At 39.0% G+C, this 60,948-nt stretch overlaps 1 protein-coding gene and 1 long non-coding RNA gene across 6 annotated transcripts; one reads left to right on the forward strand and one right to left on the reverse strand.

Moving 5' to 3' along the window:
• Positions 1-4,018: 4,018 nt before the first annotated feature.
• LOC135460084 (uncharacterized) lies at positions 4,019-5,702 on the reverse strand. 2 transcript variants are annotated; one of them, XR_010443163.1, is made up of 3 exons: positions 5,660-5,702; positions 4,947-5,008; positions 4,019-4,678 (listed from the first exon to the last, which is right to left on the reverse strand). It is a non-coding gene; the product is annotated as an uncharacterized LOC135460084 (long non-coding RNA). The 2 variants fall into 2 exon arrangements; XR_010443162.1 differs by having other exon boundaries at positions 4,019-4,772; positions 5,660-5,687.
• A 15,512-nt stretch (positions 5,703-21,214) lies between these two features.
• On the forward strand, positions 21,215-48,515 carry SLCO4C1 (solute carrier organic anion transporter family member 4C1). 4 transcript variants are annotated; one of them, XM_064735906.1, is made up of 13 exons: positions 21,215-21,604; positions 26,449-26,712; positions 30,453-30,647; positions 33,200-33,296; positions 34,191-34,312; positions 35,176-35,291; positions 35,571-35,715; positions 37,563-37,758; positions 40,941-41,094; positions 42,648-42,835; positions 44,398-44,462; positions 46,229-46,366; positions 47,909-48,515. In XM_064735906.1, exons 1-13 carry the CDS (start codon positions 21,370-21,372, stop codon positions 48,031-48,033), a joined length of 2,040 nt encoding a protein of 679 aa, XP_064591976.1. In that variant the 5' UTR covers positions 21,215-21,369; the 3' UTR covers positions 48,034-48,515. The 4 variants fall into 4 exon arrangements, with proteins under 4 accessions (XP_064591976.1, XP_064591977.1, XP_064591979.1 ...); XM_064735907.1 differs by lacking the exon at positions 47,909-48,515 and adding an exon at positions 46,474-46,541; XM_064735909.1 differs by lacking the exon at positions 26,449-26,712.
• The last annotated feature ends 12,433 nt before the right edge of the window (positions 48,516-60,948 follow it).

Genomic DNA, 60,948 nt, shown 5'->3' on the forward strand with positions numbered 1-60,948 from the left:
AGTGCTATTCTTATATTCTTGTAGCCAGTGGAAACATCATTCGGATCTATCACAACAAAACTTCAAACCCCAATCCCAAATAATTAATGAATAACTCTGAACTTTTAGCATTAAGGTATTGGAGCAGAAAAATATATTATTTCATTGTAGACACCAATTATGAAACATAGTTATAAAAAAATTGCCATAAAACAGATTATCACTATGTACAGCGACCCTGATGTTCCAAAGATGAGTAGCAATGCTTGCTGAAGCAGGCTGTTATTGGAACTTCTAGCCACTGGATAGATTGCTTTAAAAACTGAGATAGAAAAATTTCATTTATGTCCTGATAAAAGTATTGGCTACATCTAAAGCCCTGTGGGCAGCAGGGCAGGGAGGGGATTCTGCCCCTCTGCCCCACTCTGGTGAGACCCCGCCTGCAGAGCTGCCTCCAGCTCTGGGGTCCCAGCACATGAAGGACATGGAGCTGTTGGAGAGAGTCCAGAAGAAACCACCAGGATGATCAGAGGGATGAGTCCCTCTCCCGTGAGGGAACACTATGACAAGTGGGATTGTTCAGCCTGGAGGAGAGAGGGCTTCTGGGTGACCTAACTGAAGCCTTCAGTGTCTGAAGGGAGGCCACAAGAAAGATGGAAATGGACTTTTTACTGGTGTTTGTAGTGATAGGACAAGGGGGAATGGCTTACTGAAACAGCTTTAAAATAGAATCAGTTTAGATCAGGTACTAGGGAAAATTCTTTTATTGTGAGGGTGATGAGGCCTTGGCAGAGGTTGCCCAGAGAAGCTGCGCATGCCCAGACCCTGGAAGTGTTCAAGGCCAGATTGGATGGAGCTCTGAGCAACCTGGTGTATAGTGAAATATGTCCCTGCCCAGAGCAAGGGGGTTGGAACTAGATGATCTTTAAAGTCCCTTCTACTTTTAACCAGTCTTTGATTCTGTGATTTCATGAGAATGCAATATGTAGTTCCCTCTTCAGTTATACAGACACAGATAAATTTTCTAATTTTCTCACATTGTTTGTTACATTACTTTTTCTTTTTTAGTCTATGATGAAAGGTATGTTCTAATACCATTAACAGCAATTTAAAATTTTTTAAACAGATTTTGGATTTAATATGCACATTAATATGCAAACAACCAAACTGTCTTCCCATAGTGACATGATACAGCAACATGGCCAAACCTTTCCTCAGTGTGTGCATTAGAACAGAATCTCCCAGACTGCTGTCACTGGCATGTACTAGACAACTTACCCATTGTTGCTATCTCTTCTTACTGTGGCAAACTTTTTGAAGCTGTAGTGAAATTGTCTTTAGAGATGTGCACTAAAAAAAAGCTGGTTTCTCCTGTTGACCATATCACTCAGATTTCTGGGTCACAGGTAAGTTCTTAACAAACCACTGCTGATATAACAGGGCAGTTGTTTCCGGTTGGCTGAAACACAGATATTGACCTAAGCCCTATTGACTCATAGCACAGATGAGACCCACACCTCTGCTTTCAAATTATCATGAAATCGTGGGCTCATAACCACTGCTCTAATGGAATGCACCATTCACCTTTAGCCATTAGGTGTTCTTAGGCCTTTAAAAGCTGGAAATCACACTCTAATTAATTACTGAAAGGCATCTTATTCACTGAACACCTTTCTTTCTTTTGTAAGGCAAACACATGTTTTCAGTTTTGTTTTGTTTGAAAAAATGCTCCCAAATAAACAAAATTGGAAAAAGAGGAACATAGGTTCTAAGGTACTTGTTTTATGAAATAAATAAACATTTTCCTAAATACGTTATTAAGAAACATGTTGAGGTCCAACTCTACTTAAACTGGCTAATCAAGTACTGGCTTCCAAGCAGACGAAGACCATTGAAGTAGGAGCAAGTTAGGTATTTCCAGAGTGAACCAATGTTTGTAAACAACAACGCTAAACAAAATACTACTGAAATCAACAAGTTACTTCAATATGTGCATTCATACTATCACACAGAATATGGAAATGGCAATAAACTCTTGTTTTGTTTTTCTCAGTAGTCCGATTTGGAGCCCTCTCCTGGAACTTCCAAGCATAAGGCCAAGTGAAATGTCATTTAACTTCATACATTTGAAACCTTAAGCAGCCACTTCTGCCTCACAGAATCACTCTGTTTCTTTAGTTTTTTTTTTTCATTTGATGTGATTCACACTATTTTTATCAACTCTTGTACCTCAAAAAGTCAGACATACAATGGTTGTATTGCTTTGGCGGGTTAAGACATTCTACTAAGTAATATTTTTTAAAGTATTATTCTTTAAGATTAAAATGAATTTATTTTTTGAACAAAAAGGAGACTATGGAAAAACAGCAGATTGCTTTTGCACATTTACAAATATTTTATAGATGTCACATTGTATTGAGGTATTTCTTAATGAAAGATAAAATCTTATTGCTACAACATTTGAAGTTTATATTTGCAACATGGACTCCAAGTTTATGGATATGTAGATTTGAAATAAAAATTATTTTATAAATTTTATGTAAGAAATAAAGTAAAAGTGAATTAAAGAGAATTTGAAATATTACGCAGAAAAATGTCATGTGAATTATGTCAATAACACATATTTTAAGATATTAAAGTATTTAACAGATAAAGGTGGCTGGCCCAGCCTTCAACATAAAGGATGAATTAAGAAAGTTCAGAGTAGTACAAATATATGAGAAGGATATGAATAATCTCTTCCTTTAAAATAGCTGGGTTTATTTTTCTCCTGCCTGCTTCTTCAACCTCTCCACATATTTACAGCAGAGTGTGTCTCACAGACTCAACAGATCAGATTATTTCTGAAGGTCGAGGCCAGAATTTTGGAATGCTTTATCTGGTTTAAAAGAGAGCCTGAGTCCTTGTGGAATGATTTTGGCATAGGGATAATGCATCCCACTGCCTTTAAATCTTATTCAGACCAGATGTTAGTATTAAATCCATGGGATGACTGAGTGAGTAATTGTTTCTTTTCCTCAACTGCCAATTATTTAATTCATGTTGTCTCACAGACGTGTCAAACATTCACTGCATTGGTGGATTTACTGTTGGAGATTTAGCTTAAAGATTATGGCTTAAACAATTAAATGAGTAAGATTACAATGTACATATTGCCACATAACTTACAAAATGGGCAGACTGTATTTATGAATTGAATTTTAAAATATTTCCTATGTAACACATTTTAATGTAATGCTGCCCCTGAAAATTAAATGCCATAATACGTTTCAAAAAATATCCAGAATCCATTTTTTGTTTAATCTCACACAAACAGGAGTCTATTTAATGTACTTAATTCTATGTTAATTTTAATAATTTCATATTACTTCCTATTTTTTCCATAGTTTATACTTACATTTTTTCTATTACATTACATTATATTTTATTGTATTTTACTTGGCTTAAACTTAAATCCTGAAAACTACCAACTTTTATGTTTCCATTTAAAGAATTCATTCCTCATCTACTACTAGAGGCACATGGATCTTTTATCAGTTTCAGCATGTAGTAACCCTTTACATCTTCTAAAAATATTTCCTTAGCAGTTAAATCTGTATTGATGGCAGAATATTGCAGTTATTGAGAGTTCATACAGTCTTGACAGTGAATACACGTTGTAGTGTTCCTGCTCACACAAGTGATTACTTGCTGGTCTTCATTTATTTAGAATGCTATCCAATCTGTTAAATTCCTTCTCAAAATTTTCCTCAGATGACTAACATTCTTCCAAAGAGAATATATTCTAAGTAGAATAAATTGTACACTTTCTTCTTGGTTGTAATCTAGTAATTTGAAAAATTTCTGAAGTCAGAATGAATTTTAAGAACTACTTAAGGCTTCTGCATCTTCATGGATGTGAGCTGCGTGCTTGGAACAAGAAAAAGACTATCTAAGGTTCAAATAAGACTACTAATACATTCTTTTTGGAGGTAAAATAATAGGATACTGACACATCAAAAAAAAGTGTGTGTCCCCAGCTGCCATTACCATTACAAGGGTGTGGAAAAAAAGAAGAAAGACACGTGATAGCAATTAAAGAAATAACAGATGGGAAAGATGCACAGCTGGTGCTACTTGAAGTGAAGTAGTTCAAGAAAATTAGAACAAATATTCATATTATGAGTTCTTTAACCAGGTCAACAAGGATGTCCAGTGCTCCAGACTCCGTACTCCCATTTATCTCTTCTTCAGGTTTCCATGGATATGCTCACACAAGCTCTGATGGTGCAGCTGTGCTACCCTAGTGTCTAGGCTCCTGCCTTGAAACGGAAGATGCAAACCTCCTCCCTCTGAGTTATTATAATTTTGAAATTAAGGGGCTCTCAGGCAAAGATATGGGAACTGATATAGGAAGAGATGTAGGAATAACAGTTCTTTACTAGGAAAATTAAAAAGCATAAACGCAATAGTACAAAAAAACCCAAACAACTCAGAAAACAAACCACTCTCAGAGTCAGAATACACCCTGACACCCTGTTGGTCAGGGTATTGCTAAGTGTCCAATTAAATGTTGGCTGCAGTCTTCCTGGAGTGACGGAGGGCATTCTGTTGAAGCAGTGGTCCTGTAGAAGGGTGTAGTCTTCCTCTGAAGGCCTGGTGGTAGTGTAGGTGGGCCTGGTCTTCCTCTGAACATCCAGTGGAGAAGCAAGCTGCTCCTCTGGGAATCCAGTGGGAAAAGGCTGCGTCAGTTGTTCTAAATCTCAGACTATATCCAGGTAGGAATGCTTGGCTTCTCCTTCTGGGTGGAGCATCTCACAATGGTATAATGTAATTTTATCAGTTATGCAGTGAGACTCAATGGACCATTAACAGAAGATATCTCCCCAGAGGGATGATTGGTTTTGGAAGAGATAAAGAAAACTTGCCCAATTAACAGAAGAGAACTGCCCCACCTCTAACAGATGGCAAATAGAATACACACATACCTTACAACCCAGGGGCTGTCTCTGCTTCTCCTTGGACCTGCATCATGCCCAGGTCTCCTTACCTGTAATGTTGATGCTCTCAGTGCCTGGCACCCCAGAAACTGCACAGCAGCAAGTGCTGCTGCTTGACAAAACCAGTCATGAACATACTTTCATCATGCTCACAGGTCTAACAGTGATGGAGCTGTAATGCCTCCAAAACTCAACCACTGCTCACTTGTTTGCCCTCTGTAACAGCTTTTTTTATAACCTTCAGTATCCTTTTTCTTATGACAGGTTGCAAATGTCCACCCTGTGCTTCTGATTGCCAAGTGGAAAACACTATGGATTGCTCTCTCACTTTCATATTACCCACAATTATTCCTGAGATTTTGATTTTCCTCTGGTGACACACTCTAAGACACTTTGAGTCTGAGGCTTCGAAAGCCTCACATGGGGTCTGCACCCACACCTTTGCCTTCCTGCCTGCAGCCTGGGGCTTCAGGGGAGAGGCCCCTGCCCTGCCTTCCTGGCTGTGCTTCTGTAGTTTCCTCTTAGCTCCTAGTCCCTGGCACACTCACTGGCCCTTTTCATTCCCTGACCTCAGATTAGGGGTTATGCTACCTGATGTCTCAAAAAACTGCTACTCCTTACACAGTCATTTGTTGTCATTGTAGTGCAAGAGTTCTATTACCATTACATTGCAAGATTTCCATATTGCTAGAGTTTCATACCTCCTTGATATTCCTTGTAGGCATCGACTCTTAAGCATCATCCTCACAGCAGCCAAATTACTCCAGTTCCCCTCAACTAACCAATCTACTCTTTTATAACACTCTTCTTATTGGCTACAGCTGTGGCCTGTTAACATCAGGCCTGCTCCTAATCCTTAATAATTGGGTCAGCTGCAACTCTTTAGGGAGGTAAGATTACTTTCTATACTACCTTTATTTACTTGTGTTCTATCCCTCTACAGTCATTGATTATTTCACAACTCCTTGTGAGGCTGGAGGTGATTTTTGCTCCCTCAGGTCTCCTGAAATTTCACAGTCTCAGTGTGTCAGTGCTGAAATTGCTACTTGGAGAATTCAGGGTGTTTATAGAGAAATTTGACTAAGCTGCTCTTCAGCTGATCCTTAGCTATTGAGAGATGATGACTAGTAGCAGAAGATTCATGGGCTGTTCTCCTGCCTACCTTTACAATGTCCTTTTCCAAGTTACATAAGTGAAAAGATGATAGCAACCTCTCCCCCATCACCCAAACTGAAGCCTCAAGCCATCTTGGGAAACACAAGAGGTTTTTGCATGTCATTTTAGCTGTACACAACTTAGACTCGAAATGTTAAAAACATCACCATTGGACTATCAATAATTCCTTGATTAGAGGTCTAAGTGTGTTTCACCTAGAAATATGAGCTTAACAAACTATTCAAAATTCAAGGAAGCTATTCCAACTTGGATCCCATAACCTGGTGATAGTAAGATGGGCCTGTAGATCCGTCAAAATCTTCCCATGCCTTTCTGTTAGTGCCATGTCTCCTGAACCTCCTGGTGGGTATGTTATGCCCTCTCCTGTTGCATTTAGTGGGAAATCATCTAACTCTTTTTCACCCTATAGCTCTTTTGTCACTCTTGTGTCGGGTTTTCTCGGCTGTTTGAGGGGCCTGGAAAGGCCCGGAGTGGCCTTGGGACAGCCCACGTATCGAAGGACGAGAAGAGGCTTCTGTTCTTCTTTCAGTTTTTATGTTTATTAATTGTTTATCTAAAAGATGTCCTTTCAGCCCGACAGAGATCTGCTCAGCAGTCAGCCATGAGCACACTGTGCTGTCTTCTGTACAGCCACTTATCTTTATACCCATTGTTACGTGTACAATATTTATCATTTTTCCCCAATACCATTTATTCTTATTGCTGGGTGCACTTTCAGTAATAACCAATCCAAAATGCCACCATCACCAAAGAAGATGGAGGAGAAGAAGAAGAAGAAGAAGGACAGGACACACCCCAATTCCTCCATCTTACTTCTCTAAACCCCCCTGTACATAAATCCTAAACCCTGTTTCTCACCCTCTAATTAACTAATCCCTTCACCATTCACCCCGGTGAAGCCCTCATCCTTGTCGTCTCCTGTGTAGGACCAAAGTCCAGCCACCAGACACTTCTGGCAACATTCCAGGACTCCCGAGCCCCCCAAGGTGGTCTTGGTGGCTCAGCACCTCAGGACTGAGATCCTGAGATCCGACACTCTTGAGGCTGTTAAATAGATTGACTGTAAGGTTTTGGTTATTTAATCTTGTGTTGAATACAGCCCTTTCTTTTTGCAAGGTACTTTAACATCTCCTAATTTATTAACTATACATTATACACAAATGTAAATATGATTTATTTCATAGAAGACCATCAGTTTAGCTTATTTCTGTTTTCTCAGAGCTTCAGCTTCCTAATCACATAATCTTCAGCAAATTAGGTAGCTCTGACCCAGATACTTTACTTGTATGATCTGAAACAGAAATCTTGTTATTCCATTGCATTAGTCACTATAAAAGTAAAAAAAAAAATCTAGTACAAAATTGGACTGTATATGAAGCAAATTTTAAATCTGGTATATACAATCTCTCAATCAAAAATAAAGAAATAGAAATGTATTATTATGGTTTCTTTTGACCAACACCTATCGTATCATTTTATGTATAAATTAATTGCAATTTTAATTATTGTGCTATGGACCTCTGAAGTGGTACTTGAAAATAAACCATTGAATGAAGAACATCACTCTCTTCCAGTCAAATAAGTCACTTGAGCATTTTTGCAAAAAATAAAAAAGTCTTCTCATTATTTAACTTCATAATTTGGCTACTGCCTTTGTTAAGAGCTAACATACAAAGGGTTTGAGGTTTTTCTTCACTTACATTTATTTGATATACTCCATGAATTATATCTACTTGCTGAATGTGGTATTCAGTGGGCTGCTGAGTAGGTTAATTGCTTCATTTGTGGCTAAAATTATTTGAACTCCAGTGCAGTTTTTCAATTGACTTTGAGTTGTCAAGTTCTCTCTTTTTTTCTTTCCATTTAGAGCTTTTAATTTATACATTTGCTTTTTAATGTTATTTTCAGTATTTTGTTTTCTTGTTTAAAAGAAATAAAAAAAGTAATTCATGCGTGGAAAGCTTAAATTTTCTGTTAAAAAGAGTATTTTTCTGTTCAAGTGTTCTGGTTTGAAAGCAAAACCAGTGAGAGACTCCAAGTCAGGAATGCAATTTATTAGGAAAAGGGAAAAAAAAGCCTAAAATACATGCAATAATACAAAAGAAAGACCACTGACAGAATCAGAATACAACCTGACACCCTGTTGGTCAGGATGTTGGTGGCAGTCCAATTGAAATGATGGCTGCAGTCCTCTTGGAGCGGCAGATATGGTTCAATTGGAGCAGTGATCCTGTAGAAGGGTATAGTCTTCCTCTCAAGATTTAGTGGAAAAAGGCAGCTGTTCCTCTGGGAATCCAGTGGAAAGGCTGCTCTGGGGTCCCAAAAACTTGGATTATATCCAGTTAGGCAGGCTTGGCTCCTCCCTCTGGGCAGAGCATCTCACAATGGGATGATGTAATTTTTATCAGTCATGCAGTGACACTGAACAGCCCAGTAACAGCAGGTATCTCCCTGGAGGGAGGGTTGGTTTGTGGAAGAGATAAAGAAAACTGCCCAAATAACAGAAGAGAACTGCCACTCTTCTAACAGATGACAAATAGAATACATATTGCCTTGCAATCTAGGGCATCAAGGAAACTTTTGAAGGCTTAATTTGTTAATAGATTTTTGTGATAGAGATATTTTATGGTGTTCTTCAGATTAATAATTTTCAGGCACAGATTTTTCAGTTTGTAATATATATTAATACTGGTCGCCTTTTATATTCCACATATACAATTATCATGACTAAGCACATATAAAAATAAACCTGGAAACATTTTAGCCAGGAGGATAAGTGAATGAAATCATACTAAAAATCTCCTATACAAACAGAAGTGTGGTAGTGTGTTGTTAAGTTTCTTGTGTTATTCCCCCAATTTATGTATTGTTCTCCCCTATTATGTGTAAAATGGTTTCGTTCCCCCAGTTTTTCCCGCCACTGCTAGCCTGTCAGCTAAGTTGCTATAGCAACTGCTATTCATAGTTGCCAATATGTAATTGCTCCTCCCCTGGTTTCCCTTATAAGTGAAAGTTGTTTCCTCCCTGTCCAGTCAATCACTCCCTTCCTCATCCCAGCTTTCGAGAACCTTCTCCTCTCTAGAGATGGTGGTTGGCTGGGGTCCCAGGACACCTCCTTTACCTTTTGATTATTGGTCTCCATGGAGTGTCAGTTCTGTGAAGTTCATCCCCTCACCTTTCCTGATTGGCTCTGTCTGTACCCACCTCCCTCCTTTATAATCCTGTTTTCACCCCCTATGAAAAAACTTTTTCCCGGCTGGTTTTCCCCCGGTGTTTTTGGATCTGGCATCACCTTCAATAAACCGATGTTTAACCCCCGGGAAATGGTCAGCTCCGTTCCTCTCATATACCAGCGAGGTACGCCAGTCCGCAGCCAGCACAGCCCGAGGCCATCAGACGCCGAAGGGTGCTGGCCAGGAATTGCAGAGGGGCGTCGGCCTTTCGCCCTCAGCTAGTCGGATTCTAAACTTCGGGCCACATACGCTCTCCTCCGCACAGAAGCTTTATAAATTCAGAAAAATGGGAAAATCCCTGAAAAACCCAGGCAGGTTCATGCTGCATCAATAAAATCATGGGGCAAAATTGTGTAATTTTAGTTTTATTATACTTAATGTTAAAATTTTCCGGTAAAAGGCTAGAACAGTTGGAAATATTTGACATTCTGAAAATCAAAGCAACAAATTCAGAATTTATATATTTATCTGGATATACTCCTGGCATCTAGACAGAAATATCTGCTAGTAAGATGTTTTCAAGCAATGTGTGGCTGTGATTTGCTACAACCACCCTATATGTGGAAGGGGCTAGCAGCAGGCCTGTTAGCTAAAGGAGCGAGAAGAAGAAGAAGCTGAACCAAGCATATCGAGAGAAGACAAGAGCATTCTGCAGCTGGATGGGAAACAACTGGACAGTGTATAAAAGATCAGCCATTTTCACTAATAAAATGTTGCCAACGGTTGCCAATGGTTGCCAACAGTTGCAAATGGTTGCTAATGGTTGACAACTGAGACTGAGACTGAGAGTGCTTGTGGTCTCTGCTTTATGTTGTGACCGCCTCGACTGCGACATTTTGGTGAGCCCCGACATGATAAGAACATAGTCAGTGGGGGCCCATACGGGGTCCTAGCAATTGGCAACCGTGACCCACTGGGACGTGGTGGGGGAGGCGGCGTTGGTGCAGCTGAGAGTGGCAGGTGGAAGCCACAGGGGGGTCCGGACCTGATTCTCTCAAATCAAGACACCTGGAAGTAGGTGAGCCACCAACTGGTAATAATGGGACAAAATTTATCTAAAGAGGAAGAAAATGTTCTGTCTACATGGAAAGTTTTATTAAGAAATAAGGGAATTAATACGTCAGACTATGCACTTCGTAATATATTGCTGTGGGCTAAATCACAGAATTTTGGCACTGATCCCGACACAGCATTTAGTGTTAAGGCATGGAAAAAGGTCGGGGACAGACTTTGGCAAGTCATTCGAGCGGGAGATAAAACAGTTGTTGATCTAGCAGTTACTTGGAACTCGCTCTTTGAGGCTTTAAAGGAATGGAAAATAGAGAGAGAAACGGAGCAAGATGCGGACGAAGAGTTGGGCCTGATAACAGAACCTGACAGGAGGCCCTCTGAGGTAGAAGGGGGCTCTGAGGGGAAAGCTGCCAAGGCTTCTGGGAAAGCTGCCAAAACTTCTGGACAACCTGCCCTAGCTTCTTCTTATCAGACCCCTAAGCCTCCTTATCTCACACCTGCGCAGCAGCTCGAGATGGTGCCTGTATATACTACACCACTACACCAGTTAGCTGAAATGTCTTTAGCAGAGAGAGAAACCCAGCCATCTGCCCCCCCGCTTCCCTCCTCTCTGGTCCAGCCGTCCGCCCCCCTGCTCCCCTCTGAGTGGCTTGAACAACCTGCAAGGCTGTATCCTCCTTTACCTGACAGTGACAGCAACAGCGAATCAAGTGATGAGTCGCCCGCAGTAACACCTGACTTGGGGCAAGGAGCTCTGGTCCCTTCATCTCCTAAGAGCTCTAGCCTTACTGCCCCATAGACTTCGCCTCCATGCCAAGTCACTGTGCTTCCTCGACACCCTCAGGAGTTTTGGGAATTTGTTAGGAGGAAAGCAGTTGAAGAAAAGAATTGGGACATCATAGAAAGGTTAGGTGCTCCAAGAGTACCTCAGGAGAACAGTGCCAATGCAAATGTTGCTTGTGATAGATAATCCTATGGCTTTTCCAGTTTTCAAAGCAGCTCCTGGAACAGGACAGAACGACAGTCATCACGTCTTCACCTGGAAGGTGGTGCAAGACCTCCAATCGAAAGTAGCTAAGTATGGTATTAATTCCTCAGAGGTAATGCAATTAATATGTGTAATTAATGCAGATTTGCTTGCACCTTATGACATCACTCATCTTGCTACAATTCTATTCCAGCCAGTACAATATGGTGTATTTCAAGAAACTTGGAGGCGAGTGGCTGAGCACACGGCTTTAACAAATATGCAGTTGCCTCAACACGACCCTCATCATGCTGTGGGTGTTGATGCCCTACTGGGCTCTGGGCCTTTTGCTAATCCAGATTTACAGGCAAGGTGGGATCCTTCAATTTTGGCACAAGCTCAGAAAATTGGCATGAATGCTTTAACTAAAACAATGGAAATGGCAGCTCCAAAACAGAAATATGTCACTGTACAACAAGGGACGAGAGAACCATTTTTGCAGTTTGCAGAAAAACTTGCTGCCGCTATTGAGAAACAGGTAGATGATGAAACTTTGCAAGACAAATTGTGAGTACAATTGGATAAAGAAAATGCAAACCCAGATTGCAGAAAGATTATTGACACTTTGCCTGGGGAACCCACCTTGTCTGAAATGGTTACTGCTTGCTCGAAGATTGGTTCAGTTGAGCATAAAATGGCAGCTCTTGGTGCAGTGCTAAGACCTTCAGTGAAGTGTTATAATTGTGGACAACAGGGGCATGTAAAGTCACAGTGTACTGTCCAGAAAACAACATTTAGGCCAAGTCCAAGCAGTGATGTTGTATGCAATCGTTGTGCTAAATCTGGGCACTATGTGAAACAATGCAATAGTAAATATCATGCAAATGGTCAGCTATTGCCGGGAAACCCAAAGAGGAGCGCAAGAGGGTGCGTGGGGAAACAAATACCTCAACAACCACAACAGCAGATGCAGGCCTTCCCAGCCCTGCAAAGCTACCCATTTGCGAACAATACTCAGGGGCAATAAGCGGGTCTGCAGGGATTGATATACCCACAGCTGACACAGTAACCATTTTAACAAAAGAAATATGTAAGGTACCCCTTGATGCCTGTGGTCCAATAGGACGGGGATTGAGTGCATTTTTGATAGGGAGATCAAGTACTACACTTTAAGGTATTCATGTGCATCTAGGGCTTATTGATGCTGATTATTTAGGGCAGATTCATGCCATGGTATCCATTGATGATCCTCCTGTCACTATTCAGAAAGGAACTTGCATTGCTCAACTTGTACCTTTTGTGAGTTCTGTTCCAAATACAGTGGACCGAAGTCGCAGCACGGGAAGCTTTGGATCGACAGGAGTACCTCAAGTGTTCTGGACTGAGAAGTAACAGAGAGCCATCCAGAAAAGACATGTACACTCATCACCAGTGGATGTCATCCAGGAACTATATCAGTAGCAGGTTTGATTGACACTGGAGCAGATGTCACAATACTTTCACGACTTTGCTTGCCTCAATCGTGGCCTCTCACTCATGCAAGTTTTGGACTCCTGGGGTTGGGTGGTGTCGTTGGGTGACAGCCTTTATCCCAATATTGTGTGTTGTGTCTGGCAGCTGTGCCTTCCCCCCCCCCTCCGGCCGTCTAGCTGCGGCGGGATGGGGAAGGGGGGGGGGGGTGTGACCAGGCACTTTTGGCTTTTGACTTTTGCTGCTTGGCTTGGCTAGCCGCTTGCTTGCTTGCTTGCTTGCTTGCTTTCTGCTTTTTGCACTGTTTTTTTCCCTTTTCTTTTGTTCTCTCTTTCTTACCCTCCCCTGAAGATACTGGACCGGCTCCGGACCTGACCTGAGAGCTCCAGGACACCCGAAGCCTGCTAGAGAAGCTTGGCGCCCTTCACAACACAGTCTGGTCCCTTTTCTTTTCTTGTGTTGGGGAGTGTTCTTTTGTTACTTGTAAATAAATAGGTTTTGTTTTCCACTTTGCTCCTCCGAGAAATTCCTTCCTGAACCCGGTGTTGGAGGTTTGTTTTGTTTTGGGGGGCTCCCTCTTGGAGATTTCCCCTAATTTGTCCTAAACCAGGACAGGTGGTGCTACAGGAGGTGGCCTGTCAGCCATTGTAATTAATGTGAAACATCCTGATGGCCAACAAACTAACATCCGACCCTATGTTGCCAATGCTCCTCAAAGTCTGTGGGGACGAGATTGTTTATCTCAATGGGGTGTCAAAATTACTACGGATTTTTAATGGGGGCCACTGTGTTGCAGGGCAATGAACGTCCAGTTGTACCCCTGACATGGTTGACAGATAAGCCTGTCCGGGTTCGCCAGTGGCCCCTGACTACTGAAAAGCTTACTGCCCTGCAAGAATTAGTTACAGGACAATTGCAAGCGGGACACATTGAGGAATCATTCAGTCCCTGGAAAATCTATTCTTTCCTGTTGTCCCAACTGTCATATGACTCATGTCACTCAGTATTATGGTACCAACCCTAGAGGTCTTTCTGCGTTAGAAGAATGGCAAACTGATGTTACAAAAATGCCAGAATTTGGTCGCTTTAAGTATCTTCATGTTACAGTTGATACTTTTTCTCATGCAATGGTTGCTTCAGTATTCACAGGAGAAAAACTTGAGATGCTATTCATCATTTTTATCATGCCTTTTCTATTTTAGGTGTTCCATGTCTCGTAAAAACAGATAACGGCCCAGCATATGCTTCGCAAAAAAATGCAAGCATTCTTTCGTGCCTGGGGCATTGAGCATTCAACAGGTATTCCACATGTCCCCACGGGCGAAGCAATTATTGAAAGAGGTCATGGACTTCTTAAACGTCAGGTTTAAAAACAAAAAGGGAGAAGGCAACAGGAGTCACCTCAAGTGAGATTAGATAAAGCTGTTTATGTGCTAAACTTCTTGCGTCCCCTACCTGACTCACAGTTACCTCCAATCTTTTGCCATTTTTCTTCTTTGAATTCTAAGCAACCAAATTTCCATAGAAATGTTAAGGTATGGGTCAAGGATTTGGTTACTGGTATATGGTCTGGTCCAGTGGAACTGATAACCTGGGGGAGGGGTTATGGTTGTGTTTTCACAGATAATGGTCCTCGATGGGTTCCTGCTCGCTGTGTCAAACCTTAGCTAGAGCGTGCAGGAAAGGACAGGATCAATGGTTCTGCAGCTGAAGCAGAACGTGCGGATGACACTGGCTAAGACCATATATCAGTACTTAAAGATGGATGAAGGACAGGAACGATTGTATTAAGAATGGGAATTTTGTTGATGGTTGTGATTGTGATTTTGTGTGTCCCCTCTCTGCTTGGGTTTTTGCAAAGGGCCCTGCAAAAATCCATAGCAGCTGTATTTACAGTTCAAAAACAAAAAAAGGGGCAATTGTGGAAGGGGCTAGCAGCGGGCCTGTTAGCTAAAGGAGCGAGAAGTAAGAAGAAGAAGCTGAACCAAGGAGATCGAGAGAAGAAAGACAAGAGCATTCTGCAGCTGGATGGGAAACAACTGGACAGTGTATAAAAGATCAGCCATTTTCACTAATAAAGTGTTGCCAACGGTTGCCAACGGTTGCAAACGGTTGCTAACGGTTGACAACTGAGACTGAGACTGAGACTGAGACTGAGAGTGCTTGTGGTCTCTGCTTTATGTCGTGACCACCTTGACTGCGACACCTATATAACCTTGATGGCTTGAATTACAAAGAATGTCATATCAATTGACCCATCCCTTACAAAATAATGGGTTTTCCAAAACTGAAACCATAATTTTTTTAGAAAAATGTGAGATTCAGTAAAGAGAAAGAGATAATTATTAATTATTTATTATTAATAGACCAAAGTCTCAAGTCTCTGCCAATTTAATTTAGAACTCAAATCTTATAAAAAGCTGATTTTATAATCTAGTTTTAAAGGTTAACTATATGGGCTGTACTTAGTACTGACTGGACTTCTTTTGTAGCCCTATCTCTAAGATATTAGCAAGTTTCTTTTTTACACATTTCTGTCAGGGAATTTTTTTAACAGCCCAAGTGTAGATGTTGATAATTTCTCTTTCTACATGCACATTTACAGCAGTGTTCTCAGTTAATAAAGAGGAAAAGTCAACTAGACTACTTCCTAGACTGATAACTAGAACTCTGACAAAAGAGAATTATTCCATGCCACTCCAAAATATGCTTTTTTTTTTTTTTTTCTGCTGTTGAAATATGTGTTTATGCTACAGAGCACAGAGTCACAGAGTGATCAAACATGGCAGGGACCTCTGGAACCAGTCTGGTCCAACAGCCTGCTCAAGCATCACCTACAACCAGGTGCCAAAACCATATCCAGTCATCATTTTAACAAGTGTAAGCACGGATATTTCCCCAGCCTCTCTGAGAAACCTGAGAAACCACTTGAGCATCCTCACAATTAACTGATGTTCCGACTACATCCTGTGTCTCAGTTTGTGTCCATTGCCTTTGATCCTGTCACAGGGCACCACTGAAGAGTCTGGCCCTGATTTCTCTGCTTCCTGCCTTCAGGTACCTTGATAAGATCCCTGTCCAGAGCCTACTCTTCTCCTGGCTGAAGTGTCCTGTCTATTTCAGCCTTTCCACATAAGAGAGATTCTCCAGTCCCTTCAACATTGCAGTGGACTTTCACTGCACATTTTTCAGCTCCATTTCTCTCTTGCTGTGGCGCAAACTGGACAGCTCCATGGGTGTGGTCTCTACTCATGATGAGTAGAACTTACTTGGGAATGAAACTAGTGAAGAAGATTTAATACAGAGGGGCTGTATTATGAACATTATATTTAGAACAAATTCATTGCTAAAAAAACAAACTGCCATTATTGTAAGCATAGTATGTAAGACAGAAATGCTGTGAATGTTCCTACTCTGGATATGCAGAATTTACTGTAAAACTTTCCTAGCTGCCTGCCACTACAGGCCATCTGTTTTCTGATGAAACAAACAATGAAGCAGATCCAATTTAATTTGGTTTTGTTCAATCTGTGAACCAGGCAAAAAGAAAAGAGTATTTAGAAAATACTGAAACTAGTGTTTCTGAAAAGAAATAATTCATTCTTCTCTGTTGATCTACTCATTAAATTCCAAGGCTAGAAAAATTCCAAGGATGAAACTTACTGTATGAAAAATCAATTCCTCTGGTAGTGATAGTAGTATCGTATTAGACAGTGGCCCTGAGTATGTTTACAGCTCAAACAACATGAAGGTTACAGAAAGCAGGTGAGGTTTGGCTGAAACAAAAAGATTATGGCATTGAGACAAAGACAGGAGAAGCCTTAAGTTTCCATATTGAGACATATTAGTTAGGCAGCTTAATAAATTATGGGAATAACTATAGGTATTAATTGTAGGATATCACTTTAACCCTCTTAGTATCACTAATCTAGTAATCAAACAAGCACAGACTTAAATGTGTTGCAGTTCAGGATATGTTGGTTGGACTTCCCAAGAATTAAAATGGGATGCCTTAAAAAAGATTCAAGAAAATACCTCATTTGTCATATATTCAAAATAGGAAAGTTGATATTGCTTCCTTTGGCCCATACTAGTGTCAAAATTAGGTACAGTCCAAACTAAAAGCTACACTGCTGTAATTTATGTAGATACAAGACTGTAAATAAGCACTACTGTGGTGACAGAAGAATATGATTTCCCTGAGGCACAAAGGGATTTGGAGATACAGACAGCTACTTAGATCCTACAGAAGTGTACATAGCTGTAGGTTTTCTTTTTTCACTTAAAAAGATATTAGGGTTTTCAAAAGGAGACAAAAGCAGATAATTTTTACATAAATAAGTAGAAAACTACACATGGGCAATAAAAATACTTTTTTAAAACATTATTTTGAGAACAAACACACCATGAGGACTGGAAAAGGATTAAGATCTTACAAATGAATGAAGATAGTCTAGAAAAAATAACCAATATATAAAATTCCTAGTTCTACAAGTCAATCAAGCAGGCTAATTTCTATTTCATTCTGACTCTCTCTGGTTACTAAAATTCCTCTTCAAAACAGGAAATACACTTGGTAAAACTGCTAGCTGCAACTTTAAATAGCAAAAAGTATGTAAAAATTCAAGACTAAATTTCATAACTAGAAAAAATTTAAAAAGAAGATGCAAGAGGAGATTCTTCTGTAAAAAAAAAGTAATACTGTTTTTTCATAGTATTCTTTGCATGAATTCTGACCCAGCCCAAGCAGTAGAAAATTATGCAGAGAGAGCTAGTGACAAAAGAACTAAAAAAGGAGGATTTTTGCCAGTGGCAAGGTATCAGAAATAAAGTTGTGCAAGCATTTGAAGTCTGAAACATTCAGCAAACACTCAAAAGCTGCCTGGAAACTTTGTTCTAAGGACCCCAGATAATCTGCTTTGCATCTTATTTTATAGCTGGCTGACTCAAAGGAAATATTGTATTGAAAAACTGTTTTACTGAGTTTCTGGGAGATAATCTTGCAATAAGAGAGTGGGTTTGTGCTGCACTTGGCCTTTATATGACAGGGGATGGCTTTGAGATCCTTGAAAAAAATATTTTGGATATGTATTTTCCCCTATTTGCCTTATCTGATTGCAAAATCTCAATTACTTGAAATTCAGAGAATGACAGTTCTGAGACTTCATAATGCAATTAATATTTCTTAAACATAACCACAAGTATTATCTAGCATTCCCATGACTGCAAGAAATGTGACATGGCATGATAATATGCAACTGGACAACCATGACTTGTGAGGGTGCAGACTCAGTAGCTGATCAAACACAATACTGTGAAGTTAGAAGGGCCACAATTGTATAATTCTTCTAGAAATTTAGCAATTTTTTTCTTTAAAATGGTTGTTTTTATTAAAAGAGGGTCTCTGCAAGGTATTCCAGTTTAAATTTTATTATATTCTTCTGTAATAAATGTCCTTATTTTTCCCCTAGAATATGTTTTCCTATTCCTCCTCTACACTTAGGGACTGAAAGGGACTTCCCAGATAGTCAGTTCTCATTTCTTTATCCCGGTTATAACTTGATTGTTGCAGACATTTCTTCATAGAAATCCTTTCTTTGGGATTTGTACCTCTTCTGGGAAGCAGAGCCCCAGAAAAAGAATGTAAACAAATTGTTATCAGCTGCTGTGAAAATGTGGCAGGGGTTCCTGTGATTGGCCCTCCTTCCATGTGTACCATTAAGGGCCAATCACAGGAGCAGCTCAGGGGAGATTCCTTGAACACAGAACTTTGTTATTCATTCCTTCTATTCTATTCTTAGCTTAGCAGTCTCTGCAAGCTCTCTCTTTATTCTTTTTAGTATAGTTATAATGTATTATATATTATATATCAATAAATCAAGCCTTCTGATCAAGAAACAAGATTCTCATGTTTCTCTCACCCAGTGACCTTGTAAGGTCACTGTAATACTTGATACATCTCCATTTGGAATTTTAAAATTCTGTAAATCCATTACTACTGTGTTCCAAAAACTCACCTCTACTGAAGATTAAAAGCCTTCTAATGTCAAAGAGAAAATTAATTAGTTGGAAAAGAGAAAATTAATTGTAGTCAGTTTGCTCATTTGTTCTGAAAGTGTCTGTTGCCTTTTATCTTTTTCCTTATTGTTGCATATTTCATTAAACACTTCAACTTTTTAGATTGAACAAACTTATTTTGTTCACCTTTTTGTAGAAAAAAAACTTCTCTGTAATATTTCTGCACAATTTATCCTGCAAAATTGATTCCATCTGAAGTTGAGGATCCAGGTAGTATACTATATAGAATAACATAGAAAAGAATTTTAGCAGATACCTCCAACTTCAATACACACATAAACTGTTGGTCGTATTTGCCCTTTTGACGAGCATCTTTGGTCTAGGCAAATAACCTCACCAAATTCACCTCACAGTCTTTTTTTTAATCTGAGCACTCTAGATACTATCAAAGAAACCACTTATATTCTGCCATTTTCAGGTAGGTTTTGTATCCAGTCTTAAATGCCACAAACTAAAACGTCTGTTATGGCTTTAGATACTGTCTCAGAGTAAAGCAGTTTATAAAAGCTGGTTAAATCTTCCTCATTTCTCTATAAATTGCTTTTGGGGACATAACCAGCACAAAACCACATATTTTATTCTCTGTCTCTCTCTTCCTGTTCCTGTAGGTTTCTCCTAAAATCTGTACTCTTCTAAGTTCAACCCAATTTAATTTCCTTGATTATTCAATTCCCTATTTAATTTTTAGATTAGACTTACACTGGACACCACAATGCTACCCTCATCACCAGTTTTCTTAAAAATGTTGTTTGCTTCATATGAACACTCTTTTTTTTTCATGCCAAGCTCCTCTAGCTTCTCTTTTTGTCTTCCGTTCTGTCACTTTCCTGTGGTGATAAAACAATGCCACCAATTGACACAGTGACAACTAGATGAAGGCAACAACAAACCTAGCTGGTCTGGCAGATCAGGGGAGGTTTTAATGTCTTATCAGCAGTATAATAGTTAAGCAATTTCATGGGTTACTCTTACTATACAAGCATGTAGGAACTCTAGCAAAGATCAGGATGTTATTTCAAATGGCATGTCCTACTTTACTATAATTAGGAGGATATAAAAGAAAAAAAAAATGGAAACACAAAAAGAAGTTCCTTTAAACAGCCTGGTGTGCCAGCTGGTTTAGGTTTATTCTTAGACCTCTCATGAAGCTGTTAACTGGGATATATCTTGATAGCCACTTAAGGAAACAACATTCTGGATTAAAGCCTGAAATTATAATAAATTTCAGGGCTTGGGATCATCAGTGACCAGCAGAGGAATGCTTCACTGAGAAGCAGCTTTCTGCACTCCTGTTGGCTTGGGAAGGTGACTTCTGGCTGTGGGTGTGGGACAGCACCTTGGAGGGACCCTGAGGTGGCCAAGGAAGAGGGTGGAGAAGACTCAGGGAAGTCCACGCCCCTCCAGCTCCAGCCACCACACACTGTCCCTACAGGATGCTGCAGAAACATCAATAACAGCTGATTTCCCATTTTCAACCTATTTGAATAAATAGAAACATATTCTCTCATCTAACTCACTTGTTTTCATTTTACAGAAGAATGTCTCCATTAAGTTTCTGTGTTGTTATCTAAATACTGGAAAATGTTTGCTTGCATCTAAGAACAGTTGGGAATTCAAGGTGATGCCCTGGCTTTCACTCTGAAACCAAAGTCACTGCTGATGCCTCTGGTTTCAGTCCTCTTCCTCTTGATTCTAAAACGTCTTGGACGCTTTAAAAGGAAAGAACTTTTTGGGACTGTCTTGTACTGCCCAGAGATGAACCTTCGTGGTGAAAGCTCTCAGTCTTGGAGCCCCAGACTCTCTCCCAGTTATGCTTGTGAAGATGAGTCAATTTATACTAAATGCAAACAAACTCAGACTTTCTTGTGCCCTTGACAAATTCTCATGATTGATGTCTGTAACTGAGCCGATGTGTTTAATGACTGGGAACGCCGGCATGTGGAAAGTTTCTGAGGTACAGGAAGAGAATAATATATCAAAAGGATAGCATCTGCAAGTTTTTGTTGTGGGCAAATCATGTTGCCTCAAGTGGGAAAGTACTGTATCTGGTACATTTTGCAACTTTTCCCTTTTTTGCAACACTTACACAGAACATTTTAATGTCTTTGGTTTCTTTTCTGCTTCTCGAAAGGAACATTCCTGATGATTTTTCTCAGGTACGGGATTTATTATTATTACTATTACTTCTTTTTCTCCTCAGAAGAATGTTGTTGGAGAACATCTACATGCTTGTCCACCTGCCCACGTTCAGTAAATCTCTCAATGCTGTAGATGTTACGAGGTCGCGGTGCGGGGAGAAGTCTCCACAGGGCCGGCCGCGGGGCAGGAGTGGGGGCAGGAGCGAGGCGGGCCGGGGAGGGGCGGCGGAAGCACCGCCACATGCACGGCGGTGCTGGGCCGCCGTCGGGGTATTTAGCAGAGCGTTGGGCTCGGGTGCCGGTTGCAACCGTGGCTGGCAACGGCTTTTTTGGGCGCCATGAAGGGCGGTGGTATCGAGAACCCGGCGTTCGACACACCCTCCTCCGACTTCGGCCAGCAGTACCACGCGGGCCCCGCCGGGGCAGGCGCCGGCGCCGCGGCCCCCGCCGGGCCCGGCCCTTACCCCGAGGAGGGGCCCTGCGGGTGGGGTCCCTGCGCCCCCAGAGCTCTGCAGTTCTGCAACAATGCCAAGGGGTACTTGGCTGCTTATAGCCTGTTGGCCGTCTTCCAAGGTAACCTGTGCCTGCTGTCCAGGGCATACGCTGTTCCCCTTCCCGGGGCTGGGGGAGCCGGGCGGGAGCCTGGGCTGGGGAGGGCGGCGAAGGACTGGTCATGTTTTGGGTGGTGGGTTTGTCTAGTGCTGTGGCTGAACAGTGACGGTAATGGTTTGACTAAGGGACGAAAGTATACATTCTTCTGTGCCCATGATGGGGACGTTCCACAGTATTCCTTGTACTTCATTCCGTTTGTCCTTTTCCTCTTTTCGCACGTACTTTATTGACCACGAAGTCCACGCGCCTGCAGGCTCTTTGCTTCACGCACTTGTCAGTGCTGCATCCCCACTGCCTACAGGGAAATAGCTCTTTTTGTGCACGCACAGGCAGAGGCTTAAAATCTAGGGATTAAAACACCTATATAAAATTGTGGCACCCCACTACTTTCTTACCTGCTTGTTAATTGAATTGAATCCTGGCCTGGTTGTGTAGGACTTTGGGTAAATTTGGAAACAGCAAAAAAAAGTGATTTTGTTCTGTGAATCGCAGTGCAGCCATCTTCTTAAAACTTAACTAATGATTTAAGTTGACCTTGGGAGTAACCTGAAGTTTAGCTTGCTCTAAATTCCTGTTTTTCAGCTTCAGGGATTCTTGTCCATACTTTTGGTTTCCTGTAATGATCAGTTAGGGCCTTAGCAAGCCTTAGACTTAGAAAGTAGAAATGCTCACTGAGGGGAGGAGAAGAATTACTGTAAAAAATATTAGAAAATTTGTGGAACTTGGATGCATGTCTGCCAAAGGGAACGACTGGGTCTATATTCATAACCTTTCAACTTTATTTGACTAGCTAGGAAAGAAAAGGGTATTTTCTGGACAATTTGCTTTGAAGCTCCTTGTTGTTACTCATAAAGGAATTTCTACAGAGGCATGGAGGGGAATATTTGGATATTTGATGTTAGAGGAGAGAGCAGCCTGTACCAAAGAAATGCATTATTTGGATGGCTCCATTCCATGGGGAACCACACTGAGGCAGCTGGAATGGTATGGGGAGAATTGGAGACTCTGCTTAAAACCTAGAAGATTTTAACGCTCCTTGTAATGTTTGGAGATTCCTTGCATGAAGTAGTGCCTTAGTATGTGTTTCTGAGAACTTCTGATTTAATCCCCTTCAGATTCTGATCTTGTCTTAGCATATAGGTTTAGTTTTAGAAAAGAAGTATTTAGAAAATTTTGGGATAAGCCTGTTGTTTCTTGCTTGACTTCGGAAGGTCATGCTATGGCTGGTAGGGTCAGGAGATGATTCCTGTTGCAGTTGTCCTGCCAAATTTGTTTTCTCTATAAACACAAAGAGGTGGGGGGTGGGGTGTGTCTGTGGAAAAACTTTTTACATCATAGCTTTCAATAGCAGCTGAGTAGTAAAATACTTTTAGAATACACACGTAAATTTTTTGGGTGGCATAAGAATAGGGATGGGCAATTAAAAATGCCTTAATATGACACTGAAAAGATTGTTAAAACTAAATATAGTATCTTGAATATTTCTAATGTGTCTGAATTTCTTAAAATCAGTCCTTCTGTTCTGATCTGATTGTTGAGCTGAATAACAAACTCAGCATACTTTAAAATCTTGGTTGTAGACTGGATAGGTTTCCAACTGTAAAAACAACTTGTATTATAAGAATCTCTGTCCCCTTAGGAGGTTATTTGTGTTGCTTGTGCCACTTGTCCAAATACTGCTTTGGTTATTTAATGCTATACGTACGCCAGGCACCTAATGAATGTAGTTCAGGTTTAAGGCCTTAAAGGACAGAAACTGAATAATTTTTGTTTTGGAAGCAGGTGTAGGCATGGCTGTTACAGATCTTGTGACATTCCTGATGTGTTACCTGGATTTTCTGACAAGAATCTTTCCTTTGCTTGAAGCATGAACGAAACTGGGTGCTGAAGACTAGCTGCAATTCTTTTTGAGATGTGTAAAACTAGGTTCATCAGCAAGAAATTCAGGCTTGTGTGTGAAACTTGGTGAAAATATTCAGGTCTTGCAGCTTCAGAGTTTAGATAAAAGCACACAAAACACACCTAGGATTTTGAAGTTATGTGACCTAACACTGTACTCTAGTTTGGGTCTACCCTCCAAATTACAGAAACCATCACTGAGGAAGATAAGATATATCTATTAAACTTGCCTAATGTGCCTCTAGAAAAGATTATTTCCTAATGCATTGAAGATTAATGAAGTAATCCATAACACACTTTTCTGAATGTAAGTTGTTGTCCTAGTCTTTCTAAATGAGTGAACATAGTGGATGATTATCTGTAGTGACCTGGTATGTTGTGAATCTAACTGAAAGCATGTATTTGTCAGCTTATTTTCTAGCTGCTCTCAAAAATAGATTGTTGTCATTAGCACCTGATATGCTGTATTGCAGCTTCTCAGAAGACTTGAGGTGGAATTTAACTCTAATTTCTGGCCATTTCTGTTTCAAGTACATGTGCAACTTGTATTTGCAGAGCACAAAACACTTGTTTGCCTAGAATTTTTTTACATGACTAATACCTGCTTTCTCTGTCGCACTTAGAGTTGCCGAAATGTATGATTGCATCTAGTAATACATTAACTGGATATGCTGCAGTTCACAGCTGTATTAGAAAATAAGACAGAGATTATCTCACTCTTTTGAGTACGAGAAGGACTGTTTATTTCTCATGTCATTAATGATTTTTAGTAAATAAAAAACCAGAACCACAGTTTAAGACTGTCCAGTCTAATATATGTAAAATCTTTGTATATCAGTAATATTTTATAGGCTGATTAGACCTAGTACTTTTACCAAGGCATTTTTAATTGTTACTTTTATGTGTTGTTAAAGCCGCCATTCTTATGACAACTGCAAAACACGTGTTTTTTGTTGAATGGATGAAGAAAAAGAATACTCATGTGTTTTGTGATAGCAAATAAAGTTGGTTTGTAATTAATCTGGATTTTGTGTCAGTACACACTCTACCTAAATCCCTAACAGATGTGGCAGGACAACAAGGTTTTGGTTGGTAATTTCTATACTACAGTTTTAAGTGTTGGGATGTCCTTACAGAATTTGGTTTTCTGATTAAACTACTATCAGTCAGATTCTGTCTTTCTTCAAGAGACTTTAGTGATTAATCACTGGATGATGTAATTGGAGAAGTTATGCTGTCATTCATCACATCTGCATTTTTACAGATGAAGTCAAATTATCCAGTATAATTAAATGGAAGGCTTGATGAGTTTTAGAATGTAAATTAAAGGTAGTAACTTAAAATACCTGTAAAAGACAATGCCTTCTAGCTCTGTAATCCACTTGCTGTGTAGCACACCTTCACTCAAGTGTTTTAAAGCCTTAGTAGGTTTTGAAGTTCTGGCAGGTGGGAAAAACTTGTTTGTTCATTCCTTCTAGTATTGTTATTTGTATATAATATAATATGCTAGTATTGTTATTTGGTTAATGCTTCTTTAGAGGAAAATAAAGTTGCTGAATGTATAACTAATAGCACTGGAAGGACACCTGTATAGTTGTGTCAATCCGAAATGAATTTAAGTGTGATGACTAAACTAACAGGTGAAATTGTCAGCCTTAATAAAGAGGCCATAGTAGGGTATTGGAACTAAGATTGTGCGAAGAGTTGTTTCCATATAGAAAGCTGACGTTTGGCTATTAGAAAATGGCTGGTTTATTTGGAGTAATTTTTTAAATAAATTAAAGTGCTCTAATGAGATGTTGAAACTTAGCTCAAGTAGTTGTACTTATGGATGGTGCAAAGCTTGTTGAAAACTAACTTAAACACATTTCTGTCACTAGTCTTATATTCTTTTCTTAGATAGACAATAGAAAAGCATGTTTTAATTTTAAAGTACCTGAAGGGCCTGTGTCAGGGAAGATCCTCATCAGTCATCTGTAAGGTTACAGAATTCAAACATGTTTGTACTTCTGACTCTAAGACTTCTCAACTATTTTTTCAGGTATCTTTTTTATTATAGGTGCAATTTAATTAGACTATAAGAAAGCTATCTGACACCGTTATAGTTACAACTATTTATCTTGTAACTGAATCCTATTTTGGGATTGCTGAAACCAAACTTAGCAAAGTTTAACTACCTAGTCTTTTTCACAGAAACACAATGTGAAGCAGCGTAGAAGATTTAAGTTAGTCTACAAACAGTGCTTGTGTAAAAGTGGACAGAGAGTGTTTAAGCATGCACTGGCAATTGTGTGCAAAAGCTTAGTTCTACTTTCGGTTAATTTTTTTGCAGTTCATCTGTGCTTTGGTAGGGCAGCTTGTGCAGTGACTTCTTTCCAGTTGTTCTGTAACTTCAGGGAAGTTACAGATTCAAGGGGCAAACCTACTTTGCTTAGTTGAAGTAAATCACCTCAGTTGCTCTGAAACAGTTGCAAAGAATTATTGAATAGCTTTACACTTTTTTATATTATGGAGGATTCATGTTTGTTCACCTTCTTTTATCTTCCCTTTGTGATGGCAGGGAAGTTGGGTGTTTGCAGTAAGTAGAAAACTATGTCCTGAACTTGCTTCAGCCATAGCATGTATTCTAATGCAAGTTATAACTTTGACTAAAATACCTTTAATTTTTAAAGTGTCTTGTGACACCATAAAGCATTCTGTTTGAAAGCTGTGCTTCAGACAAATACATAGGTCCTGTACAATTTGACTGGCTAAGCTGGCACTGCATTACCTACTATGTACCTGTATCGTATAGTTAGTAAATACCTTATAAAGCAGCCTTGTATAAATATATATAAATTTAGCTCTTCAACTCTATTGAGTTAAAGTATCTTTGACTAATTATCTCCTTTTTTTTATTTTTGTAGGTATTGTGGTAAATGGCCTGATTAACATTAGTATTTCAACAATTGAGAAGCGTTACGAGTTGAACAGTTCCCTCACTGGTTTAATCTCTGCAAGCTATGATATTGCTTTTTGTTTATTGTCACTGTTTGTATCTTACTTGGGAGAAAGAGGGCACAAACCACGATGGCTTGCTTTCTCAGCATTTATGTTAGGACTGGGCTCACTTGTATTTTCCTTACCACACTTCAGCAGTGGAAAATACCAGTATGGAAGTAAAATTGAAGGTAAGCTTACAGTTGTTTTGAAAGTTAAACTAAAAAATTTAAATCTCTGCATTAACTTGGTGCAACTCCTTATTTTCAACTCCTTACAACATAGTTAATCTCTCTCAATGTCCTAAAACAGGGTGCTATCTGTAACTGAGAATTGATTCTTTGAAATCTGGAAGTTCAAGAGCTGCCTCTCTGCACAGTGAACTTTATTTTTCCAGAAGGAATATGAGTGTCAATATCGGTTCTTGCTATGAAGCAACATTTGAATAAAATGGTTTTTTTCCTTGCCTTGATGAATGCAATTAAAATTCACTAAAGCAAAATTATGTGGCATCTCTTAGGAGATGGAATCAAGCTAGGTTAGCAAGGTAGGGGAAATGTTAAAGTTGTTAATCTTGCCATCTTACCTGAAGGTGACTAGTGCTTGCATTTCTTTGTGGTTTTGAACTATTAAAGGCATTAATTCATTAACAAGTTTTTCTAAGTTCTTTTAAAATACGTTGATTTTAACTTAAGGATTTACTTGAAATAGAGAAGAAACAAGCAGTACTGAACTGTACTGAACAAAGCAGTACTTAAGTCATGGGTGTAGCTATCCCTCAGTTCTTAAACTTTGTTCACAAAACAAGACTTCACACAGTGTGATTAATGCCAACTATTTGTATTTCAATTTAGTGGCACACCTATAATACAGAAATGTTTAGATATGTTTAAAGCAGGATGACTTAATCTTTTAGGATTGTCTTCTAATTGCAGTCCTTAATGAAAATTATGCTTTCAATAACTAAATATATTAGAGTGCTCACTAAAAAAAAAAAAACAGTAGCTATAAGAAACATGATGAAAGGTTGTTGATCCTCAAATTGATATCTTCAGTAGTAATCATTTTGTCCCCTTCTATGAGCTGTCTACTTGTTAGTCTAAAAAGGTTGGCAAGCTATTTTTTCCTATCTAATTGATGAGGATCTGAAATGGAAGTTAACTGAACAAGGTCAGAAGAAAACATCTTTACTGTTTTCGGGACTATGAGCAGATAATTACTTGTTAGCTCTTGGGAGACGGACAAAAGGGTCCTGGCTCTGTTACAGTCCCATTGCCCTGTAATTTTGGTTTCAGTATTCACCTTTCTACTGCACTTTGATGAAGGGGAAGCTGAACTTAATACATAATACATAAAAGTTTGATTTTTTTTTTCATTTGGAACAAGATACTGACAGTGTGAGAGAGTACATTACCAGTTATTCCAAGTGATTTTCCCCCTTTCAAACAATTTTAGTTGAAATTCCAAGGAGCATGTTACTGTTTTATCCAACATCCATCATTCAAGATGGCTGTATATATTCATAGCTTTATTAGGTACATGTTCCACATGGAGTTTTGAAACCTAAAAGGAGTGGGGAATTTTTGAATTGGCATGTGTTTCTTTACCATAGCACTGTCAGGTGACAGCTTGCCTGCTGTTTTGACTGTTGTAATGCAGGTGCCTATGCTGTGCTGGTGGTGAACACAGTCTAGATCTTAAGCTGACTTAAACAAAACACTATCAAAAATAAATGACTGAGAGTGCAGGGAATGTCAGCACTGGGGCAGTCAAAATAAATCTTCAGGTACAGTGTAACAGCATCTCTTAACTGTCAAGTAAACCACAGCACAGGTTTACGTGTTGTCTGGTTTAACTAGTTCTGAGGTTGATGAAACATTTTAGCTATAGAATTAGTTGCAGGATTTAATAGCACCACACCCCAAAAGTGTTCCTTTTAGTTATTTGTGCGAGGTGCTTATAGAGATCCTAATTTTTTTTTAATTAAGCTTGTATTTTATGCTTGTATTAAAATCCACCACTGAATTTTTTCTGAACAGGCCTTATAAGGCTAATTTATTTATCATAATACTACTTCCTAGAAATAGTCTAATCCATTTCATATTGAAAGATCTGCTAATCAATTGTCTGCCTATTATTGTTTGGGGTTGGGTTTTTTTTCTTTGGGATTGGGTTTTTTTGGGGGGAGGGGGTGGAGCAGCTGAGTTGGTTTTTTGGCTTTGTTGGGGTTTTGTGTTTTTTAAGACACCGTAAAATGTTTTTTCTATTTTCCAGAAAGGTTTTAGACTCAAATTTGTAACCCAGGTACAACCAGCTGTTTGTTCTGGTAAATTTCCAGGTTGCCTGGGCTGCTGGTGCCTCAGCTGGCTGTGGTATGTGCAGTCAAGTGCTCCCCCTGCTGCCTTAACAGAATCAATTTAATTTGATTAATTAGCACAGAGGACTGTGAGAACCACAAATATTAGAAGCAGTGTACCTTTAAACTTCAGTCTTGGATTTTATTTTAAAAATTAAACATGTTTCAGTATGTCTGTGGCAGCAAATGAGAATCCTAGTTTCTCACTTGACACAAGGAAAATAACTTCATTGTGAAGCCAGTCAAACATTGGGACAGCGTACTACTCAGGATACTTCCTAAGTCGAAAGGAAGGAAAACTTTAAAGACTCTTCCTTTTGATGTGAGGTTTTCTTATCCCACATGTTGGCCTGTTTCTGTGCAATGGCACTGTATTGCCTGTGTCTGCTAGAGGAAGTAATGATTTAGGTAAGTTTTCTTTAAATACCTGGTGCATGGCTAGCACTTTCTTAAGCTTTGGTTTGGGAGACCATAGTGTGGATTGATCTTGGCTCTTCTATGTGTAAGTAAAAAGTGTTCTCAGATGTAAAAGGATCTAATAAAAATAAAAGCTGTAATAATTTTGTAGTGAAATAGTGTGAATTAATCAGTCTACTTATCTGATCTGGATGACATTTTCATATATTTGTTTAGTGGGGCTCATTACTACCAAATGGATGGGTTTATCCTCCTTCTTAGGGTTTTATGCTCTTATGAGGAGAACCATGGAAATGTTTCTCCTACATCTTATCCCTTGGTATTCTGCTACCAAGAGTGCAATGATAGCAAGAGAAAGGAGAGGACAACATGGTACTACCTGTTTTCAGTTCCTCTTTTCTCTTCCCTCCTTGTAGTGCCAAATATTACACCAGCAGACACAGCGTTACGCTGCTGTACCACTGCTTTCTTTTTGTGTGTGTGCATAAATGCAGAGGTTTTATGTTAACTTCTCCTTTTAGAGGCATAGCAGTGTGTGTTCTGTGAGAGAGTGGTGTAGGTTTTTAAGGTTTTCGTAGGCGAACACTTTCAAAAGACTGAATGTGAAGGAAGGATTATCTTTGCTAATGACAGACTTCACTTTCTGTCAGGCAGATTTCTTCAGGTTGTGCAGGCTGCTCTGTCACCTAAGAGTGGGAGTTGTTAGTGCTCCTCAGAACTGTTATAAGGTGCAGGCACACAATGAAGTGTCTGTTACATGGGAGTACTCATAACCTTTGAAATGACCATTTGACAGGTGGTTGGTTGTTTGGTTTTTTTCATACAATAATTTCTGGTCAATAATACTTTCAGTAAGCCAAAGCATATTTATAGGACCATTTGATTCCTGTTGCCAAAGCGTATTCATAAGGCTATTTCAATCCTGTTTCTTCATAGAGAGGAAAAAAACCCAAGCCCTGCTAATAAATCTTTTGGGGGATATGATATCACAGAAGGCTTGGCACTGCAATATTGGATATATTAACAGGTGTGAAAATTAAAATAGGAGCCTGGCATAACAGCATTCATTGTAGTTTAGCTTTTAGTACAGATTATTCTTCAAGTTGGACTGTGAGTTAGGTAACAGAGTTTTAAAGTCTTGCTGTCTCTGTTTTTCAGACACGTGTCAAACTGCAGAAACCACCTTTGCTAATGCCACTTGCAGTGCCAGCACAAGCTCTCCACTTCGCAACTATCTGTACGTCTTCATCCTCGGACAGCTGCTGCTGGGAGTTGGAGGAACTCCTCTGTATACTTTGGGGACATCTTTTATTGATGATAGTGTCCCAAAACACAAGTCTTCCCTTTACATAGGTAAATTTAAAACTGTTTATAGAACACTGTCTGCATAGATTATAGACTGCAGTGCATTTTAAGTATTTTTATGAATTAGTCTAATTTTAAAATTTTGTGATTATTACGTATGTGCATGAAGTATTTCTACAACAGTTACAATCCAATTTAGATCCTAATCTGCTCTAAGTACCAAGTCTTATCAATTTTCATTTTGTAGAGCACCCTCGTGTTAGCTTTTCATGTCAGTAACTGAAAATTGTTAAATGGTTCATGTAGCTTTTCTGTTAATGACAGAATAAGTTGTAGCAAAAAACTTACACAGTATTTTTCAACACCTGTAACTAAAAAGTATCAGTCAGGTCAGTAGCTAGGTCATATTATATCCTTTAATAATTTAATTTACTTACCTTCTCATAGTAGGCTGTCCACTCAGTGCATAAACACTGGTGTGTCTCATCTGATCAATCCCGTTCTCTAGCCACATACAAATTTGGCACTTGGCTGGAAGTACAGAGATTGCCTCACTGGGACTGTTTAAAAGCTAAGGAGTACTAATACTTAGCAATGGTTTTTAATCATTTTCAGTCACCATTCTCTAGGTTATATGCCATTTTATTGCCAAGTTCATTGCAGTCTAAGTGTATTTTCTATGGGTATGAAGATATTTATTTCCCCTACCTCATATGTAAGCTGGTTCAAAACATGTTATCTATACTTCTTACTTGCAGGAGGAAGTCAAAACATCTCAGGTTCCAGGACTGTATTCAGACTAGAACAATATTTTAAGGGGCAAAATTGAAATAATTATCTGTTTGCATGCAAATTTTTCACAGTTTTCCCAGGCAAGCTACTTGATTTGATGCCAACAAACAGGATAGGTGCCTATGACAACTCTGAGATGAAAAAGACAAGTTTTGTTTTTGCTGTTTCTTTATTTTGAGAGGGATGATACTGCATTTTTTCTTCCTCCCCTGAATCCAGTGAAATAAATAGAGCAGAATTAGGGTTCTCTGCATAAATGGGGAAACAAGAAGTGACATGAAAACTCAGGAGAATGGTGTCAGTGTTTATACTTTTAGAAAAAGATCAATACAAAAAACTAATTCATGCACAGTCTTCAGGCAACTGAGTTGACTTCAGAAGAGCAGTGTATTCTGCCTAATATAACAAAACTGGAATGCAAGTGAGTGGGTAGGTAACTAAGCCTTGCTTCATGCAATGTGTTAAGTATTTAAGTATATTGTGCTGCTTTAGCTTTTACAAGAAGGCTTATGCATTGCAGAAAAAAATAACAAAGCCCAAGAAAAACCAACCCACAAAACAAAACCAAAATAATCCCAGAACCCACCCCTAAAATGGTCTATAAATAGCTGCCAGCACCTTTTGCTGTAAGCCTGCAACTTATAAGTTGGTATTTTCTTTATCCTCTATATTGGGTGCAGGTTCATGAGGACTGGTACATCTACAACTAAAGCTAAACAATTCCAAATGTATTTAAATTGAGTGTGTGGGAGAAAATAGGCACTTTCTAAGCTCAGTTTGAAGTTCTATAGGATGAATATGAACTTAACTTAAAAAGTTCCTGTGACCATGTCACTGTTTCTGAAGTGTAGGAAAAACTGGGATATATCTACGCAGTATTTAATTTTACTTACTTGACTGTCACATTGTGCATTGCTTTGTCCTCTTGCACCCCTGTCACCCTCCTGGCTCCCCCATCATTTCCTCTTACTAACTACAGGAAAATTAAGTACTTGTGATCCATGCACTTCAGAAACAAATGAGGAATCCAGATTATTCAACCTGGGGAAATGGTAGGAATGCATGTTTACTAATTAAAGATGGATCTAGTTGCTATTAATTGGAAGCCTTAATTTGCAGACAGTGTTCCTGCTGTCAGTGAGTGCTAAACTGCCTACCAGAAATGTGTCTGATAGGCCAGAAATGCTATTGTGACATCAAAAAAGTCTTATACTCTTTTGTAGGGTATGGTTACACCTGCAACTTTGCAGGTTAGTGATTTCTTTTTTAGGGGGAGGGGGTTAGGGTGTTTGTTTTTGTTGCTTGTTTGAGTTTTTTTCTTTAAAACTGCCAGGAGCTGTAAAGAGCCTTGGCTTTGTATTTTAAGGCAGATATTACTCCAGTCACACACTTTGATGTAACTGTCTTCTTGAAGTTACATCTAGAAAACAACTTAAGATTGAAAAATAGAAATAAGAAAGCTCTTAAAGATTGTGGTTAATACAGTTAACAACCAATGTTCATAATTTCACTATTTTTTTCACTAGTTTTTTTTTAAATGTAGGCACAAAATGGAGAAAAAAGCAATCTAATAATGCTTAAGGGTGCAATCAGCCTTTTGCTGAACCTGAAGCTTCTGAGAGCTGCAAATTTCTTTGTTGAAGCTTAATTATAGATTTTGTCTTCTAGATGCTACAACTGTAGTGACAGTAAAAGAACAGGTTGACTTACAGAAACCCTTTGGTCTGCAGTTGACTTAAAAATGTTATTAAAAGAAATCTTAAAAAAATAAAGAAGTTACCATGAACTTGATGTATTTTCTCTTCTAGGAGTTGGCTATGCCATGTCTCTGCTGGGTCCTGCTATTGGCTATGTCTTAGGAGGGCAGCTGCTTCAAGTTTATATTGATATTCAGATCCCAAAAAGGCAAGATACAACTTAGTTTATTGCTTCCTATTTTCTTTTTCTAATATTTTTTACTAAAATATTCAGCTTTTCTCCCTGTGAGGAGAAAATTTTTCAGAAAATACTGTGTTTTCAAAAGCTTCATTAACTTGGAAACAAGTTGCACTTGAAAAGGCTTCATGTTAGTGAGTTACTTCCTAGAGTGAGTAGTGACTCCATTGTGTGTGGAAGTTTCTCTGTAGTGCAAATAGTTAGTTCTAGCATTCAAATATTAGCTATTCTAAACCTCAGTAGCAAAAAATGCTTTTCCTTTTGCTTAGTTGTATATTCGGGGTTAAACCTCCATCTACTGATGTCTTGTGGAACTGTTTCCTTGAGATGGAGTATTAGGACTAGGATTCTTAACTCCTAGAGAAGAGCTTGCTAGAAAATCTTTGTGTTGAATAATAGTCCATTTTTTAAAGAAGTGTTATAAATTGTACTAATAGTTAAACCAGCAGCTTCATTTACACTTTTGTTTCCTGTGTTTTAGAGCCTTCAGATTGATGCAATGGCATTCTGAACTTCTGAATTGGTTTTGGTATAACTCATTGATTGAGGAATCTTTCTAAATCCAGCATTCCCAGTACCTTCATAATGCTTCAGAATCTTGAAATCAGGGCCATAGAATAGTCTTTAAATTGGAATGACATTAACTAATGAGTTGAAGGCTACATTTGGTAGAATTCAGTATTTTTATAATTGCCCAGTGAAGGTGGTTTAAACAAGCAAACAATAAATTTAATACATATAAAACTAAGGAAAATAGCAATATTAAAAGGCTTTATTTTAAAATGTATTAAAAGGAAATATTCCAACTCACTAAAATGTGAAATTCAGAAAGGTAAACCTGCTTTTTCTGAATTACTTTTCCAGTACAAAGATGGATCAAGATGACCCACGTTGGCTTGGAGCATGGTGGATAGGATTTCTTGCATGCTTTTTTCCAGTTTGGCTTCTTATAATACCTTTTTCATGCTTTCCAAAGCACCTACCAGGTAAAGGTTTAGCAATGCTTGGCTACTTTGAAAGAGACATTTGTTCATATTTTTGGGTTATAGAGTACTGAACCGAATGTTTCCGGTTTGATTTTGTTTCTCAGTTAACTGTCTTTGACTAAAATCTGAGGACGAGTTTGTTTGTTTGTTTGTTTGTTTGTTTGTTTGTTTGTTTGTTTTTTGTTTCCCCCTCCAATATGCAGCCTTTAAAACAAGGTGAATCAGCTAGAGGGAGGATCTCGTGTGTGGTGGTCTTGTCCATGGCCAGGGGGTTGGGAATAGATGATCTTCAAGGTCCCCTTTCAACTCAAATCAGCCCGTGATTCTGTGATTCTCTATAAAGATGGACTGGACTGGAAACAAATACCTAAGTGTGGAGACTGGTGGTCAAAGTTTGAAAGGTGCTTGTAGCTAAGCACCCAAGACTGTATTTAAGACTGTGTTACCCAGCAAGAACAGTGTAGAAATTCCATGAGCATCCAAAGGGACTTACTATGGTAATATTGAAGGAGAAAAATGATAGAGGAAAAGAAAAAATAAAGTAGGAAATGGAGAATGTGAGGATGATTTTAAAAAAAAGGAGCTTCAGCATACTCTGAAGTTTTTAGGATGTCCCTGATAATATCTTCTTGCAGCCAAGGCTTTCCAACGTCCAATGAAAGTATAATGCTTTCAACAAACATCTTTGTTCAACAATACAGTATTGACCTCTTTAAAAATCTGTGCCAATAAAACAGGCAGGAAGACCTGTAATATCTGAAAGCACTTTCCCAACTAAAGGAAACAAAAGATTTTGTGGTTCACATTGTCTAAGAGTGCAGGTATTCAGTGTTTTCATTGTTGATAAATATGACTATTTGTAGGAACTGCGAAAATTCAGGCTGAAAAAATCCCTGAAACTCATGATGATGGAGGTCAAGTACTGGTTCAGACCAATGATATTGGACAAAGTTTTAAAGACTTTCCTATGGCTCTCCTGGTAAGAAAAAATTCAAATTTGCTAAAACTGAATATATTCGGAGAAATGAAATTATTTTCCAGATGTTAGAGGCCTACAGAAATGGCTTATTTTGTTGTGAAAGGGAGAACTTCAATATTACTGATATCTTAATGCACGTTCATTTTGTTGATGCCTGAGATTGTTAGAAAGGCATATTACAGAAGTTCCATTTCAGAGGATCTCCTTTTAAAATATAATGACTTTAGTTGGAACCAACATCAAATAATTTCCAGAGTGTATGATAATTTCTCCCCATAGATACTCTTGAGGAATCCAGTGCTCATGAGTCTAATAGTAGCCAGCTCCTCAGAAGCTTTAGTTGCCACTGGATTTGCCACATTTCTACCTAAGTTTATAGAAAATCAGTTTGGAAAGTCATCAAGTTTTGCAGCAACTCTTGGAGGTAATATGGCTTTTTAATTTTAAATCTTATATATATATTGTGTTGAACACTTCATTAACATTCGAGGTGGAAGATTATATGGGTATCTTTTTTGTTTGAGATGTTTGTGACTGTACTTAGGTGGAATCCAGTAATCAGAGCAGTACTTTTGTTATTCTTGCCTGCCCTTAAATACTCTAGTATTACTTAAGTACTCTACATATTCAGAGTAGACTGAGGATTTTGAGTGCTGATGAAACTTTTAGTTTACTAGTAGTTTATTCCTTTCTTATTCTTGGTGAAAAACATTTAATTTTCCTTTATTTGAAATTGCCTGAAGGAGCAGTAGTATCTTAGTCCCTGCTAAAACAATCAAGATGAAGGGCAACTAGGGAAAAAAGGCAGTGCTTATCACAAATAAGAAGTTGATTTTGCCTTTCTCTTCTTTAATTCCACACTGACATTACAATGAGTTTGCAATAAAATGACTGATCAGAATATGTAGTAAGTCTGTGATATAACTGGCTCTGCTGTAGTTTGGTTAGTGTCACCTGTTTTTATCTGATATGCAGAAGTAATATGTAGAACAGGAGAGAGCTTCTATGAAAAACTGAGTACTGGAGGAACAGAAAACATCAGATGGAAGAGCTGTGCTCAGTAGACTCACATTATTGACATAATTAATTCTGAAGAATAGCAACCAGATCAAGTCAGAAATGTCCATAATGCAAACAGATGCTTGCAATATGCAGATTTAATATTCATAGAATGTGTCTTGCTAAGCTGTAGAGTGCTGCAATATAACTGTGGTAGTTGAGCTGCTCTTTTTCCAACAGAAATGTGTTTGGGAAAGACCTCCTAAATTACTTCTCTGGGCAATATTAGATAGTATCATTGCATCAAAACAAATAATCTGTAATTTTACATAAAAACATTGGAATATATGCTCAGTTGTTAACCAAAGACTAGGAGTGAAGTGAAAAGCTGTGTTGCATTTTTTGTCCACAGACCTTGATTGAATGTTTTTGAGTTGAAAATATTGAGAGCGCCTATTAAATGTACAGCTTTAAAGAAATGCCTGCAGTAACGTTGAAAGCTGGCTGTACGTGAACTGAGCTAATTAGTCTAAGCATTACCAATGATTTTGGAAACTATTTAAACTGTCATTGACTGTGGTTTGCGGAATTCCCAGGTCTGTGTCCTGGGCAGTTTTGTCACTGTACCTGAACTGTTTGTAAAGTTAACTGTCTCAGGTTGGTGTAAGTTATACTGAGTTCTGTGTTGTATTATAGATTAGCCATATAAAAATGCTCAGTTATTTATCTGGAGTGCAAAGAGGATAAATCATGGTGGACTATATAGACTCTGACAGCAAATCTGACCCACTGATCTAGACTTCTTTAAATCTTTCAGTAGATGTCTTCTTGTATCTTGTGTTTCTTGTATAACAGCGTTTATGTTCTTTTATTAACAAGTTCATAACAGATGTATAAGAAAGAACGTGGACATGTCAAAAAACCACTGAAAGAATGAAACAGGATTTTCTGTTTTCGTGGAGACACCTACTGGTGTTCAGAGATTCCCACCCCACAGTGCTCCTAAGTCATCTAGTTTGGCTGTATTGAAGTTGGGTTTTGGACAACTATAAATTATACTTTCCAGTTAAACCTCTGGAAAGGCTAAAGGTGATGTAACAGTACAATAAATTGCTCATGTAGTTAGATTCTGGTAGTATGGTTTGAAAGCAATATTACATGGACTGCTTTTTGCAGGTAACTGTTTTGATGTTTGTTTTTCTTAGCATAAAATTGCGTCACAGTTAAGTCTTGCACTTTTATGTAACTGCTCCTTGTCCTGTTTTCCTCTAGGACTTGTACTAATTCCAGGAGCAGCACTAGGCCAAGTCATAAGCGGTGTCTTGGTTTCCAAGCGCAAAATGGATTTGAAAAGCATAATCAAGTTCATGATAGTCACCTGTACAGTGGCCTTAATATTAAACACAGTGTTTTTATTTGCTAAATGTGGGAATGAACCTTTTGCAGGTGTCTCTGAAACATATAATGGGTAAATATATTTTAATGCACTCTTGGCTTTCATATAAATATTTATTCAATTGCCATAGTTTCAAATAGTACACACCAGCAGTATTTAAAAGCAGAAGGAGGCAACTAGCTATTCCAGAAGTCTGCTCTCAAGTGGTCAGTTATCCCATCATAAATTAACAGGGGCAACAGCAGCTGTTTGAAGGTCTGTCAAAGAGCTAGATGGGGCTGTGCAAGATAATTCAAGTAGTCTGGTACTTAGGAACTGATAGATGCCATCTAAAAAAATCATATGTGTCAATTGTATGCTGTGCAAGTTGACAAATAACTTATTGTTATTTACTGTTTTCCCAAATCCCTTTTTATTGTTTTCCCAAATCCCCCATTTTACGCAAAGGCTAGATGCTGCTATCTTGTATAAAAGCATAATCTGATGGTTCTTCTCCAATGCATAAAGAGACACTTGAAGCTAAATGAGATGGGGAAGAGGAGTGGTGCAGTTTGCTGACACATTAGCATGATATGTACCATGAAAACAGAGAAGATGGGTTGGGGAGGAAATTGGTTTTGTAGCCTCAAATGCCCATGCAAGTTGGTGGAAAGTAGAAATTTACTGGTATGCAAAAGTATGCAAAATGAATCAACAAAGTTCCATACACTGGTGACTGAAAAAAAATAAAAAACCTTGAAGCCCAAAAAGGCCCAAGTTATGACTCATTCTGATTTCATCTTTACAACTTGCTGTATAAATTGACAGTATATTTAAAGGCCAGTGTTGAAATTGGATGACTAAAATATGGCTTTGCGACAGATGACTTAGACAACTCAGAACTGTGAATCATAATTCAGATTTTGGTTACAGAAAGGTTATAGTTACATATGTAGTGAAATAATCTGGAGTCATCAATAAAATGCTGAAGATATAGTATAGAAAATGGTATATGAAATTACCTGTGTTTTTATATCAGGTCCTGTGGTAACAGGCAGCAGACAAAAGTTACAGCTGAACTGACTTTCATCCTAAGTTAAATACCACTAGCTTATGTTTTACAGTTTTGTGTAACTTTATCAGTTATGTAGCTTAACTATTGCTAAAGGCTACTTATCTACAGCAAGTTAACCAGTTGGAAGTTAACCAGACCTGAAATATATCTCTTCCCTTGGTATCCATTATAAGAAATGGCTCATTTCTACCTTATGCAGTGTTACTGGTTGGCTTAAACTTTACTGGATGTGTGCATCAGAATAGTTAGTGGCATTAATACAGTGCCAGTTCTTAAACTGTTTTCCATACAGAAATAAAACATGTTTTAAAAGCAGTAGCTGTTTTAAAGCAGAAATTTTAAAAAATAATAAATGTGTAAACTTGTGCAAGAACAGCCAAGTTCTTTGCCTTCATGCTACTGAACAAATGCTTCTGAATGAATAAGTTGTGAGACTACTCTGAGAGTTGACTTAGAATTTGATGTAGATTTTTGTCGAGAATTTAAAGAAATCCTTCATGGCAAGCATTATCTTCTTATTGAAAAATAGCTCAGAAAGGTGAGAGAAGCTTTTGCAAGTTTTGTCTCACAATTATATGAGTAACAGGATCACTTGTTTGTGTTAATGAAAACAGCATCTTACTTTTAGTAACACTATTTATTACTAAATAGGCTATCAGCAGAACTAAAATAATTTTGTCCAGCAGGCACTTCAGGGAACTGCTTTTGCCAAATTCTATTGCCCAGTGCTTCCCTTAAAACTTGAAGGAACAGAAATGCAGTGACTATTTCTGTACTTTATTTCCACGTGTCTCTGGGTCTCTTGATTAAAAACTCCTATAGAGTTTTTTAATGAGCAATTGATGGTCTCATCAGCTAGATTTTTTAGAAAAGCCAGGAGTATCTTTTTTGTTTTATTTTTCTCTGACGGGGTATAACTAAGTGTTCATTCCCTCTTTGGAGGTCAGGGAAAGAGACACTGCACATGTGAACAGGACAAATGCCACCAAATTGATTAAATATTTCTAGGCTTTGCATGCCTCTCAGGCTAGGAAGGCACTGAATGTACAAGTCTGATTAGTGAATTTGCTTATGGTGCAATGTAGTTCATTCTTGGTACTTAGAAGAATTGAAGTTAGTTTGCTTAGGCTTAAAGCACAAATTAATTTAGTGGAGTTCTGCTGAATTACAACAAAATGGTTTTTATATGTAGTTGTGATGTCCCTTATATTCCATTTGAAGTCTGACTGTATGTAAGTTAATTCCTACATAAACTGTTTCTTCTCTTAGTATTTTTTTGTAATCTCAAATTCTCACAAATAAACATACCTTTAGATAATTAATGTGGAACTTTAATTTTACAGTACAATATTTAAACTCCAGTGGCAGTGTCAGAACTTGGTTTTAGCTGACTGAACTTTTAAGCTGTGAAAATTCTTTACTTATTAATGAACTACAATTTGAAAATCAAAGGATGTTTTTATTCTCTCTGGTTATGCCTTAGGACAGTACTCACACAAACCAATGTGATCTTTCATGCTAATAGTGCAGTGGGACTACTTCAAATAAAACCGTACGATTACCTGTATTAGAAGTAAATTGAAAGTAAATATAGTGTGCAAGAGTTAAAGTAAACTCTGTTATTAGTTATTCCTTAAACAGCCAGAGGAAATCTTTAAGGTCCTTCAGGGTGTCATTGCACTCTGCATTTAGCGTGTACAGTTGTCTTTGTGCTCATACAATTTAGATGTCTCCATGGCAGTGTTAGAAATAGTAAAAATAAGGTGGCTTTGCAACTGGACTCAAATCAAAAAAGGGGAAGAATGTTGGAGTATGATCAGTAGAATAAACAACTCCAAATACTGGTTTTAATCTTGTATTTTTTTCTTGAAATTATAAATGGAAGAAATTCAAATACCTAAGTGGGAGGGGGAGGATGATATAAGAGTTGGGCTGAGATGCAGAATTTTGTAATCTCTTTTTTTAAGTGGAAATTGGAGGAATAATCTTTGGATAGAATAACAGCATAAAAACCCCTAGGTGTATAATAAATGGAAAATCCAGATCTCTAACTACTGTGCTTATTTTTAAACAACTAAGTGCATAAGTAACATGAATAGAGTATTTTACAATCTATTATGCTATAAATATTGCTTGACTTGTTTACATATCTTCTGTTTTCCAATTGCTTTTAAAAAGCCTATTAACTTCTGCTTTTCAGAACAGGCACTCTGTATAACTTAACAGCACCATGCAATGCAAACTGCCGGTGTTTGCGCTCCGTATACTACCCAGTTTGTGGCAGTGATGAAGTCCAGTACTTTTCTCCCTGTTTTGCGGGTTGTGCCTCATATCTTTTAAACAACATGAAAAAGGTACTTTATGCAATGAAGATAGCTGATATGGTTTGTTCTGGTTTCCTGTAAAATGCACTGTGTTTCAAGATGTCCTTCCTACAATACCAAATATAGGTTGTATTTAACAAAATCCAGCAATTACAATACACAGTTCATTTACGGTACCAGTGTGACTCCCACTGCTGATCTCTTAACATGTTCACTGCCACAGTGTTGGGCCTCCCCAGTTATTGGGAAGGTATTCATGGGTTGAAGCCAGGTCAAGCCCATTACTCTCTGAAATGTTGCTGGTAGTTGTCTAGCTTTTTATACTGTGTGTTGGAGTGAGCTACACTCCCTTCCCTTCACCACCCCCATGTTCATGCTGGTCTGGCTAACTTAGGAAAATGTTTCCACCCTCTTAATGAACTCAGAGAGAAGCATTTACATCTCTTTTGATTCACTGAAGTGGCACAGTTGTTTGTTTTCTATATAGCTTTCTTTGCAACATTTCTGGTCATTCACAGCCTGTGTTGTTCTGTGAGTGTTCTGGGCACAACAGTCTTTCCCACCTCTGGGCCTTCTTTTGTTGTAAGGGTTTACTGGTTAGCCACAGTGTTTCTCATTTGTGTGATGCCATTCTCCAAGTGTACATCTACCAGACTTCCTAATGCTGAAAATAAGTTAAATCTAAATGTACTTTAAATAGAATTGACAATTGGAAAAGTCAGCAATTGTCTTGAGGTTCTGAAGAACCTGCAGTTCTTATCTAGATCTTTAAGCAAAATGCAGTGTTTATTGTATACATATACATGACAGCCTGCTTCCGTGAGTTTTGAAAACTTGAAGCTCAGTAGCCCCTGATGCAGGAATGGTAAGCTGTGGAAGTGCCTAGGTTATTATCAAGCCTTCCTGGAACTGAGAGGCTTTCTGTGCTTATCTCTTCTAGTGCAATAGACTCTTGAGAAGGGATGTGGGAGCAGTATAGAGAGATCCAAAAAAAAGACATGCTGACCCAGGAAAGGCCTTTATATACTTTTATATTGGAAAATGAGAGAAGGTATTATCCATAAGAAAATGTAGGAGAGTAACTACTTCTTGCAGTCAAAATTTCACACTTTGTTGACATGTTATATTTTTCTTTGAAAACAAATTCTGTGAGTTTAGATAAAGAGCATATTCATTTGCTCACTTGCATATAGAAGTGGTACTATATTGCTTCTGTTCTTTCCTGCTAAAGTCTGAAGTGTAGTGCTTGCCTCTCTGCATATGATTTGCCTCTAACCTCTGCAACTTTTTTGAGTGTAGCTAAAAGCTTACAAAGCATACAAAATGGAGGCTGTCACTGTCTTTTTAGGTCAAAAATCCAAAAATACCTTTTGCTCAGGTGAGGTGGATCAGTCAAATTCTGGTGAGCCAGTTTTAAAAATTAATCTTATTTTCATGTGCTCATCAGGAAATTAACTGTTTCCCACATAGTAAAGTCAGTGTTTATTCTTGTCTTCTGTCATGCAAATGTAATGAAAATTTACCAAAAGGTGTCATTTTGTGACATTCTGGGAGCTAAATTTTGTCTTATAAATTATTCGTAGACATACCACAACTGTTCCTGTATTGGGAAATCAAAAAGAAGAAATGGTTCAGAAGACTTTCTCTATGAAGCCGTTCCTGGGAAATGCCCAACAAAATGCAAACTTTTACCTTTATTCCTGGTCTTCTTCTTTTTTGCTGTTGTTTTTACATTTATGTCTACTACTCCAACAACCGTGGCCATTCTCAGGTACATGTTTTGGTCTGCAAGAAAGGTGAAATTCTTTTGAAAACTACTGTCAGTGAAATACTTAATTCTTTTGCTTTGCAATGCAGTATTTTAACAAGGTAATGTAGTAAGCAAGCAGTACTTTAAACAGAGCATAGTCATACCACTGTTCACTCTTGTTAGTAGACGAGTTTTGAAATTATTTTTAAAAAATCTCTCTAGCGTGCAGCAAAGTCCATTTTATGAATTTTGAGCACTCTTGACTGTTCTAATTGAAGCAAAAAGGAATAAATGTGCTTTGTGCTTTGATCAAGAAAATATTTGTCTAGCCTGTTGATAGTGTGGGCATTTCAAATTGTGTCAGGAAAAGGACAAAATAACAATTAGTCTTCTATTTTCTACCTTAGATTCCTGTCTCAATTCAGAGTTCTAGCTTGAAAAATTGTAGTCTGTCAAGAACTGTAGACTATTTCCCATGATACTGATTTTGTATGTATGGTGGTCACTAATATAAAATGTGATAGTGGGTTAACCAGTGGTTTTGCTGTCTTCCAAATTGCTGAAGCTTATATGCATGAAATATAGTTTTTGTTTGTTTTTATTTTAAAAATGTGCTTCTCATTCTGAATTCAGAGCTCTTTTCTGTTTGTTGAAGTCAAACTACAGGTTTGACTTGTAGTTCTAATACTTCCAGTAAAAAGATAACCATGATGCAATAGCATGTTGCTTTGTGAGGATGTGGCTAGATACCCTTTGGCGAGAGGTTGAGGAAATCAGTAACATCCTACCAGCAGAGCTTTGTAATAGCCTTGTGTCCAGGTTTGGTGGGAATCTGGAATTAACAGTTTGTCATTAGTGTGGAGGCAGAATAGCATAAAGTTCTGCATTATCTTCAAATTTGAGGTGACATAGTTTTATTTCAGTAATTCTAAGCAGTAACATTTGGATATTTGAATCCTTATATAATTCAGCTGAAATAGTGGAACAGTTTTTTATGAAAAAAAGGACTGTAAGTAGATTAATTTTCAAAGATTAATTTAAGTAGCTAAAGTGTCAGTAAATTTTACAGTATATTCCAATGCCTTTTCTGTAAGTCTTTTTTGTGCAATTTCAAACATAAATTCATATATTCATGACAGTGTTCTACTGCTAGAAAAAATCTACTGCATGATGTGGAACTCATTCTCCTTCTCTTAATTGCCTTTATGAATAATAGAATCCAACACTTACTTCTTTTTGTATAGTAGCTCTGGATTGCATCCTAACACTATTTTAATTTCCTTTCCATTATTCTATGGAAAAAATGTTTATATCAGGACGCTGATAGCAAGCTTCCTTTTTATTTATACTGTTTTGTTAAACTAGTTAAATCTAAAATTTCTTGATGGGCTACTGGTGTTTTTTCAGTCTTTTATCTAAACACCATTTTAAGTAGTTGGGTTACTTGTTCTGCATGCTGGATTTATAAACCCTTCAGCATTTAACAGGTTAAAAGAGTATATAGAGAAAGCATATTCACTGAGGGACACAGCACAGAAGTAGAAATTGTTTACTCTGTCTTAAACTGCAAATCTTGTTTACAGATGTGTGCCAGATAAACAGCGTTCATTTGCTCTTGGAGTAAAGTTACTGTTTCTGCGAATACTGGGTATGACTTTCTTGTTGAAACATATGCCTTTGAGTAATCTTCTTATTTGACATTTTTTTCTCAACTTTAAAATAATGCCTTAAAAATCTTTCAGGGGTGCTTGAAGCAGTCTGTCATTGGCTTATGGAATACACTTGTTAGGCTACATCTGGATTCAAATTCATTGTTAATAGGGCATTCATGCTCTCTTCAGCCTTTCTCACTCTTACAAGCACAAGCCAAATAGAGGTAACTGCCATTCTTTCAGTAAAACACACCTGGTGCTCCTTTCCCCAGAAGAAGGCCTATTCTGAAAACTGAGATAAGAAGAACTGATGTAATAGAAAACAGTTTCATGTAACATCTGAAATCCAGAAGTTTAAAAGAAAAATGAATATGTAGAGCCTTTCCTCTTCTTCTTCCTTTAAAATGTCTTTTACTAACTTCAGCATTTCTTAAGATAGGTAATTGTGCATAATTATTTACAGAGTATAATGTGGGAAGTATAATACTTTAATTCCATATCTAAGCATCTCCAGCATTTCAGTAGGACAGATGAATCTTTTTAAGTAAAACAAGGGTAAGCATATGTATTTTCTGGTCCACAAGCATTTGAATTTTCTCAGGCATAATGAAAATTCTTGTTTTAGTAGTAGACAGTTTTTAAATGGTATATTTAATTCAAGACTGGGACAAGACACAGTTGCTGATTGGACTTTCATGCCAATATTTAGTACTGTAGCCATTCCCTCTCCTTTCAGATTACATATCTAACACTTGCAGTAATGAGTTCCGCCTTGCTGTATTCAAACTGTGATTAATATAAGTTATTCTGCTGATAAAGTGTAATAAAACAAACATCCCCACAGGTAGAAATAAGCTGGAAGTCTGTGATCAGTGTTGTATAAGGGTCCCTCTGATTCACTTAACTCAGAGCTCAGAAATTTATGCTAGATCTCGAACTCCTGACTTCACTGTGGAGTGATAGAACTTTTTGCACTGCTTGTACTATGGCTGAAGAAGGCAGTAACAGCGTTACTTACCCGCAACATATTTTTGCTGTAGGCTTTAAGAATCGCACAGGCGTTTTAGGCTGAAGACCTAGTGAGGGACATAGCTACTTGGTTAGCTCTAGGAGAGTTTAGGCCTTGGGTAGTTGGGTAGACATGCAGTGATGTACCTGGTATGTTTATTCTAAAATTGGCTGTACTTGGATGCAATACACTTGTGCATTATAACACACAGAAATCACATGGAGTTAATAAAATCTGTACAATAATAATTTTAAACAGTGCTTTTTTTTGGTGAAATTTTTACTGGAAGCTTTGCTACATATGAGGAAAAGGGAGAAATGTGTTACTGAACATTTAACATAATTATATTTTAGTTCTCATAATTTGGAACAGGGTGGTGCGTATGATCAGAAGAAAGGAACTTTTTTCCTTTCAGTTACATTCCTGATTTCTTGATTAGTTTTTTCACCATTGATTTTAATTTTTTTTTTCCAGTGAATACAGAGGAAGTTAAGAAGCTCAAGTCTTTGAATAAATTTCTTGCTTAACAAAGTGTATAATGAATTAACTCTCTGCATCCAACCTGTTAACTGAGAGCATTGCTAGGTGTAGACTTACTATGTAATATGAAGCCTATGAGTTTGATTAAAATTGTTACATTTAGTGTCTGGTTCTCCCATTTTATCTTCCCCACCAGCTTAGCATTTCACTGTATGCATGAAAACTAGTATGTCAAGTAACTCAAACATTCTAATGTGTTGCTGTGTTTTTTAGGTTCTATTCCTGGACCAGTTTTATTTGGTGCTGCTATAGACAACAGTTGTACTCTGTGGGATATTGATGAATGTGAAACTAAAGGAGCTTGCTGGGTATATGACAATGAAAGAATGGCTTATTTGCTCATGGGCATAAGTAAGTATTTAATATTAAATACATATACTAGGTAATATATATACTGACCTTGTCTGCTAGATGGGGATTATTTTGATATAAAACCTTACACTTTTTATTTTTGGCAGCAGTGTTTTTTAACTTACTTTCATAAATGATCAGCAAAATATTACGGAAGGAGAAACACCACAATAAGTAAACCCTAAACATTACTTTAAAAACTCCTTTAAAAATTACACAAAATAGTTTTGGTCTTTGATCTTGCTTCATTGTCATACTTATTTACTAGATTTTTAAGGGACTGGCTCACACTTCAGGCTGTCTTCAGGGCAATGAGCATGAACAGGGGTGTGAAGATGATGAGAGGGATGGAGCACCTCTCCTATAAAGAAAAGGCTGAGAGAATTGGGTTGGTTCAGCCTGGGAAAGTGGAGTCTCCAAGCTGACCTTATTGAGGCCTTTCAGTATCTGAAGGGGAGCCTACAAGAAAGATAAATGGAGAAGGACTCTATAAATAGAGAGAATAGTGATGGAACAAGGGGTAGTGGACTGAAACTCAGAGGGTAGGTTTTGGTTAGATATTAGGAAGAAACTGTTCACTGAGAGGGTGGCCAGGCATCGGAACAGGTTTCACAGACAAGTTATAGATGCCCATGCCTGGAAGCATTCAAGGTGTGGAGCCTTGAGCAGTCTGATCTAGTGGAAGGTGTGCCTGCCCCCAGCACAAGAGTTGGACAGACTTTAGATTCCCTTCCAACTCAAATAATTCTGTGATTATCTGGGTTGCGTGTTGGCAGTTAAGGTCTGGGGAGCCTTCTTTCTCTTTTTGTATCTCAGTTCTTTTCTGTAAGTTATATAAAGTTCTTGAAAATATGTCTGAACACTTGTCATTTCTGATTGTTTAACAATTTGTTCCCTTCAAATGTGTGGTATATATGCCAGTGGGAGAGAGGGTGTAGGCTAGGCTTGCATGAGACTAAGTGCTGATGTCCTGTCTTCTAGCAACTGTGATATTTACAGTGTGTGAGCTGAAGTACTGATGTCTAATCCTGAAACTGAAAAAGCAGCAGTCACAACTTGAGGATAAGGATCTCAAGGCATATTTGTGATCAAATACAATCCCCCTGGTTTTGCCCTTCTCCTTGGCCTACCAAGTTGTGCAAACACCTTTCTATAGCCTTCTAAGACATCTGACCAGAGAATACTTAAGAGATATTCTATGTGGGAAGCTTTAGTTTCTGGAAAAGAGAATACTGATATAACAAATTACAGTACTGAAACAAGAAATAAGAAAGATTTGCACTTCAGGCTAGAATGGGGTGAAGAAATACAGAACTGGAGCAAAGCAAAAATTGGCAGGCAGGTGAGTGGTCTGAATTCAGCTGTATGACTGTCTTTATCTGCCCTTTGTCATTCATGTAGAGTACATTTAAATGAAGGCTGTGAATTTCAGTCTTACAGGGTGTATGTAACTCACCATATGAAGCTTTATAAATGAGTGAAACGACTGCCTCTGCTACTGAAAGTGAGTGTGATAAAAACTCTCCTGTTCTTTGCATTCAGGTACTGCTTGCAAAATCATCACAATCATCTTTGTGGTCATGGCAGTGTATTTCTACAAGCCTCCACCATTAACTGAAGCCCTGCAACAAAAGACGTCAGAAAAGATATCTGCTATACACACATAAATTATGAGCAAATCAGGGACTTGTGAAAGAAAATTGTAAAAACATAAGCATTATTACAACACTTGTACCAAAGTTCTTGTACACTGTTGCCTAAATATAGAAGATCATATTCAGCATTTAAGAACTTGAAATATTTTGAATCTGCGCTATTCTCTAATTCATTTAGTATTCGAATTCACACTGAAATTTGCAGTCTAATTTTAAAAGTCTAGTATGAAACTTAATTGAAGTAAGATGGAATACTCTGATCATAAAACAGGAAAAATAAAGTGAAGTGAGCTGTGTTTATCCCTAAATGTTACTGTAGTGGGAGAAAACAGTTGACTTGGTATATTGAAGGGAACTGTGTATGTTTAGAGAGGACTTAATGTGCACATAATTTGGGCTAGTGCCTTTGGGGATTTTTCTGTAGGAACACTTGGCAAAGTGCGAGTTTGGCTATGTTTTAGAAATATTTTTACATGTTATCTTAATGGCATAAGTTCATATTTTAATATTTGTAGGAAGATGTCAATAGTTATGATAGAATAGCTGGGTTGTAAAATCAAAGTATTTGTTAATTCATGTACTTGAGTTTGTCTGGATTATATACAGAAAGTTGCTGTCCAGCTGCTTTATTTAAGCAATCTAAAAATGCTTCTATAAAATTTTAAAATAAAACCTATTTTCTTACTGCATCTGTGTATGCTTTGTCATTTCCAAATGTGACTGAGTTCTTCTTGATTCCAAGAAACACAGTGATGAAGGGCTAGCAAGAATGTGTATGGAAGCGTCAAAACTAAAATATGGCTTCATTTTCTTTCTGACTTAAGTTTTATTAACTTATGAGTCATGTTATTAAAGCCATATTTGTATAGCACAGTGCAATTGGTCACAAGTTAGCCACTGTTACCAGACATTAAACAATGTTGCCTACCTCTGAAGTATCATTCAACTTTGACAGGAAAATTTTAATGAGTAAGATACCCTCTGCACTTGCTTTACTTTGGTAGTATTTTTTTTTCCTGTTGCATTGGCTGTTCATGTCACTCTTATGAAACTGTGTGCCTTCTTCCTTGGGTTACAAGGACTGTGTTCAGTGACTCAGTCAAGATTTTTAAACAAGTGCTAGAACAAAGGATTATGACATATGGCTCAAGTTTCATCTAATTCTCTAAATATAGCTGTTAAATTAGGTAGAGGTTAAATATGCAACTGAAGAAGATCCTCTGTTTGTAAAGAAAGATTCTGGAAATAAAAAAAAATTGACTGTACCCTATGTGAAAGCACAAGACTTCATGGCTTTTGAGGGAGAGAAGAAAAAGGACAGGATTTGCTTGCTTCAATGTAAATGAATGTCTCCTGATAAGTTTTGTGCTTGTTTCCTGATGAATGGGCTCCTAGCAAGAGATTAACTAGCCCTGAAAGAATGAAATACTGATCCTCCTTAATGTTTGGCAGTGTGGCCTAAAACTCTGAATTAGTTTTCTTGCTCTGACATGGTTTGTGTGGGGTGTAGCAGATCATTAAAAGACATATAGTACTGTAGTCAACTGGTAAACTTGTCTCTTTTGTTCTGTCCTAGACTCTGAGATCATAGTCTAGTTTCTGCTGCTTAATGTGGTTGCATAAATTACAAAACTTGTGGGACAGAGCAATGAGAGCTTTCTCTTCTGAAGAAGTTATCAGCAGTCTTGCTCTGGAGTGGTTATTTAGGGGGAGGAAGAAGGAAGAATTGCTTTTGTAATTTATAATCTGGCTTTATGACCCATTAAAGATTTCCCATGCTGGTTTAGGAGTATCACAGTAACTAGAAGACAGGCCAAATAGAAGTATATCCATTTATCTTGTTTCACAGAAATACACAGTGGAGGCAAGCAGATGTCGTGGAGGCCAGAGGTGTTTCACAAATCAAAGGTAAACATCACCGTGAAGTGTGTTGTGTGTGTCCAGACAGGGAGGGTGAGCTAAAAACTGACCTGGTAACTGTGCCCAGAGTGTCAAAGCATGAATCCAGGTTGAATCAAGTCACTAGTGCTGAACCCCACAGATCAATACAGGAGCTAGTAAAATTCAACTCTTTTATGATGGCCTGAATGATGGGATATGTTGTGCAGTGGACAAGTGACTGATAAACGGGCTGATTGCTGCTGTTGAGAGGGACCTTTACAAAACTGAGGAAGGGGCAAACAGGAACCTCATGAATTTCAAGAAAGTAGCAAAGCCTGCACCTGGGGGAAGAATAACCCCATGCAGCAGTAATATGTAGTGGCCACCCAGCTGGAAAGCAGCCCTTTAGAGAAAGCCCAGGAGTTCATGGTGGACAAGCTGATCACAAGGCAGCAATACACACTTTCTGCAAAAAAAGGCCAGGAGTGTCTTTAATCTGCATTAGGCAAAGCGCTGACAGCAGGTCTAGGGAAGTGATGCTGTCCTTACTCAGTGCTAGTGTGATCACATCTGGAATGCTGGGACTAGTTCTGGGTTCTCCAGAACAAAGGTGTTACAGACTCACTGGAATGGGTGTGCTGCAGGACTACAGAGGAGATTAAGGAACAGGAGTATCATTCATACTGCAACCTAGGGAAGTTTCTTCTGGCCAGCAGGTCAAGTTAAAGGGAGTTGAAGAGGTAGAAACTACACTGTTGTTAATTCTCAGCTTTCTGGACAGTTAGGAGGCAGTGCACACAAAGTAAACACCTGAAATTTCCTCTGAACACAAGAAATTTTTAAGCGTGAAAGCGGTCAAACACTGCAATAAGTTTTCTCAGGAATTTGTGAAGCTTTTCTTGGTGATTTTTAAAATCTGACTGGCCATGATTCTGAGTGATCTATTCTGGCTGATTTTCCTTGAGCACAGGGTTTGGACTAGATGATCTCAAGTCTTCCACCCTGAATGATTCTGTGTTTCTGTGAGATGGTCGTCAGTGAGACTTTTGCCCCATTCACCTTATGATGTGAAGCTTCTATATGTGTTCTTACAATGACAGAGATTTATCTGGTTTTGCACAGTTTTTTTGGTTTATTTTCTTGGGTTTTGTTGCTGTTTTGTCATCAAAATCAGCCTGTATTTCATATTGATATTAAACAACCCGTTAGCAAGTAATATTCTGTGTATGTCTCACTGGGTGATTATAGTTCTTTTCATGGTAGCAGTGGTAAAACATTTCAAATAGAAGTTGTGATTTTTACATGCTCTGTGAACTGCTATATAGAATGGTTGGACTGTTACATTCATGGACTCTGTCTTTGAGGTTATATGAATTACCATAGATTTGGGGTTTTAGAAATTCAAGTATTGTCCAAAATAAGGATGATTTAACATAACCTTTTGAAAGTTATGTCTTCTAACTAGCATGATTACTTTTAGAAACATATCCTACTGTAAACAAGACTGTCAAACTAAACATTGTAGTAGAACAAACATTGTAATTCATCAGTGAACCAAAAGTAAGCTTCTAAAACTAAGTACATTGCCTTATATGGCTAGTGCAAATGAATTATCCAAAAGTTTATCAGAGCCTCTGTCCAGTAAATATATAGGATTCCATGAGTCTTACAAGGAAGTGACTGTAATTAACTGTTAGAGGTGAGACTAAACTGATCTAAACTTTCTTAGTTGTTATATGGATTTTTAATCTCAAAACCAAGATTGGAAACTGCATTTTCTTTCATTTGAAGAGGAAGGATGATGATAGGGTAACCTCAGCCTCTGTCTGGATAGCAAAAGCAAGCCACTGTTAAAAAAAGCTAATTCTTCTTGTTTGAAAACTTCTCTAAATTTAATAGCTTAACACCAAAATTTACTTGCAATGGCAAGAGTACATTCTTTCTGGCGTTGTGAATACTGAGAAAGGGGAAAATAATAGGAACTTTGTTTTGCATGTGGCTACCATAAATATAATTAGTTAAAACTTTAAAATATTTTGTATACATGCCTGGTTTGTGAGGTCTCTTTGCACATGATTAGAAGTATGTTAGAATATTAGAACCTGAAATATGTTGGTTATGAACACAGTAGACCAAAGTATAACTACTGACTGATTATGGAAAGAAACATGGGAACCTTAGCAATGCTGCAGCTTATTAGCTGGGATTACATGTTTGTTGACCATTACTGAGATGATGACAGTATGAAGAACTGGTAGTTAAAGCAGTTACCTTGTTTAAGGTAGGTTCAGGTGTAAGCAACTGTAAGAAAATTACTGAAAAACATATGTGTCTAAAATCCATCAAAAAGGGCTATGGGTTAAGTAGTATTTCTTTTTATGAATTAGTGAGTATAAAAGACTGTCTTAATCTTTAAGACAGACAAATATACAGTAAGACATTAAACTATAGATTTTTGTTTGTTTGTGGAGGTTTTTTGTTCATTTATTTGTTGTGGATTTTTTATTTTGTGTGTGTGCCTTTTCCCCTCCCCACCAGATGGTTCTGTTTCTGCTAAAAATTGCCAGACAATTTTGTTGGGTTTTGCATGCAATATCACAATTTTTAGAATGCAGAACAATAATATGCAGCTTTTGCAAAAATACTCAGTTAATGAAAGTCTAACTTTGCCTTTTGTTGGCTTGATTTCTGCTTTTGCAGTGGCAGGGATTCTCTTTTTTGTGGTAAATAAATGAATATGTTTGTTTATGACTTATTTTCTTTTCATGACATGTCTGTGAAGCACACTATACAGCTCTGTTTTTATATGGGTGGAGGTTTTTCCCCCGAAAGACAGAAATCCACAGGCAAAAAAATCAATGTTAGATTAAAAGAAGCTTTAGAAAGTTACTGTTACTGAGGAATACTGTTACTCTTGTATCTCAGTAATATATGATGAAAAAATTGGGAATAAATTATTTGTGTGCTGCTTCCATGGGAAAATCCAGCCAGAAGAATGAGTCTGCTATACAGAAGAGTCTTACGAATTTGGATAGCCTACTCATGTGTATGCCTTTCAAAGTCTGTGTAATGGGAGTGTTGGTAACTGGTTATAATTCCTCTCCAGTCTACAGAATACCTTAGTAAATGCCCAAAATGGAAGTACAAGTGGTACATATAAAGTTTCTTTCTGATCATTATTAATCTTTCAGCTTTTGTAATGAACATATTAATTTTTAGTATTAAGTGGAGCTGTTGAGGAAAGGTGAACTATAAACCAGAAAAGTCATCATTCTCTCCAAATTATTCAGGTACCTTAAAAAATTTCTGGGCTCAATTGATCCTTGTTTTGCCCCCAGTATTTTATTCTGAGCTTGTCTTTAAAAGACACAAAATGAAGGAAGTATCTCATTTGTATGGAAATAAAATCATAATGTATGGGTCTGAAGTCTGTGAAAGTTTTGCTCTTTATTTAAGGGAATAAGGGTGGTTAGATATGCGCGGGGGCGTACACGGCCCTGGAATCTGGCTATCTGGTGAGGGGCGAAGGCCAGGGCCCCTGCGCAGCTGAAGCCAGCCCCCTTCGGCATCTTGGCCTCGGGCTGAGCTGGGGGATAGCTCGGAGCAGTGCGGTGAGAGACGAATTAGGAGGCGACCACTTGCTGGGGGTAAACTGTCGGTTTATTACAGAAGAACCAACAAGGAAGGGAAACACCCAGCAAATGGCCCCGAACAGGGGGCAGGAGAGGGTTTTAAGGGAAAAGGGGGGAAGAAGGCAGGAAAACCTGGCTAACCAATAGAAATACATATTTGGAAGTACGAAACATAACTGATATACCAAAGTAACCAACTGTTATAAATCATAGGAGGAGCTCCGGGGCTACAGCCAACCATAACTCCCAGAGAAAAGAAAATTCTCGAAACCTGGGAGGAGAAAAAGGAGTGATTGACTGGACCCAAGGAAGAAATAACTTTCACTTTATAAGAGAAACCAGGGGAGGAGCAGTTTCATTTCCATAGCAACCTAACTGACAGGGTAGCAACAGGAAGTCCTGGAAAAGGAAGAAACCATTTAATGCAGAAAATGGGGGGAGCAAACTAACGAACTTAAGAACACACCACAGCATCGATAAATTGCAAAAATAGTTGTTTGATGTGTGTTGGGTGATGTGTGTACCATGTATCTAGTTGGAGAAAGTTTCTGTCACAAAACTGAAAGAGTTTAGTAACCTATAAACCTGGTAAGAAATGACTTAGCTATGACAGAAATGCAAGCTAGAGATAGAAAATTAGTGCTTTTCAGAAATTTTTTTCCTACTTAGTAATTTTTAGAAAGTGTCTAACTTGGCGCGTTTTAATTCACGTGATGTAGAGTTTGGTTTCAAATGTTAGGAAAAGCCTCCAGATTAAAGCAAATCCACATCTCTACCTTTGCACTTCACATTACTCAAGCATGTCTTGCTGTTCCTTCAAATGGCAAGGTGTCAGGCTACAGATAATGGAGGCTCCAAAACTGAAGTAATTACCTGCAATAAGTGAGCTGAAGCAGTTTGTGCAGGATATTGGCAAATAACCATGCTGAAAAAGCTATATCAGGAGATAGGAAATGAAACAAAACAAGTGCAGGCTGAAAATCTGACACAGGCAAATTCATATAGGATAATAAGAAGATTACATTGATGATGTACTTTATTATAGTCAAGTTAATGACCTCCATTTGAAGAGCTTTGTAAATCAATTATTTTTGTCTACCAGAACACAAGGGCATACAGTTGATAATTGCATAGGCACAAAATCTCCTGGAAACAAACCTGGTAGTGGGAACATTGCCGTATGTAGGAGATGTTGTGGTTTAACCCCATCTGGCAACTAAGCCACAAAGGGCCACTATTTTACTCCGCTCTGGTGGGAGGATGGAAGAATTGGAACGGTAAAAGTGAAAAAACCTTAGCACTGAGAAAACTACAGTTTAATAAGTAAAGCAAAAGTCACATATGCAAAGAAAGCAAATCAGGGAATTCATTCACCCCTTCCCATGAGCAGGCAGGTGTTCAGCCATCCCCAGGAAAACAGGTTTATATCACTTGTAATGATAACTTGGGATGAGAAGCTAAATACTCCAAACATCCTCCACTTCCTTCTTCTTCCCTAAACTTTATATGTAAAGCATGATGCTATATGATCTGGAATATCCCTTTGGTCATCTGGGGTCACCTGTCCTGGCTGTGTCCCCTCCCAACTCCTTTTGCACCTCCAGCCTGCCCACTGGTGGGGTGAGAAGCTGAAAAGCCCTTTGCTCAGGAGGTTGCAGTGAGAGAGGGATTGGTCCCTGCTACTGTGCCCGCAGAGAGGACCAGAGGCAAAGGCCTCAAGCTGATACACGGGTGTGCTGGTTTGACCAGGAAGTAGGAATTCTGGGATGCTGTGGTCAAACCAATGGGTGCTCAGATTTTGATACTGGCACCTGATGTGGCCAGTGGGGTTCGGACACACCTCTGAGAACACACAGGGGTTAAAAGCCAGAGCTTGGGTGCCGGGAGCTTCTGTTGGGACTTCGAGGCGAAGAGGTCGGATCTCCTTCCCCCGTCCAGCTGCTGCTGCTGGGCAGGGGAGGGGCAGCCCTGCGGTAGGCCTGGGCCTGGACAGAGATGGGGGGTGAGGAGGCCCTTGAGGATGGAAGGGTGGAAGAGCACCAAGAGACATCGGGCAGCCACCCCCTGCCCCCCCAGGAGAGAGAGAGGGAGAGCCAGCGACAGAATGTGATAGCAGCCGGCTGAGGAGGAGAAGGGGGGAGTGCGGCGAGAAGGTGCCTGGCCAGGGCAGCGTGGGAGTTCCGGAGCTCTGGGACAGGCAGAGACTGAAATTTTTAACCCTTTTCTTGCCTGATTGAGACCTTGAAAAATCCTGATCCTCCTGGAGCTGAATGAGAAAAGAGATAAGAGGGAATGGGCCATAAGGGAAGTGCAGAAGACTCTTGAGTGGGGGAGAGATGATGGAGTGGCCTTTTGGGTGGACTTTTCTTGTGTGGCCATAGACGGAACCATTTTTTTTTCCTGTGACACAGAGACTGAGGAAAGTGAAGGGAAATGAGCACACATCCGATTGATGAGCATCGATCTCCACTTTATTGATCCAGCTTACACACTTTTATAGTAGTGTTAATTAACCTCATACATATTGCAAAACCCGAGTTCATCATTGGTTACAGGTGACATGCTAACACCCGCTTTGTTGTTAATACCTGTGGTTTCTTGTTGAGGCTGAAATAAACAGGGCCAGGAGACTACTTCTCCTTTTTAATGACTGTATTAAAAGTGATCAGCTCAGGATTGGGCGGCTCGGCAGGGCTGCAGTCCCCATCGCGTCTCCCAGGGCGACTCAGAGGAGGAGGATATGCGCAGCTCTGTCCACCAGGGGCAGAGCCGGGGGATCCAGTCCTCATGGGAGCTTTAGGGCGTGGTGTCCCCCTCAGATCTTACTTTCCCTGGCTCTGTCCCGCCTGGTCCCGGCATCAGGACAACTCTCTGCTCAGGGCGAGAGGGGCTCCGAAGGTGTTCAGCATCTCTGCAGGCTCAGCACTCGGCTCCTCATGTCTAGACATCACTTTAGTCTCTCAACTCATATTTGGCTCGTTGTTTTTGGGGTTTTCTCTGTGCCTCTGGAGTTGGGGTCCCAAAAAGCATGCTGGTCTTGGAGTCACTTTGCATAACCCCCCCCACCCTCTCAGGTGTCTTCCCTATGGTAGGAAAAGAGAACACCTTAGCCTCGGGGAAGGGCCATCACCCCACCCCAGCCAGGGCCTTTACTAATACAAAAGGGGCAATAAGCTACAATGACCCGTGATTACAATAACAAAGCACACAGAACCCTGGCAGGGACAGAGATCTGGCTGCCTCCCTGTAGCTCTTTCTCACAAAAAAATATTAACCGAATTTTTGTTCATAACAGTCCCCCCTCTTTTTCTTTGATCGAGCTTAAATTCTTAAGCTCGCATCAACTCACAATTTTTTGTTTTGAATCTACTATAAATCTCTTGTGCACTTTGGTAATCATGGTTACTTAACCTTGTTACTTTTCTTGGTTTCTTCAGGTTGGTCTGCACAGCAAATACTGGTTTACTAAAACAGATAATTAAGCATAGTAAAAAGAGCAATCCTCCAAGTACACACACAGCGAGAAAAACCACCTTTTCCCATACATCTCTTCTGAAAATCTCTAAATTCTCCCACCCACTGGGATCAAGTGTAGGAGTTTGATCTTGATTATTTACACATGCTAATCTTTTTATTTCATTTGAAATGTCCCTAATAATTGAATTCTTTATTTTTAATACTGCCTCGAGCCGGATGACTTTGTTCAACACAGATATTGGGATCTGAACTTTGCTTTTACAATTTTGGATTTTCCCAATTTCTATTTCACTTTTTCGGTTTTGTTTAATTTCTCCCAAATCATTATATATAGGAACTCCCAAACCTGATCCAGTTTCTTTGGGTAATAAGAAAATTGGTTTTATCACTCTAGCAATGCAGTTGCCAGATGAGATCAAACCTAGGGGTTTAGAGCTCCCCTGAAATGTGTTCCAAAAGGGGTTTATCTCTTTTCCAGTACACTCATATAAATACTTGTAACAAACAGTTTTTCTTACCATTTTCACCATTTCTTTGCTTTTTACTAGATCTGCTGAGCTTGTTTCAGCAGCATCACATTCAAAGCACAGCCAGGCTGCCCCTATAGGGCACTCTCCTAGGAGTGGCTGCCTAAAAGTGGCAGTATTCTGGGCTATCCAATACACTCTCTTATTTTTCTGATAAAGGACCAATTGGGAGGGGTTAACACAATCAGGGTTAGAACTGATATGGACTCTCGACAAGGAGCTCACTTCCTCCTCATAGAGGGGTTGGTAGCATTCACTGCACAGCTCAGCTGGGCTTCCTAGAGCAACACCAGCAATTAGAGCCATCAGTACTACCCTTCCCAGGAGTCCGGTATGGACTTGCACTGCCTTCCCACCCAGCCTTGCCTCTTGGGGAATTTTACTGAGGAGAAGCTTCCAAGCTCTTTAGAGTCCCTTCTACCCACTTCTCTGGTTAAACCTCTCTTGGTCTGTTCCCTACCAATTTTGGTTTTCCCCCCTAGGGGAGTGTTCTGTAGAGGATTAAACTGGAGTCTTTAGAATTAAATTGGGGGACTTAAACCAGAATTACTTATTTACAGCCTTAAACTTTTTACCAACATAGTTTACACAGAACAGTTTTGAAGCATTTTAAGCAATGTTAGAACTCTGATACCAATTTTTCCCATACAGTTCAGTCTTTTTGACTCTTCCTCCTGAGAGTCAACTTTAAATCACAGTATACTTAGGTGAATTAACTTGTGATGTGGATGAATCCTTATCCAGTGCCCGGAGGTGAGTGGTGTGGCCTCTGGCCCAATGCCAGAGGGAAAAACTGGGAGTCTGGACCAATGCCAGAGGGAGAATGGGGTGCAGTCCGGTCCAATGCCAGAATGCCAGAGGGAAAAATACTTGATGTTGAATCCTGGTCCAATGCCAGGGGGTGAGAATGATGTGAGTCCAACCTTTTTCTTTTTGTCTGCACAGTCGAATTAGTAATGAAGAGTACCTGAAATGGGCCTTCAAACACAGGCATTAATGGTCTGCTATTTAATGATTTTATCAAAACTCAGTTTCTCTGTTTAATGTTATTGGTAATTTCTCTTTTTCCATAGCTTGTATGTTTCTCTCATCAACTTCTACATACTCTGTATTTTGCAAGGAGTTGTATTTCTCAGCTGACTTAACTCCCAAAGTACTTTTATTCTCTTATTTTTCTGTATATTTATTTCACTGGTTTTCTGTTCTATTTTTCAAGATCTTATTTATTTATCTCTTGCTTCTGTTTCTTACTTTCACTTACAGCTTAAATACTTCTTTCAACCCCTTCCTTACACTTAATTTTTTTTCCTTACACCATTCTTCTACACAATACACTTCCCTCTAATGAGATGGGGTAAAACTTGTAATGCATAATCTACATTACCTCTATTCTAATTCGTCTATATTCACTCTCTCATTTTTCATTCACTTTCACACATTCCCTCACACCCTCAAGACACAAACTTATTGCTAGAAAATCACAGGTCCCTGTAGCCCCCCCCTTCACCCTGGGGGTTGGCCCACAAGTCTCTGAGCCTCTTGGAAGGGCCCAGACTCTGGTTGCCTCTGGTGCACATTCACCTGTGAGGCTGCCTGCGTGTCACTCATGCTCTTACAGCTACGGCTCCCCCACACATCTGGGGAGCACTAGTCTGGTTTGCAGGTCACACACACACTTTGGTCACAGCCCCCACCCGCCCGGGGGACACAAGCCTGGTTTGCCGGTCACACACACTTCCACTGCCCCCTTCCCACCTGCCCGGGAAGTTGAGGCTGACTTTGCTTGTGACTCACTCTCACACACACAACAAGACAACAATAAGGTACCTTTTACTTTCACACCACTTATTACAAGTTTAGTCTTACTGGCCAGTTTTGGTGCTATTGGATATCCTTTCTACCTAGCTTGTTTTTGTCTAACTTCAGATGTTACTTTGTTGAGACAGGACTTATCTGCTCCTGTATCAACCAAAAATTCAAATTCTTAATTTAGGGGTCCCCTATAGTTTAAAGCCCCTGACCCTCTAATCGTCTAAGGATCTTCTAAGGATCTTCCCTAAATTATCTTGTTCCTTGGCTATTGCCACATCGTGACTGAGCTTTCTACAAAACCTCCTGACGTGTCCTGGCTCTCCACAGTAATAGCAATATCGTCCTCTCAAAGGGACTTGAGGTGTCTCTATCCCCGTTGCACCTGACAGTACAAGAGGCCTATCCTTGCCTCCTCCTGGTGGTGTACCTGCCCACCCTGCACTTTCTCTAGCTACAGCAACCATGATCTTAGCCTTGGCCTTTGCTTTATCTTCCTCCCTCCTTAAATACACCTTCAATGCCTCTCTTAATAACTCATTCATGTCCTTCTCTTGCCAATCTTCCATCTTTTCCAGTTTTCTCCGTATATCAGGCCAAGATTTGGTAACAAATTGGACTTTTAGTAGCATTTGACCTTCTAGGGTGTCTGGGTCTATTCTAGAGTACAACTGGAAGTTCCGCTTTAGGCGGTTAAGCCAGGCAGCAGGAGCTTCATCTTTCTCCTGTGTACCCTCAAATGCCAATTGGGTGTTAGTTCCTTTGGGAACTGACTCTTTGATCCCCCGTATTATCAAAGACCTATATTCCATCATGGCCTTCCTCCCCTCCTCCTGGTTAGGGTTCCAGCTGGGATCCGTTAGTGGCAATTTCTGTTCGCCTGATGGCACCTGGGGTCCTGGACAGTTACCTTTCTCCCAAATTCTTATGCCAGCCACCCTAATCATCTGGACCTCTTCTGGGGAAAATAATATGCTCAGGATGGAATTCATCTCCCCCCAAGTGTAGATATTTGGACCTAGAAATTGATCCGCTTGGTTGGCTATGCCCACTGGGTCCTCAACTAAATGCCCCAACTCTTTCTTGAATCCTCTCACCTCAGAAGCAGTTAGGGGAGCATTCACAAAGCCAACACCTCCTGCTACTCCTCCCATAGGAACCTCTCTGAGGGGAAAGAGTCTCTCCGCCTTGGAGGTCATGGATCTGGTGCTACAGTATGGCCCATCTTCAGATGCCAAACTACTTTGAGGGATATTTGGGTTACCCTGAACGTTCTGCCCATCAGCAGGAGTATTTGCTGATAGCTGTTTACTGGGCCAGGAGGCATTTGTGCCCCAACTAGGAGGAGGTAAAGGGAAAGCAATAGGAGGGGGAGAAGAACCTGCCTGAATATTAAATGCAGCTGGAGAAGGAGTGGAGAATGCAACAGGTGGAGTAGGCACTTGTGGTGGTGCAGACGGAACTGGAGGGGATACTGGGTTTATCATAGCGGAAGCTGAAGAGGTAGAAGGAGGAGTTTGAACAGGTGATAATGAGATGGCAGCCAGGGGAAGAACCGGACCTGCCATTTGAGGTGCTTGAAGAAGAGGATTATAAGGTGG

Source organism: Zonotrichia leucophrys, chromosome Z (genome assembly GCF_028769735.1).
Source record: "Zonotrichia leucophrys gambelii isolate GWCS_2022_RI chromosome Z, RI_Zleu_2.0, whole genome shotgun sequence".
Taxonomy (NCBI): Eukaryota; Metazoa; Chordata; class Aves; order Passeriformes; family Passerellidae; genus Zonotrichia; species Zonotrichia leucophrys.

Excerpts from the sequence above, each read along its gene's own strand:
- SLCO4C1 (XM_064735906.1), top strand. The coding sequence starts at position 21,370 with ATGAAGGGCGGTGGTATCGAGAACCCGGCGTTCGACACACCCTCCTCC. Across the intron at positions 26,713-30,452 it reads GTATGGAAGTAAAATTGAAG|ACACGTGTCAAACTGCAGAA; the intron begins GTAAGCTTACAG and ends TCTGTTTTTCAG. Across the intron at positions 41,095-42,647 it reads TTTTAAACAACATGAAAAAG|ACATACCACAACTGTTCCTG; the intron begins GTACTTTATGCA and ends AATTATTCGTAG.